Source organism: Anas acuta, chromosome 7 (assembly GCF_963932015.1).
Source record: "Anas acuta chromosome 7, bAnaAcu1.1, whole genome shotgun sequence".
Classification (NCBI taxonomy): domain Eukaryota; kingdom Metazoa; phylum Chordata; class Aves; order Anseriformes; family Anatidae; genus Anas; species Anas acuta.
In genome coordinates, this window is record NC_088985.1 from 303,324 (window position 1) to 372,589 (window position 69,266).

Consider the following 69,266-nt stretch of genomic DNA (forward strand, 5'->3'; position numbering starts at 1 on the left):
CATTCTAGGGCTATATTTAGGCTTGCGGTGAAAGAGCGAATACGGAGGATCCAGTTGCATGTGGGGCTGCGTTAAGGCTCCCCTGGGGAGTCCAGTTGTACCCAAAGCCTTCCTTTGGGGGCACTTTTGGATGGTGCAAATGGAATCGCTATGCGTTTTCTGAGGCCCGCTTTTTCAGTCTTCTCCCATTGCGCCGAGGGTTATATTTAGGTTTGCGGTGAAAGTGCGAATACGGAGGGTCCAGTTGCATGTGGGGCTGCATAAAGGCTCCCCTGGGGAGTTCACTTGTACCCAAAGCCTTCCTCTGGGGGCAATTTTGGATGGGCGAATTAGGCTTTTAACGCATTTTCTGGGGCCCGAATTTTCAGTCGTCTGCCAGGCGGACCAGGGCTATATTTAGGGTTGCTGTGAAAGAGTGAACCCGGTGGGTCCAGTTGCATGTGGGGCTGCATAAAGGCTCCCCTGGGGAGTTCAGTTGTACCCAAAGCCTTCCTCTGGGGGCACTTCTGGATGGGCGAAAGGGGCTTGAAACGCTTTTTCTGTGGCCCGAGTTTTCAGTCTTCTGCCATGCTGGCTAGGGTTATATTTAGGGTTGCTGTAAAGAGCGAACACGGAGGGTCCAGTTGCATGTGGGGCTGCGTAAAGGCTCCCCTGGGGAGTTCAGATGTACCCAAAGCCTTCCTTTGGGGGCACTTTTGGATGGGCGAATGGGGCTCGTAACACATTTTCTGTGGCCCGAGCTTTCAGTCGACTGCCAGGCTTGCTAGGGTTATATTTAGGCTTGCGGTGAAAGAGTGAACCCGGAGGGTCCAGTTGCATGTGGGGCTGCATAAAGGCTCCCCTGGGGAGTTCAGTTGTACCCAAAGCCTTCCTTTGGGGGCACTTCTGGATGGGTGAATGGGGCTTGAAACGCATTTTCTGGAGCCCGAGTTTTCAGTCTTCTGCCATGGTGGCTAGGGGTATATTTAGGGTTGCTCGTAAACAGTGAACAAGGAGGGTCCAGTTGCATGTGGGGCTGTGTAAAGGCTCCCCTGGGGAGTTCACTTGTACCCAAAGCCTTCCTCTGGGGGCACTTTTGGATGGGCGAATTAGGCTTTTAACAGTTTTTCTGGGGCCCGATTTTTCAGTCGACTGCCAGGCGGGCCAGAGCTATATTTAGGGTTGCTGTGGAAGAGCGAATACGGAGGGTTCAGTTGCATGTGGGGAAGCATAAAGGCTCCCCTGGGGAGTTCAGTTGTACCCAAAGCCTTCCTTTGGGGGCACTTCTGGATGGGTGAATGGGGCTTGAAACGCTTTTCCTGTGGCCCGAGTTTTCAGTTTTCTGCCATGCTGGCTAGGGATATATTTAGGGTTGCTGTAAAGAGCGAACACGGAGGGTCCAGTTGCATGTGGGGCTGCGTAAAGGCTCCCCTGGGGAGTTCAGATGTACCCAAAGCCTTCCTCTGGGGGCACTTTTGGATGGGCGAATGGGGCTCGTAACACATTTTCTGTGGCCCGAGCTTTCAGTCGACTGCCATGGTGGCTAGGGTTATATTTAGGGTTGCTCGTAAACAGTGAACAAGGAGGGTCCAGTTGCATGTGGGGCTGCGTAAAGGCTCCCCTGGGGAGTTCACTTGTACCCAAAGCCTTCCTCTGAGGGCACTTTTGGATGGGCGAATTAGGCTTTTAACGCGTTTTCTGGGGCCCGAGTTTTCAGTCGACTGCCAGGCGGGCCAGGGTTATATTTATGGTTGCTGTGAAAGAGTGAACCCGGACGGTCCAGTTGCATGTGGGGCTGCATAAAGGCTCCCCCGGGGAGTTCACTTGTACCCAAAGCCTTCCTCTGGGGGCACTTCTGGATGGGTGAATGGGGCTTGAAACGCTTTTTCTGTGGCCCGAGTTTTCAGTTTTCTGCCATGCTGGCTAGTGTTATATTTAGGGTTGCTTGTAAAGAGCGAACACGGGGGGTCCAGTTGCGTATGGGCCTGCATAAAGGCTCCCCTGGGGAATTCAGTTGTACCCAAAGCCTTCCTTTGGGGGCACTTTTGGATGGTCGAATGGGGCTTGTAGCACGTTTTCTGGGGCCCAATTTTTCAGTCTTCTGCCATGCGGGCCAGGGTTATATTTAGGGTTGCTGTGAAAGAGCGAATACGGAGGGTCCAGTTGCATGTGGGGCTGCATAAAGGCTCCCCTGGGGAGTTCACTTGTACCCAAAGCCTTCCTTTGGGGGCACTTCTGGATGGGTGAATGGGGCTTGAAACGCATTTTCTGGAGCCCGAGTTTTCAGTCTTCTGCCATGCTGGCTAGGGGTATATTTAGGGTTGCTCGTAAACAGTGAACAAGGAGGGTCCAGTTGCATGTGGGGCTGCGTAAAGGCTCCCCTGGGGAGTTCAGTTGTACCCAAAGCCTTCCTCTGGGGGCACTTTTGGATGGGCGAATTAGGCTTTTAACGCATTTTCTGGGGCCCTAGTTTTCAGTCGACTGCCAGGCGGGCCAGGGCTATATTTTGGGTTGCTGTGAAAGAGCGAATACGGAGGGTCCAGTTGCATGTGGGGCTGCATAAAGGCTCCCCTGGGGAGTTCAGTTGTACCCAAAGCCTTCCTCTGGGGGCACTTTTGGATGGTCCAAGGGGAATCGCAATGCGTTTTCTGTGGCCCGCTTTTTCAGTCTTCTCCCATTGCGCCGAGGGCTATATTTAGGGTTGCTGTGAAAGAGTGAACCCGGAGGGTCCAGTTGCATGTGGGGCTGCATAAAGGCTCCCCTGGGGAGTTCAGTTGTACCCAAAGCCTTCCTTTGGGGGCACTTCTGGATGGGCGAAAGGGGCTTGAAACGCATTTTCTAGAGCCCGAGTTTTCAGTTTTCTGCCATGCTGGCTAGGGTTATATTTAGGGTTGCTGTAAAGAGCGAACACGGAGGGTCCAGTTGCATGTGGGGCTGCGTAAAGGCTCCCCTGGGGAGTTCAGTTGTACCCAAAGCCTTCCTCTGGCGGCACTTTTGGATTGGCGAATGGGGCTTGTAGCACGTTTTCTGGGGCCCGAGTTTTCAGTCGACTGCCAGGTGGGCCAGGGCTATATTTAGGGTTGCTGTGAAAGAGCAAATACGGAGGGTCCAGTTGCATGTTGGGCTGCGTTAAGGCTCCCCTGGGGAGTTCAGTTGTACCCAAAGCCTTCCTCTGGGGGCACTTTGGGATGGTCCAAGGGGAATCGCAATGCATTTTCTGAGGCCCGCTTTTTCAGTCTTCTCCCATTGCGCCGAGGGCTATATTTAGGCTTGCGGTGAAAGAGTGAACCCGGAGGGTCCAGTTGCATGTGGGGCTGCGTAAAGGCTCCCCTGGGGAGTTCAGATGTACCCAAAGCCTTCCTTTGGGGGCACTTTTGGATGGGCAAATGAGGCTTGTAGGACATTTTCTGTGGCCCGAGCTTTCAGTCGACTGCCAGGCGTGCTAGGGCTATATTTAGGCTTGCGGTGAAAGAGTGAACCCGGAGGGTCCAGTTGCATGTGGGGCTGCATAAAGGCTCCCCTGGGGAGTTCAGTTGTACCCAAAGCCTTCCTTTGGGGGCACTTTTGGATGGGCGAATTAGGCTTTTAATGCATTTTCTGGGGCCCGAGTTTTAAGTCGACTGCCAGGCGGGCCAGGGCTATATTTATGGTTGCTGTGAAAGAGTGAACCCGGAGGGTCCAGTTGCATGTGGGGCTGCATAAATGCTCCCCTGGGGAGTCCAGTTGTACCCAAAGCCTTCCTTTGGGGGCAGTTCTGGATGGGTGAATGGGGCTTGAAACGCTTTTTCTGTGGCCCGAGTTTTCAGTTTTCTGCCATGCTGGCTAGTGTTATATTTAGGGTTGCTTGTAAACAGCGAACACGGGGGGTCCAGTTGCGTATGGGCCTGCATAAAGGCTCCCCTGGGGAGTTCACTTGTACCCAAAGCCTTCCTTTGGGGGCACTTTTGGATGGTCGAATGGGGCTTCTAGCACGTTTTCTGTGGCCCGAGTTTTCAGTCTTCTGCCATGCTGGCTAGGGTTATATTTAGGGTTGCTGTGAAAGAGCGAATACGGAGGGTCCAGTTGCATGTGGGGCTGCATAAAGGCTCCCCTGGGGAGTTCACTTGTACCCAAAGCCTTCCTTTGGGGGCACTTCTGGGTGGGGGAAAGGGGCTTGAAACGCTTTTTCTGTGGCCCGAGTTTTCAGTCGTCTGCCATGCTGGCTAGGGTTATATTTAGGGTTGCTGTAAAGAGCGAACACGGAGGGTCCAGTTGCATGTGGGGCTGCGTAAAGGCTCCCCTGGGGAGTTCAGATGTACCCAAAGCCTTCCTTTGGGGGCACTTCTGGATGGGCGAATGGGGCTCGTAACACATTTTCTGTGGCCCGAGCTTTCAGTCGACTGCCAGGCGTGCTAGGGCTATATTTAGGCTTGCGGTGAAAGAGCGAATACGGAGGGTCCAGTTGCATGTGGAGCTGCATAAAGGCTCCCCTGGGGAGTTCAGTTGTACCCAAAGCCTTCCTTTGGGGGCACTTCTGGATGGGTGAATGGGGCTTGAAATGCATTTTCTGGAGCCCGAGTTTTCAGTCTTCTGCCATGCTGGCTAGGGGTATATTTAGGGTTGCTCGTAAACAGTGAACAAGGAGGGTCCAGTTGCATGTGGGGCTGCGTAAATGCTACCCTGGGGAGTTCAGTTGTACCCAAAGCCTTCCTCTGGGGGCACTTTTGGATGGGCGAATTAGGCTTTTAATGCATTTTCTGGGGCCCGAGTTTTCAGTCGACTGCCAGGCGGGCCAGGGCTATATTTAGGGTTGCTGTGAAAGAGCGAATACGGAGGGTCCAGTTGCATGTGGGGCTGCATAAAGGCTCCCCTGGGGAGTTCAGTTGTACCCAAAGCCTTCCTCTGGGGGCACTTTTGGATGGTCCAAGGGGAATCGCAATGCGTTTTCTGAGGCCCGCTTTTTCAGTCTTCTCCCATTGCACCGAGGGTTATATTTAGGGTTGCTGTGAAAGAGTGAACCCGGAGGGTCCAGTTGCATGTGGGGCTGCATAAAGGCTCCCCTGGGGAGTTCAGTTGTACCCAAAGCCTTCCTTTGGGGGCACTTCTGGATGGGTGAATGGGGCTTGAAACGCATTTTCTGGAGCCCGAGTTTTCAGTCTTCTGCCATGGTGGCTAGGGGTATATTTAGGGTTGCTCGTAAACAGTGAACGAGGAGGGTCCAGTTGCATGTGGGGCTGCATAAAGGCTCCCCCGGGGAGTTCACTTGTACCCAAAGCCTTCCTTTGGGGGCACTTCTGGATGGGCGAAAGGGGCTTGAAACTCATTTTCTGTGGCCCGAGTTTTCAGTCTTCTGCCATGGTGGCTAGGGTTATATTTAGGGTTGCTGTAAAGAGCGAACACGGAGGGTCCAGTTGCATGTGGGGCTGCGTAAAGGCTCCCCTGGGGAGTTCAGTTGTACCCAAAGCCTTCCTCTGGCGGCACTTTTGGATTGGCGAATGGGGCTTGTAGCACGTTTTCTGTGGCCCGAGCTTTAAGTCGACTGCCAGGTGGGCCAGGGCTATATTTAGGGTTGCTGTGAAAGAGCAAATACGGAGGGTCCAGTTGCATGCGGGGCTGCGTTAAGGCTCCCCTGGGGAGTTCACTTGTACCCAAAGCCTTCCTCTGGGGGCACTTCTGGATGGGCGAATTAGGCTTTTAACGCATTTTCTGGGGACCGAGTTTTCAGTCGACTGCCAGGCGGGCCAGGGCTATATTTAGGGTTGCTGTGAAAGAGTGAACCCGGAGGGTCCAGTTGCATGTGGGGCTTCGTTAAGGCTCCCCTGGGGAGTTCAGTTGTACCCAAAGCCTTCCTTTGGGGGCACTTCTGGATGGGTGAATGGGGCTTGAAACGCTTTTTCTGTGGCCCGAGTTTTCAGTTTTCTGCCATGCTGGCTAGTGTTATATTTAGGGTTGCTTGTAAACAGCGAACACGGGGGGTCCAGTTGCATGTGGGCCTGCATAAAGGCTCCCCTGGGGAGTTCAGATGTACCCAAAGCCTTCCTTTGGGAGCACTTTTGGATGGTCGAATGGGGCTTGTAGCACGTTTTCTGGGGCCCGATTTTTCAGTCGTCTACCATGTGGGCAAGGGATATATTTAGGTTTGCTGTGAAAGAGCGAATACGGAGGGTCCAGTTGCATGTGGGGCTGCATAAAGGCTCCCCTGGGGAGTTCAGTTGTACCCAAAGCCTTCCTTTGGGGGCACTTCTGGATGGGCGAAAGGGGCTTGAAACGCTTTTTCTGTGGCCCGAGTTTTCAGTCTTCTGCCATGCTGGCTAGGGTTATATTTAGGGTTGCTGTAAAGAGCGAACACGGAGGGTCCAGTTGCATGTGGGGCTGCGTAAAGGCTCCCCTGGGGAGTTCAGATGTACCCAAAGCCTTCCTTTGGGGGCACTTCTGGATGGGCGAATGGGGCTCGTAACACATTTTCTGTGGCCCGAGCTTTCAGTCGACTGCCAGGCGTGCTAGGGCTATATTTAGGCTTGCGGTGAAAGAGCGAATACGGAGGGTCCAGTTGCATGTGGGGCTGCGTTAAGGATCCCCTGGGGAGTTCAGTTGTACCCAAAGCCTTCCTTTGGGGGCACTTTTGGATGGGCGAATGGGGCTTGTAGCACGTTTTCTGTGGCCCGAGTTTTCAGTCGACTGCCAGGCGGGCCAGGGCTATATTTAGGGTTGCTGTGAAAGAGTGAACCCGGAGGGTCCAGTTGCATGTGGGGCTGCATAAAGGCTCCCCTGGGGAGTTCACTTGTACCCAAAGCCTTCCTTTTGGGGCACTTCTGGATGGGCGAATGGGGCTTTTAACGCATTTTCTGGGGCCCGAGTTTTCAGTTTTCTGCCATGCTGGCTAGTGTTATATTTAGGGTTGCTTGTAAACAGCGAACACGGGGGGTCCAGTTGCGTATGGGCCTGCATAAAGGCTCCCTGGGGAGTTCAGTTGTACCCAAAGCCTTCCTCTGGGGGCACTTTTGGATGGGCGAATTAGGCTTTTAACGCATTTTCTGGGGCCCGAGTTTTCAGTCGACTGCCAGGTGGGCCAGGGCTATATTTAGGGTTGCTGTGAAAGAGCGAATACGGAGGGTCCAGTTGCATGTGGCGCTGCATAAAGGCTCCCCTGGGGAGTTCAGATGTACCCAAAGCCTTCCTTTGGGGGCACTTCTGGATGGGCGAATTAAGCTTTTAATACATTTTCTGTGGCCCGAGTTTTCAGTCGACTGCCAGGCGGGCCAGGGCTGTATTTAGGGTTGCTGTGAAAGAGTGAACCCGGAGGGTCCAGTTGCATGTGGTGCTGCATAAATGCTCCCCTGGGGAGTTCAGTTGTACCCAAAGCCTTCCTCTGGGGGCACTTTTGGATGGGCGAATTAGGCTTTTAACGCATTTTCTGGAGCCCGAGTTTTCAATCGTCTGCCATGGTGGCTAGGGGTATATTTAGGGTTGCTCGTAAACAGTGAACAAGGAGGGTCCAGTTGCATGTGGGGCTGCGTAAAGGCTCCCCTGGGGAGTTCACTTGTACCCAAAGCCTTCCTCTGGGGGCACTTTTGGATGGGCGAATTAGGCTTTTAACGCATTTTCTGGGGCCCGAGTTTTCAGTCGACTTCCAGGAGGGCCAGGGCTATATTTAGGGTTGCTGTGAAAGAGTGAACCCGGAGGGTCCAGTTGCATGTGGGGCTGCATAAAGGCTCCCCTGGGGAGTTCACTTGTACCCAAAGCCTTCCTCTGGGGGCACTTTGGGATGGTCCAAGGGGAATCGCAATGCGTTTTCTGAGGTCCGCTTTTTCAGTCTTCTCCCATTGCGCCGAGGGCTATATTTAGGCTTGCGGTGGAAGAGCGAACCCGGAAGGTCCAGTTGCATGTGGGGCTGCATAAAGGCTCCCCTGGGGAGTCCAGTTGTACCCAAAGCCTTCCTTTGGGGGCACTTTGGGATGGTCCAAGGGGAATCGCAATGCGTTTTCTGAGGCCCGCTTTTTCAGTCTTCTCCCATTCCGCCGAGGGCTATATTTAGGCTTGCGGTGAAAGAGAGAATGCGGATGGTCCAGTTGCATGTGGGGCTGCGTTAAGGCTCCCCTGGGGAGTTCACTTGTACCCAAAGCCTTCCTCTGGGGGCACTTTTGGATGGGCGAATTAGGCTTTTAACGCATTTTCTGGGTCCCGAGTTTTCAGTCGACTGCCAGGCGGGCCAGGGCTAATTTAGGGTTGCTGTGAAAGAGTGAACCCGGAGGGTCCAGTTGCATGTGGGGCTGCATAAAGGCTCCCCTGGGGAGTTCTCTTGTACCCAAAGCCTTCCTTTGGGGACACTTTTGGATGGGCGAAAAGGGCTCGGAACGCATTTCCTGGGGCCTGATTTTTCAGTCGTCTTCGATGCCGGCTAGGGCTATGTTTAAGGATGCTGGGAAACAGCGGACCCGGAGGGTCAAGTTGCATGTGGGGCTGCGTAAAGGCTCCCCTGGGGAGATCACTTGTACCCAAAGCGTTTCTTTGCGGGCACTTTTGGATGGTCCAAAGGGGCTCGCAACGCATTTCCTGGGGCCTGTTGTTTCAGTCGTCTCCGATGACGGCTAGGGCTACGTTTAGGTTTGCTCTTGAACAGCGAACCCGGAGGGTCCAGTTGCATGTGGGGCTGCGTAAAGGCTCCCCTGGGGAGTTCTCTTGTACCCAAAGCCTTCCTTTGGTGACACTTTTGAATGGTCCAAAGGGGCTTGCAACGCATTTCCAGGGGCCTGATTTTTCAGTCGTCTCCGATAACGGCTAGGGCTACGTTTAGGTTTGCTCTTGAACAGCGAACCCGGAGGGTCCAGTTGCATGTGGGGCTGCGTAAAGGCTCCCCTGGGGAGTTCACTTGTACCCAAAGCCTTCCTTTGGTGACACTTTTGGATGGTCCAAAGGGGCTTGCAATGCGTTTTCTGGGGCTCGGGTTTTCAGTTTTCTCCCATGCCGGCTAGGGATATATTTAGGGTTGCTCGGAAAAATCGAACCCAGCGAGTCCAGTTGCATGTGGGGCTGCGTAAAGGCTCCCCTGGGGAGTTCTCTTGTACCCAAAGCCTTCCTTTGGGGGCACTTTTGGATGGACGAAAAGGGCTGGCAACGCATTTCCTGGGGCTTGTTTTTTCAGTATTCCTCAATGCCGGCTAGGGCTATGCTTAGGGATGCTCGGAAACAGCGAACCCGGAGGGTCCAGTTGCATGTGGGGCTGCGTAAAGGCTCCCCTGGGGAGGTCACTTGTACCCAAAGCCTTCCTTTGGGGGCACTTTTGGATGGGCGAAAAGGGCTCGCAACGCATTTCCTGGGGCCTGATTTTTCACTCGTCTTCGATGCCGGCTAGGGCTATGTTTAGGGATGCTCGGAAACAGCGAACCCGAAGGGTCCAGTTGCATGTGGGGCTGCGTAAAGGCTCCCCTGGGGAGTTCACTTGTACCCAAAGCCTTCCTTTGGGGGCACTTTTGGATGGGCGAAAAGGCCTCGGAACGCATTTCCTGGGGCCTGATTTTTCACTCGTCTCCGATGACGGCTAGGGGTACGTTTAGGTTTGCTCATTAACAGCAAACCCCGAGGGTAAAGTTGCATGTGGGGCTGCGTAAAGGCTCCCCTGGGGAGTTCACTTGTACCCAAAGCCTTCCTTTGGGGGCACTTTTGGATTGACGAAAAGGGCTCGCAACGCATTTCCTGGGGCCTGATTTTTCACTCGTCTTCGATGCCGGCTAGGGCTGTGTTTAGGGATGCTCGGAAACAGCGAACCCGAAGGGTCCAGTTGCATGTGGGGCTGCGTAAAGGCTCCCCTGGGGAGTTCACTTGTACCCAAAGCCTTCCTTTGGGGGAACTTTTGGATGGTCCGAAGGGGCTCGCAACGCATTTCCTAGGGCCTGATTTTTCACTTGTCTCCGATGACGGCTACGGCTATGTTTATGTTTGCTTAGAAACAGCGAACCCGGAGGGTCCAGTTGCATGTGGGGCTGCGTAAAGGCTCCCCTGGGGAGTTCACTTGTACCCAAAGCCTTCCTTTGGGGGCACATTTGGATGGGTGAAAAGGCCTCGGAACGCATTTCCTGGGGCCTGATTTTTCACACGTCTCCGATGACGGCTAGGGCTACGTTTAGGTTTGCTCAGGAACAGCAAAGCAGGAGGGTCCAGTTGCATGTGGGGCTGCGTAAAGGCTCCCCTGGGGAGTTCACTTGTACCCAAAGCCTTCCTTTGGGGGAACTTTTGGATGGTCCGAAGGGGCTCGCAACGCATTTCCTAGGGCCTGATTTTTCACTTGTCTCCGATGACGGCTAGGGCTATGTTTATGTTTGCTTGGCAACAGCGAACCCGGAGGGTCCAGTTGCATGTGGGGCTGCGTAAAGGCTCCCCTGGGGAGTTCACTTGTATCCAAAGCCTTCCTTTGGGGGCACTTTTGGATGGTCCAAAGGGGCTCGCAACGCGTTTTCTGGGGCCCGGGTTTTCAGTCTTCTCCCATGCCGGCTAGGGATATGTTTAGGGATGCTCGGAAACAGCGAACCCGGAGGGTCCAGTTGCATGTGGGGCTGCGTAAAGGCTCCCCTGGGGAGTTCACTTGTACCCAAAGCCTTCCTTTGGGGGCACTTTTGGATGGACGAAAAGGGCTCGCAACGCATTTCCTGGGGCCTGATTTTTCAGTCGTCTTCTTTGCCGGCTAGGGCTATGTTTAGGGATGCTCGGAAACAGCGAACCCGGAGGGTCCAGTTGCATGTGGGGCTGCGTAAAGGCTCCCCTGGGGAGTTCACTTCTACCCAAAGCCTTCCTTTGGGGGCACTTTTGGACGGGCGAAAAGGGCTCCCAACGCGTTTTCTGGGGCCCGGGTTTTCAGTCTTCTCCCATGCCGGCTAGTGATATATTTAGGTTTGCTCGGAAAAATCGAACCCGGAGGGTCCAGTTGCATGTGGGGCTGAGTAAAGGCTCCCCTGGAGAGTTCACTTGTACCCAAAGCCTTCCTTTGGGGGCACTTTTGGATGGGCGAAAAGGGCTCGCAACGCATTTCCTGGGGCCTGATTTTTCACTCGTCTCCGATGACGGCGAGGGCTGCGTTTAGGTTTGCTCAGGAACAGCGAACCCGGAGGGTCCAGTTGCATGTGGTGCTGCGTAAAGGCTCCCCTGGGGAGTTCTCTTGTACCCAAAGCCTTCCTTTAGGGGTACTTTTGGATGGGCGAAAAGGGCTCGTAACGCATTTCCTGGAGCCTGATTTTTCAGTCGTCTTCTTTGCCGGCTAGGGCTATGTTTAGGGATGCTCGGAAACAGCGAACCCGGAGGGTCCAGTTGCATGTGGGGCTGCGTAAAGGCTCCCCTGGGGAGTTCACTTGTACCCAAAGCCTTCCTTTGGGGGAACTTTTGGATGGGCAAAAAGGGCTCGCATCGCATTTCTTGGGGCCTGATTTTTCAGTCGTCTCCTATGACGGCTAGGGCTACGTTTAGGTTTGCTCTTGAACAGTGAACCCGGAGGGTCCAGTTGCATGTGGGGCTGCGTAAAGGCTCCCCTGGGGAGTTCTCTTCTACCCAAAGCCTTCCCTTGGTGACACTTTTGGATGGTCCAAAGGGGCTTGCAACGCCTTTTCTGGGGCTCGGGTTTTCAGTCTTCTCCCATGCCGGCTAGGGATATATTTAGGGTTGCTCGGAAAAATCGAACCTGAAGGGTCCAGTTGCATGTGGGGCTGCGTAAAGGCTCCCCTGGGGAGTTCTCTTGTACCCAAAGCCTTCCTTTGGGGGCACTTTTGGACGGGCGAAAAGGGCTCGCAACGCATTTCCTGGGGCTTGATTTTTCAGTCTTCTTCAATGCCGGCTAGGGCTATGTTTAGGGATGCTCGGAAACATCGAACCCGGAGGGTCAAGTTTCATGTGGGGCTGCGTAAAGGCTCCCCTGGGGAGTTCACTTGTACCCAAAGCCTTCCTTTGGGGGCACTTTTGGATGGTCCAAAGGGGCTCGCAACGCATTTCCTGGGGTCTCATTTTTCAGTCGACTTCGATGCCGGCTAGGGCTATGTTTAGGGATGCTTGGAAACATCGAACCCGGAGGGTCCAGTTGCATGTGGGGCTGCGTAAAGGCTCCCCTGGGGAGTTCTCTTGTACCCAAAGCCTTCCTTTGGGGACACTTTTGGATGGGCGAAAAGGGCTCGCAACGCATTTCCTGGGGCCTGATTTTTCAGTCGTCATCGATGCCGTCTAGGGATATGTTTAGGGATGCTCGGAAACAGCGAACCCGGAGGGTCAAGTTGCATGTGGGGCTGCGTAAAGGCTCCCCTGGGGAGTTCACTTGTACCCAAAGCCTTCCTTTGGGGGCACTTTTGGATGGGCGAAAAGGGATCGCAACGCATTTCCTTGGGTCTGATTTTTCAGTCGGCTTCGATGTCGGCTAGGGCTATGTTTAGGGATGCTCGGAAACAGCGAACCCGGAGGGTCCAGTTGCATGTGGGGCTGCGTAAAGGCTCCCCTGGGGAGATCTCTTGTACCCAAAGCCTTCCTTTGGGGGCACTTTTGGATGGGCGAAAAGGGCTGGCAACGCATTTCCTGGGGACTGATTTTTCACTCGTCTTCGAAGCCGGGTAGGGCTATGTTTAGGTTTGCTCAGGAACAGCGAACCCGGAGGGTCCAGTTGCATGTGGGGCTGCGTAAAGTCTCCCCTGGGGAGTTCACTTGTACCCAAAGCCTTCCTTTGGGGGCACTTTTGGATGGCCAAAAAGGGCTCGCAACGCATTTCCTGGGGCCTGATTTTTCACTCGTCTCCGATGACGGCAAGGGCTGCGTTTAGGTTTGCTCAGGAACAGCGAACCCGGAGGGTCCAGTTGCATGTGGGGCTGCGTAAAGGCTCCCCTGGGGAGTTCTCTTGTACCCAAAGCCTTCCTTTGGGGGCACTTTTGGATGGGCGAAAAGGGCTCGCAACGCATTTCCTGGGGCCTGATTTTTCACTCGTCTTCGATGCCGGCTAGGGCTATGTTCAGGGATGCTCGGAAACAGCGAACCCAGAGGGTCCAGTTGCATGTGGGGCTGCGTAAAGGCTCCCCTGGGGAGTTCACTTGTACCCAAAGCCTTTCTTTGCGGGCACTTTTGGATGGTCCAAAGGGGCTCGCAACGCATTTCCTGGGGCCTGATTTTTCAGTCGTCTCCGATGACGGCTAGGGCTACGTTTAGGTTTGCTCTTGAACAGCGAACCCGGAGGGTCCAGTTGCATGTGGGGCTGCGTAAAGGCTCCCCTGGGGAGTTCACTTGTACCCAAAGCCTTCCTTTGGTGACACTTTTGGATGGTCCAAAGGGGCTTGCAATGCGTTTTCTGGGGCTCGGGTTTTCAGTTTTCTCCCATGCCGGCTAGGGATATATTTAGGGTTGCTCGGAAAAATCGAACCCAGCGAGTCCAGTTGCATGTGGGGCTGCGTAAAGGCTCCCCTGGGGAGTTCACTTGTACCCAAAGCCTTCCTTTGGGGGAACTTTTGGATGGGCAAAAAGGGCTCGCATCGCATTTCTTGGGGCCTGATTTTTCAGTCGTCTCCTATGACGGCTAGGGCTACGTTTAGGTTTGCTCTTGAACAGTGAACCCGGAGGGTCCAGTTGCATGTGGGGCTGCGTAAAGGCTCCCCTGGGGAGTTCTCTTGAACCCAAAGCCTTCCCTTGGTGACACTTTTGGATGGTCCAAAGGGGCTTGCAACGCCTTTTCTGGGGCTCGGGTTTTCAGTCTTCTCCCATGCCGGCTAGGGATATATTTAGGGTTGCTCGGAAAAATCGAACCTGAAGGGTCCAGTTGCATGTGGGGCTGCGTAAAGGCTCCCCTGGGGAGTTCTCTTGTACCCAAAGCCTTCCTTTGGGGGCACTTTTGGACGGGCGAAAAGGGCTCGCAACGCATTTCCTGGGGCTTGATTTTTCAGTCTTCTTCAATGCCGGCTAGGGCTATGTTTAGGGATGCTCGGAAACATCGAACACGGAGGGTCAAGTTTCATGTGGGGCTGCGTAAAGGCTGCCCTGGGGAGTTCACTTGTACCCAAAGCCTTCCTTTGGGGGCACTTTTGGATGGTCCAAAGGGGCTCGCAACGCATTTCCTGGGGTCTCATTTTTCAGTCGACTTCGATGCCGGCTAGGGCTATGTTTAGGGATGCTTGGAAACATCGAACCCGGAGGGTCCAGTTGCATGTGGGGCTGCGTAAAGGCTCCCCTGGGGAGTTCTCTTGTACCCAAAGCCTTCCTTTGGGGACACTTTTGGATGGGCGAAAAGGGCTCGCAACGCATTTCCTGGGGCCTGATTTTAGAGTCGTCATCGATGCCGTCTAGGGATATGTTTAGGGATGCTCGGAAACAGCGAACCCGGAGGGTCAAGTTGCATGTGGGGCTGCGTAAAGGCTCCCCTGGGGAGTTCACTTGTACCCAAAGCCTTCCTTTGGGGGCACTTTTGGACGGGCGAAAAGGGCTGGCAACGCATTTCCTGGGGCCTGATTTTTCAGTCGTCTTCGAAGCCGGGTAGGGATATGTTTAGGGATGCTCGGAAACAGCGAACCCGGAGGGTCCAGTGGCATGTGGGGCTGCGTAAAGGCTGCCCTGGGGAGTTCACTTGTACCCAAAGCCTTCCTTTGGGGGCACTTTTGGATGGGCGAAAAGGGCTCGGAACGCATTTCCTGGGGCCTGATTTTTCACTCGTCTCCGATGACGGCAAGGGCTGCGTTTAGATTTGCTCAGGAACAGCGAACCCGGAGGGTCCAGTTGCATGTGGGGCTGCGTAAAGGCTGCCCTGGGGAGTTCTCTTGTACCCAAAGCCTTCCTTTGGGGGTACTTTTGGATGGGCGAAAAGGGCTCGCAACGCATTTCCTGGGGCCTGATTTTTCAGTCGTCTTCTTTGCCGGCTAGGGCTATGTTTAGGGATGCTCGGAAACAGCGAACCCGGAGGGTCCAGTTGCATGTGGGGCTGCGTAAAGGCTCCCCTGGGGAGTTCACTTGTACCCAAAGCGTTTCTTTGCGGGCACTTTTGGATGGTCCAAAGGGGCTCGCAACGCATTTCCTGGGGCCTGATTTTTCAGACGTCTCCGATGACGGCTAGGGCTACGTTTAGGTTTGCTCTTGAACAGCGAACCCGGAGGGTCCAGTTGCATGTGGGGCTGCGTAAAGGCTCCCCTGGGGAGTTCACTTGTACTTAAAGCCTTCCTTTGGTGATACTTTTGGATGGTCCAAAGGGGCTTGCAACGCGTTTTCTGGGGCCCGGGTTTTCAGTCTTCTCCCATGCCGGCTAGTGATATATTTAGCTTTGCTCGGAAAAATCGAACCCGGAGGGTCCAGTTGCATGTGGGGCTGCGTAAAGGCTCCCCTGGGGAGTTCTCTTGTACCCAAAGCCTTCCTTTGGGGGCACTTTTGGATGGGCGAAAAGGGCTCGCAACACATTTCCTGGGGCCTGATTTTTCAGTCGTCATCGATGCCGGCTAGGGCTATGTTTAGGGATGCTGGGAAACAGCGAACCCGGAGGGTCAAGTTGCATGTGGGGCTGCGTAAAGGCTGCCCTGGGGAGTTCACTTGTACCCAAAGCCTTCCTTTGGGGGCACTTTTGGACAGGCGAAAAGGGCTCGCAACGCATTTCCTGGGGACTGATTTTTCACTCGTCTCCGATGACGGCTAGGGCTACGTTTAGGTTTGCTCAGGAACAGCGAACCCGAAGGGTCCAGTTGCATGTGGGGCTGCGGAAAGGCTCCCCTGGGGAGTTCACTTGTACCCAAAGCCTTCCTTTGGGGGCACTTTTGGATGGGCAAAAAGGGCTCGCAACGCATTTCCTGGGGCCTGATTTTTCACTCGTCTCCGATGAAGGCAAGGGCTGCGTATAGGTTTGCTCAGGAACAGCGAACCCGGAGGGTCCGGTTGCATGTGGGGCTGCGTAAAGGCTGCTCTGGGGAGTTCTCTTGTACCCAAAGCCTTCCTTTGGGGGTACTTTTGGATGGGCGAAAAGGGCTCGCAACGCATTTCCTGGGGCCTGATTTTTCAGTCGTCTTCTTTGCCGGCTAGGGCTATGTTTAGGGATGCTCGGAAACAGCGAACCCGGAGGGTCCAGTTGCATGTGGGGCTGCGTAAAGGCTCCCCTGGGGAGTTCACTTGTACCCAAAGCGTTTCTTTGCGGGCACTTTTGGATGGTCCAAAGGGGCTCGCAACGCATTTCCTGGGGCCTGATTTTTCAGACGTCTCCGATGACGGCTAGGGCTACGTTTAGGTTTGCTCTTGAACAGCGAACCCGGAGGGTCCAGTTGCATGTGGGGCTGCGTAAAGGCTCCCCTGGGGAGTTCACTTGTACTTAAAGCCTTCCTTTGTTGATACTTTTGGATGGTCCAAAGGGGCTTGCAACTCGTTTTCTGGGGCCCGTGTTTTCAGTCTTCTCCCATGCCGGCTAGTTTTATATTCATGTTTGCTCGGAAACATCGAACCCGGAGGGTCCAGTTGCATGTGGGGCTGCGTAAAGGCTCCCCTGGGGAGTTCACTTGTACCCAAAGCCTTCCTTTGGGGGCACTTTTGGATGGGCAAAAAGGGCTCGCAACACATTTCCTGGGGCCTGATTTTTCAGTAGACTTCGATGCCGGCTAGGGCTATGTTTAGGGATGCTCGGAAACAGCGAACCCGGAGGGTCCAGTTGCATGTGGGGCTGCGTAAAGGCTGCCCTGGGGAGTTCACTTGTACCCAAAGCCTTCCTTTGGGGGCAATTTTGGATGGGCGAAAAGGGCTCGGAACACATTTCCTGGGGCCTGATTTTTCAGTCGTCATCGATGCTGGCTAGGGCTATGTTTAGGGATGCTCGGAAACAGCGAACCCGGAGGGTCCAGTTGCATGTGGGGCTGCGTAAAGGCTCCCCTGGGGAGTTCTCTTGTACCCAAAGCCTTCCTTTGGGGGCACTTTTGGATGGGCGAAAAGGGCTTGCAACGCATTTCCTGGGGCCTGATTTTTCAGTCATCTTCGATGCCGGCTAGGGCTATGTTTAGGGATGCTCCGAAACAGCGAACCCGGAGGGTCAAGTTGCATGTGGGGCTGCGTAAAGGCTCCCCTGGGGAGTTCACTTCTACCCAAAGCCTTCCTTTGGGGGCACTTTTGGACGGGCGTAAAGGGCTCGCAACGCATTTCCTGGGGCCTGATTTTTCACTCGTCTCCGATGCCGGGTAGGGATATGTTTAGGTTTGCTCAGGAACAGCGAACCCGGAGGGTCCAGTTGCATGTGGGGCTGCGTAAAGGCTCCCCTGGGGAGTTCACTTGTACCCAAAGCCTTACTTTGGGGGCACGTTTGGATGGTCCAAAGGGGCTCGCAACGCGTTTCCTGGGGCCTGATTTTTCACTGGTCTCCGATGCCTGCTAGGGATACGTTTAGGTTTGCTTATGAACAGCGAACCCGGAGGGTCCAGTTGCATGTGGGGCTGCGTAAAGGCTCCCCTGGAGAGTTCTCTTGTACCCAAAGCCTTCCTTTGGGGGCACTTTTGGACGGGCGAAAAGGGCTCGCAACGCATTTCCTGGGGCCTGATTTTTCAGTCGTCTTCGATGCCGGTTAGGGCTATGTTTAGGTTTGCTCATGAACAGCGAACCCGGAGGGTCCAGTTGCATGTGGGGCTGCGTAAAGGCTCCCCTGGGGAGTTCTCTTGTACCCAAAGCCTTCCCTTGGTGACACTTTTGGATGGTCCAAAGGGGCTTGCAACGCATTTTCTGGGGCTCGGGTTTTCAGTCTTCTCCCATGCCGGCTAGGGATATATTTAGGGTTGCTCGGAAAAATCGAACCTGAAGAGTCCAGTTGCATGTGGGGCTGCGTAAAGGCTCCCCTGGGGAGTTCTCTTGTACCCAAAGCCTTCCTTTGGGGGCACTTTTGGATGGACGAAAAGGGCTCGCAACGCATTTCCTGGGGCCTTATTTTTCAGTCGTCTTCGATGCCGGCTAGGGCTATGTTTAGGGATGCTTGGAAACAGCGAACCCGGAGGGTCCAGTTGCATGTGGGGCTGCGTAAAGGCTCCCCTGGGGAGTTCACTTGTACTTAAAGCCTTCCTTTGGTGATACTTTTGGATGGTCCAAAGGGGCTTGCAACGCGTTTTCTGGGGCCCTGGTTTTCAGACTTCTCCCATGCCGGCTAGTGATATATTTAGGTTTGCTGGGAAAACTCGAACCCGGAGGGTCCAGTTGCATGTGGGGCTGCGTAAAGGCTCCCCCGGGGAGTTCACTTCTACCCAAAGCCTTCCTTTGGGGGCACTTTTGGATGGGCGAAAAGGGCTCGCAACCCATTTCCTGGGGTCTGATTTTTCAGTCGGCTTCGATGCCGGCTAGGGCTATGTTTAGGGATGCTCGGAAACATCGAACCCGGAGGGTCCAGTTGCATGTGGGGCTGCGTAAAGTCTCCCCTGGGGAGATCACTTGTACTCAAAGCCTTCCTTTGTGGGCACTTTTGGATGGTCCTAAGGGGCTCGCAACGCATTTCCTAGGGACTGATTTTTCAGTCTTCTTCGAAGCCGGGTAGGGCTATGTTTAGGTTTGCTCATGAACAGCGAACCCGGAGGGTCCAGTTGCATGTGGGGCTGCGTAAAGGCTCCCCTGGGGAGTTCACTTGTACCCAAAGCCTTTCTTTGGTGACACTTTTGGATGGTCCAAAGGGGCTTGCAATGCGTTTTCTGGGGCTTGGGTTTTCAGTCTTCTCCCATGCCGGCTAGTGATATATATAGGGTTGCTCGGAAAAATCGAAGCTGAAGGGTCCAGTTGCATGTGGGGCTGCGTAAAGGCTCCCCTGGGGAGTTCACTTGTACCCAAAGCCTTCCTTTGGGGGCACTTTTGGATGGGCAAAAAGGGCTCGCAACGCATTTCCTGGGGCCTGATTTTTCAGTCGACTTCGATGCCGGCTAGGGCTATGTTTAGGGATGCTTGGAAACATCGAACCCGGAGGGTCCAGTTGCATGTGGGGCTGCGTAAAGGCTGCCCTGGGGAGTTCACTTGTACCCAAAGCCTTCCTTTGGGGGCACTTTTGGATGGGCAAAAAGGGCTCGCAACACATTTCCTGGGGCCTGATTTTTCAGTCGTCTTCGATGCCGGCTAGGGCTATGTTTAGGGATGCTCGGAAACAGCGAACCCGGAGGGTCCAGTTGCATGTGGGGCTGCGTAAAGGCTCCCCTGGGGAGTTCTCTTGTACCCAAAGCCTTCCTTTGGGGGCACTTTTGGATGGGCGAAAAGGGCTCGCAACGCATTTCCTGGGGCCTGATTTTTCAGTCGTCATCGATGCCGGCTAGGGCTATGTTTAGGGATGCTCGGAAACAGCGAACCCGGAGGGTCAAGTTGCATGTGGGGCTGCGTAAAGGCTCCCCTGGGGAGTTCTCTTGTACCCAAAGCCTTCCTTTGGGGGCACTTTTGGACGGGCGAAAAGGGCTCGCAACGCATTTCCTGGGGTCTGATTTTTCAGTCGACTTCGATGCCGGCTAGGGCTATGTTTAGGTTTGCTCAGGAACAGCGAACCCGGAGGGTCCAGTTGCATGTGGGGCTGCGTAAAGGCTGCCCTGCGGAGTTCTCTTGTACCCAAAGCCTTCCTTTGGGGGTACTTTTGGATGGGCGAAAAGGGCTCGCAACGCATTTCCTGGGGCTTGATTTTTCAGTCGTCTTAGATGTCGTCTTGGGCTATGTTTAGGGATGCTCGGAAACAGCGAACCCGGAGGGTCCAGTTGCATGTGGGGCTGCGTAAAGGCTCCCCTGGGGAGTTCACTTGTACCCAAAGCCTTCCTTTGGTGATACCTTTGGATGGTCCAAAGGGGCTTGCAACGCGTTTTCTGGGGCTCGGGTTTTCAGTCTTCTCCCATGCCGGCTAGTGATATATTTAGGGTTGCTCGGAAAAATCGAACCCGGAGGGTCCAGTTGCATGTGGGGCTGCGTAAAGGCTCCCCCGGGGAGTTCACTTGTACCCAAAGCCTTCTTTTGGGGGCACTTTTGGATGGGCGAAAAAGGGCTCGCAACGCATTTCCTGGGGCCTGATTTTTCAGTCGTCATCGATGCCGGCTAGGGCTATGTTTAGGGATGCTGGGAAACAGCGAACCCGGAGGGTCAAGTTGCATGTGGGGCTGCGTAAAGGCTCCCCCGGGGAGTTCACTTGTACCCAAAGCCTTCCTTTGGTGACACTTTTGGATGGTCCAAAGGGGCTTGCAACGCATTTTCTGGGGCTTGGGTTTTCAGTCTTCTCCCATGCCGGCTAGGGATATATTTAGGGTTGCTCGGAAAAATCGAACCTGAAGGGTCCAGTTGCATGTGGGGCTGCGTAAAGGCTCCCCTGGGGAGTTCACTTGTACCCAAAGCCTTCCTTTGCGGGCACTTTTGGATAGTCCAAAGGGGCTTGCAACGCATTTCCTGGGGCCTGATTTTTCAGTCGTCTCCGATGACGGCTAGGGCTGTGTTTAGGTTTGCTTATGAACAGCGAACCCGGAGGGTCCAGTTGCATGTGGGGCTGCGTAAAGGCTCCCCTCGGGAGTTCTCTTGTACCCAAAGCCTTCCTTTGGGGGCACTTTTGGATGGGCGAAAAGGGCTCGCAACGCATTTCCTGGGACTTGATTTTTCAGTCGTCTTCGATGCCGGCTAGTGCTATGTTTAGGGATGCTCGGAAACAGCGAACCCGGAGGGTCCAGTTGCATGTGGGGCTGCGTAAAGGCTCCCCTGGGGAGTTCACTTGTACCCAAAGCCTTCCTTTGGGGGCACTTTTGGATGGGCGAAAAGGGCTCGCAACGCATTTCCTGGGGCCTGATTTTTCAGTCGTCTTCGATGCCGGCTAGGGCTATGTTTAGGGATGCTCGGAAACAGCGAACCCGGAGGGTCCAGTTGCATGTGGGGCTGTGTAAAGGCTCCCCTGGGGAGATCACTTGTACCCAAAGCCTTCCTTTGCGGGCACTTTTGGATGGTCCAAAGGGGCTTGCAACGCATTTCCTGGGGACTGATTTTTCAGTCGTCTCCGATGACGGCTACGGCTACGTTTAGGTTTGCTCCGGAACAGCGAACCCGGAGGGTCCAGTTGCATGTGGGGCTGCGTAAAGGCTGCCCTGCGGAGTTCTCTTGTACCCAAAGCCTTCCTTTGGGGGTACTTTTGGATGGGCGAAAAGGGCTCGCAACGCATTTCCTGGGGCTTGATTTTTCAGTCGTCTTAGATGTCGTCTAGGGCTATGTTTAGGGATGCTCGGAAACAGCGAACCCGGAGGGTCCAGTTGCATGTGGGGCTGCGTAAAGGCTCCCCTGGGGAGTTCACTTGTACCCAAAGCCTTCCTTTGGTGATACCTTTGGATGGTCCAAAGGGGCTTGCAACGCGTTTTCTGGGGCTCGGGTTTTCAGTCTTCTCCCATGCCGGCTAGTGATATATTTAGGGTTGCTCGGAAAAATCGAACCCAGAGGGTCCAGTTGCATGTGGGGCTGCGTAAAGGCTCCCCCGGGGAGTTCACTTGTACCCAAAGCCTTCTTTTGGGGGCACTTTTGGATGGGCGAAAAAGGGCTCGCAACGCATTTCCTGGGGCCTGATTTTTCAGTCGTCATCGATGCCGGCTAGGGCTATGTTTAGGGATGCTGGGAAACAGCGAACCCGGAGGGTCAAGTTGCATGTGGGGCTGCGTAAAGGCTCCCCCGGGGAGTTCACTTGTACCCAAAGCCTTCCTTTGGTGACACTTTTGGATGGTCCAAAGGGGCTTGCAACGCATTTTCTGGGGCTTGGGTTTTCAGTCTTCTCCCATGCCGGCTAGGGATATATTTAGGGTTGCTCGGAAAAATCGAACCTGAAGGGTCCAGTTGCATGTGGGGCTGCGTAAAGGCTCCCCTGGGGAGTTCTCTTGTACCCAAAGCCTTCCTTTGGGGGCACTTTTGGATGGGCGAAAAGGGCTCGCAACGCATTTCCTGGGGCTTGATTTTTCAGTCGTCTTCGATGCCGGCTAGTGCTATGTTTAGGGATGCTCGGAAACAGCGAACCCGGAGGGTCCAGTTGCATGTGGGGCTGCGTAAAGGCTCCCCTGGGGAGTTCACTTGTACCCAAAGCCTTCCTTTGGGGGCACTTTTGGATGGGCGAAAAGGGCTCGCAACGCATTTCCTGGGGCCTGATTTTTCAGTCGTCTTCGATGCCGGCTAGGGCTATGTTTAGGGATGCTCGGAAACAGCGAACCCGGAGGGTCCAGTTGCATGTGGGGCTGTGTAAAGGCTCCCCTGGGGAGATCACTTGTACCCAAAGCCTTCCTTTGCGGGCACTTTTGGATGGGCCAAAGGGGCTTGCAACGCATTTCCTGGGGACTGATTTTTCAGTCGTCTCCGATGACGGCTACGGCTACGTTTAGGTTTGCTCCGGAACAGCGAACCCGGAGGGTCCAGTTGCATGTGGGGCTGCGTAAAGGCTCCCCTGGGGAGTTCACTTGTACCCAAAGCCTTCCTTTGGTGATACTTTTGGATGGTCCAAAGGGGCTTGCAACGCGTTTTCTGGGGCCCGGGTTTTCAGTCTTCTCCCATGCCAGCTAGTGATATATTTAGGTTTGCTCGGAAAAATCGAACCCGGATGGTCCAGTTGCATGTTGGGCTGCGTAAAGGCTCCCCTGGGGAGTTCACTTGTACCCAAAGCCTTCCTTTGGGGGCACTTTTGGATGGGCGAAAAGGGCTCGCAACGCATTTCCTGGTGCTTGATTTTTCAGTCGTCTTCGATGCCGGCTAGTGCTATGTTTAGGGATGCTCGGAAACAGCGAACCCGGAGGGTCCAGTTGCATGTGGGGCTGCGTAAAGGCTCCCCTGGGGAGTTCACTTGTACCCAAAGCCTTCCTTTGGGGGCACTTTTGGATGGGCGAAAAGGGCTCGCAACGCATTTCCTGGGGCCTGATTTTTCAGTCGTCTTCGATGCCGGCTAGGGCTATGTTTAGGGATGCTCGGAAACAGCGAACCCGGAGGGTCCAGTTGCATGTGGGGCTGTGTAAAGGCTCCCCTGGGGAGATCACTTGTACCCAAAGCCTTCCTTTGCGGGCACTTTTGGATGGTCCAAAGGGGCTTGCAACGCATTTCCTGGGGACTGATTTTTCAGTCGTCTCCGATGACGGCTACGGCTACGTTTAGGTTTGCTCCGGAACAGCGAACCCGGAGGGTCCAGTTGCATGTGGGGCTGCGTAAAGGCTCCCCTGGGGAGTTCACTTGTACCCAAAGCCTTCCTTTGGGGGCACTTTTGGATGGTCCAAAGGGGCTTGCAACGCGTTTTCTGGGGCCCGGGTTTTCAGTCTTCTCCCATGCCGGCTAGTGATATATTTAGCTTTGCTCGGAAAAATCGAACCCGGAGGGTCCAGTTGCATGTGGGGCTGCGTAAAGGCTCCCCTGGGGAGTTCACTTGTACCGAAAGCCTTCCTTTTGGGGCACTTTTGGATGGGCGAAAAGGGCTCGCAACGCATTTCCTGGGGCCTGATTTTTCAGTCGTCATCGATGCCGGCTAGTGCTATGTTTAGGGATGCTCTGAAACATCGAACCCGGAGGGTCAAGTTGCATGTGGGGCTGCGTAAAGGCTCCCCTGGGGAGTTCACTTCTACCCAAAGCCTTCCTTTGGGGGCACTTTTGGATGGGCGAAAAGGGCTCGCAACGCATTTCCTGGGGCTTGATTTTTCAGTCGTCTTCGATGCCGTCTAGGGCTATGTTTAGGGATGCTCGGAAACAGCGAACCCGGAGGGTCCAGTTGCATGTGGGGCTGCGTAAAGGCTCCCCTGGGGAGTTCACTTGTACCCAAAGCCTTCCTTTGGTGATACTTTTGGATGGTCCAAAGGGGCTTGCAACGCGTTTTCTGGGGCCCGGGTTTTCAGTCTTCTCCCATGCCAGCTAGTGATATATTTAGGTTTGCTCGGAAAAATCGAACCCGGATGGTCCAGTTGCATGTGGGGCTGCGTAAAGGCTCCCCTGGGGAGTTCACTTGTACCCAAAGCCTTCCTTTGGGGGCACTTTTGGATGGACGAAAAGGGCTCGCAACGCATTTCCTGGGGCCTGATTTTTCAGTCGTCTTCGATGCCGGCTAGGGCTATGTTTAGGGATGCTCGGAAACAGCGAACCCGGAGGGTCCAGTTGCATGTGGGGCTGTGTAAAGGCTCCCCTGGGGAGATCACTTGTACCCAAAGCCTTCCTTTGCGGGCACTTTTGGATGGTCCAAAGGGGCTTGCAACGCATTTCCTGGGGCCTGATTTTTCAGTCGTCTCCGATGACGGCTACGGCTACGTTTAGGTTTGCTCAGGAACAGCGAACCCGGAGGGTCCAGTTGCATGTGGGGCTGCGTAAAGGCTCCCCTGGGGAGTTCACTTGTACCCAAAGCCTTCCTTTGGTGACACTTTTGGATGGTCCAAAGGGGCTTGCAAGCGTTTTCTGGGGCCCGGGTTTTCAGTCTTCTCCCATGCCGGCTAGTGATATATTTAGGGTTGCTCGGAAAAATCGAACCCGGAGGGTCCAGTTGCATGTGGGGCTGCGTAAAGGCTCCCCTGGGGAGTTCACTTGTACCGAAAGCCTTCCTTTTGGGGCACTTTTGGATGGGCGAAAAGGGCTCGCAACGCATTTCCTGGGACCTGATTTTTCAGTAGTCTTCGAAGCCGGGTAGGGCTATGTTTAGGTTTGCTCAGGAACAGTGAACCCGGAGGGTCCAGTTGCATGTGGGGCTGCGTAAAGGCTCCCCTGGGGAGTTCTCTTGTACCCAAAGCCTTCCTTTGGGGGTACTTTTGGATGTGCGAAAAGGGCTCGCAACGCATTTCCTGGGGCTTGATTTTTCAGTCGTCTTCGATGCCGTCTAGGGCTATGTTTAGGGATGTTCGGAAACAGCGAACCCAGAGGGTCCAGTTGCATGTGGGGCTGCGTAAAGGCTCCCCTGGGGAGTTCACTTGTACCCAAAGCCTTCCTTTGGTGATACTTTTGGATGGTCCAAAGGGGCTCGCAACGCGTTTTCTGGGGCCCGGGTTTTCAGTCTTCTCCCATGCCAGCTAGTGATATATTTAGGTTTGCTCGGAAAAATCGAACCCGGATGGTCCAGTTGCATGTGGGGCTGCGTAAAGGCTCCCCTGGGGAGTTCACTTGTACCCAAAGCCTTCCTTTGGGGGCACTTTTGGATGGACGAAAAGGGCTCGCAACGCATTTCCTGGGGCCTGATTTTTCAGTCGTCTTCGATGCTGGCTAGGGCTATGTTTAGGGATGCTCGAAAACAGCGAACCCGGAGGGTCCAGTTGCATGTGGGGCTGTGTAAAGGCTTCCCTGGGGAGATCACTTGTACCCAAAGCCTTCCTTTGCGGGCACTTTTGGATGGTCCAAAGGGGCTTGCAACGCATTTCCTGGGGCCTGATTTTTCAGTCGTCTCCGATGACGGCTACGGCTACGTTTAGGTTTGCTCAGGAACAGCGAACCCGGAGGGTCCAGTTGCATGTGGGGCTGCGTAAAGGCTCCCCTGGGGAGTTCACTTGTACCCAAAGCCTTCCTTTGGTGACACTTTTGGATGGTCCAAAGGGGCTTGCAACGCGTTTTCTGGGGCCCGGGTTTTCAGACTTCTCCCATGCCGGCTAGGGATATATTTAGGGTTGCTCGGAAAAATCGAACCTGGAGGGTCCAGTTGCATGTGGGGCTGCGTAAAGGCTCCCCTGGGGAGTTCACTTGTACCGAAAGCCTTCCTTTTGGGGCACTTTTGGATGGGCAAAAAGGGCTCGCAACGCATTTCCTGGGGCCTGATTTTTCAGTCGTCATCGATGCCGGCTAGGGCTATGTTTAGGGATGCTCGGAAACAGCGAACCCGGAGGGTCCAGTTGCATGTGGGGCTGCGTAAAGGCTCCCCTGGGGAGTTCACTTGTACCCAAAGCCTTCCTTTGGTGACACTTTTGGATGGTCCAAAGGGGCTTGCAACACATTTTCTGGGACTTGGGTTTTCAGTCTTCTCCCATGCCGGCTAGGGATATATTTAGGGTTGCTCGGAAAAATCGAACCCGGAGGGTCCAGTTGCATGTGGGGCTGCGTAAAGGCTCCCCTGGGGAGTTCACTTGTACCCAAAGCCTTCCTTTTGGGGCACTTTTGGATGGGCGAAAAGGGCTCGCAACGCATTTCCTGGGACCTGATTTTTCAGTAGTCTTCGAAGCCGGGTAGGGCTATGTTTAGGTTTGCTCAGGAACAGTGAACCCGGAGGGTCCAGTTGCATGTGGGGCTGCGTAAAGGCTCCCCTGGGGAGTTCTCTTGTACCCAAAGCCTTCCTTTGGGGGTACTTTTGGATGGGCGAAAAGGGCTCGCAACGCATTTCCTGGGGCTTGATTTTTCAGTCGTCTTCGATGCCGTCTAGGGCTATGTTTAGGGATGTTCGGAAACAGCGAACCCAGAGGGTCCAGTTGCATGTGGGGCTGCGTAAAGGCTCCCCTGGGGAGTTCACTTGTACCCAAAGCCTTCCTTTGGTGATACTTTTGGATGGTCCAAAGGGGCTCGCAACGCGTTTTCTGGGGCCCGGGTTTTCAGTCTTCTCCCATGCCAGCTAGTGATATATTTAGGTTTGCTCGGAAAAATCGAACCCGGATGGTCCAGTTGCATGTGGGGCTGCGTAAAGGCTCCCCTGGGGAGTTCACTTGTACCCAAAGCCTTCCTTTGGGGGCACTTTTGGATGGACGAAAAGGGCTCGCAACGCATTTCCTGGGGCCTGATTTTTCAGTCGTCTTCGATGCTGGCTAGTGCTATGTTTAGGGATGCTCGAAAACAGCGAACCCGGAGGGTCCAGTTGCATGTGGGGCTGTGTAAAGGCTTCCCTGGGGAGATCACTTGTACCCAAAGCCTTCCTTTGCGGGCACTTTTGGATGGTCCAAAGGGGCTTGCAACGCATTTCCTGGGGCCTGATTTTTCAGTCGTCTCCGATGACGGCTACGGCTACGTTTAGGTTTGCTCAGGAACAGCGAACCCGGAGGGTCCAGTTGCATGTGGGGCTGCGTAAAGGCTCCCCTGGGGAGTTCACTTGTACCCAAAGCCTTCCTTTGGTGACACTTTTGGATGGTCCAAAGGGGCTTGCAACGCGTTTTCTGGGGCCCGGGTTTTCAGACTTCTCCCATGCCGGCTAGGGATATATTTAGGGTTGCTCGGAAAAATCGAACCTGGAGGGTCCAGTTGCATGTGGGGCTGCGTAAAGGCTCCCCTGGGGAGTTCACTTGTACCGAAAGCCTTCCTTTTGGGGCACTTTTGGATGGGCGAAAAGGGCTCGCAACGCATTTCCTGGGGCCTGATTTTTCAGTCGTCTTCGAAGCCGGGTAGGGCTATGTTTAGGTTTGCTCAGGAACAGTGAACCCGGAGGGTCCAGTTGCATGTGGGGCTGCGTAAAGGCTCCCCTGGGGAGTTCTCTTGTACCCAAAGCCTTCCTTTGGGGGTACTTTTGGATGGGCGAAAAGGGCTCGCAACGCATTTCCTGGGGCTTGATTTTTCAGTCGTCTTCGATGCCGGCTAGGGCTATGTTTAGGGATGTTCGGAAACAGCGAACCCAGAGGGTCCAGTTGCATGTGGGGCTGCGTAAAGGCTCCCCTGGGGAGTTCACTTGTACCCAAAGCCTTCCTTTGGTGACACTTTTGGATGGACGAAAAGGGCTCGCAACGCATTTCCTGGGGCTTGATTTTTCAGTCGTCTTCGATGCCGGCTAGGGCTATGTTTAGGGATGCTCGGAAACAGCGAACCCGGAGGGTCCAGTTGCATGTGGGGCTGCGTAAAGGCTCCCCTGGGGAGTTCACTTGTACCCAAAGCCTTCTTTTCGTGATACTTTTGGATGGTCCAAAGGGGCTTGCAACGCATTTCATGGGGCCTGATTTTTCAGTCGTCTTCCATGCCGTCTAGGGTTATGTTTAGGGATGCTCGGAAACAGCGAACCCGGAGGGTCCAGTTGCATGTGGGGCTGCGTAAAGGCTCCCCTGGGGAGTTCACTTGTACCCAAAGCCTTCCTTTAGGGGCACTTTTGGATGGGCGAAAAAGGCTCGCAACGCATTTCCTGGGGTCTGATTTTTCAGTCGGCTTCGATGCCTGCTAGGGCTATGTTTAGGGATGCTCGGAAACATCGAACCCGGAGGGTCCAGTTGCATGTGGGGCTGCGTAAAGTCTCCCCTGGGGAGATCACTTGTACCCAAAGCCTTCCTTTGGGGGCACTTTTGGATGGTCCAAAGGGGCTCGCAACGCATTTCCTGGGGACGGATTTTTCAGTCGTCTTCGAAGCCGGGTAGGGCTATGTTTAGGTTTGCTCAGGAACAGCGAACACGGAGGGTCCAGTTGCATGTGGGGCTGCGTAAAGGCTCCCCTGGGGAGTTCACTTGTACCCAAAGCCTTCCTTTGGGGGCACGTTTGGATGGTCCAAAGGGGCTCGCAACGCATTTCCTGGGGCCTGATTTTTCACTCGTCTCCGATGCCGGCTAGGGCTACGTTTAGGTTTGCTCAGGAACAGCGAACCCGGAGGGTCCAGTTGCATGTGGGGCTGCGTAAAGGCTCCCCTGGGGAGTTCTCTTGTACCCAAAGCCTTCCTTTGGTGACACTTTTGGATGGTCCAAAGGGGCTTGCAATGCGTTTTCTGGGGCTTGCGTTTTCAGTCTTCTCCCATGCCGGCTAGGGATATATTTAGGGTTGCTCGGAAAAATCGAACCCGAATGGTCCAGTTGCATGTGGGGCTGCGTAAAGGCTCCCCTGGGGAGTTCTCTTGTACCCAAAGCCTTCCTTTGGGGGCACTTTTGGATGGGCGAAAAGGGCTCGCAACGCATTTCCTGGGGCCTGATTTTTCAGTCGTCATCGATGCCGGCTAGGGCTATGTTTAGGGATGCTCGGAAACAGCGAACCCGGAGGGTCAAGTTGCATGTGGGGCTGCGTAAAGGCTCCCCTGGGGAGTTCTCTTGTACCCAAAGCCTTCCTTTGGGGGCACTTTTGGACGGGCGAAAAGGGCTCGCAACGCATTTCCTGGGACCTGATTTTTCAGTCGTCTTCGAAGCCGGGTAGGGCTATGTTTAGGTTTGCTCAGGAACAGCGAACCCGGAGGGTCCAGTTGCATGTGGGGCTGCGTAAAGGCTCCCCTGGGGAGTTCTCTTGTACCCAAAGCCTTCCTTTGGGGGTACTTTTGGATGGGCGAAAAGGGCTCGCAACGCATTTCCTGGGGCTTGATTTTTCAGTCGTCTTCGATGCCGGCTAGGGCTATGTTTAGGGATGCTCGGAAACAGCGAACCCGGAGGGTCCAGTTGCATGTGGGGCTGCGTAAAGGCTCCCCTGGGGAGTTCACTTGTACCCAAAGCCTTCCTTTGGTGATACTTTTGGATGGTCCAAAGGGGCTTGCAACGCGTTTTCTGGGGCCCGGGTTTTCAGTCTTCTCCCATGCCGGCTAGTGATATATTTAGGTTTGCTCGGAAAAATCGAACCCGGAGGGTCCAGTTGCATGTGGGGCTGCGTAAAGGCTCCCCCGGGGAGTTCACTTGTACCCAAAGCCTTCTTTTGGGTTCACTTTTGAATGGGCTAAAAAGGGCTCGAAACGCATTTCCTGGGGCCTGATTTTTCAGTCGTCATCGATGCCGGCTAGTGATATATTTAGGGTTGCTCGGAAAAATCGAACCCGGAGGGTCAAGTTGCATGTGGGGCTGCGTAAAGGCTCCCCCGGGGAGTTCACTTGTACCCAAAGCCTTCCTTTGGGGGCACTTTTGGATGGGCAAAAAGGGCTCGCAACGCATTTCCTGGGGCCTGATTTTTCACTCGTCTCCGATGACGGCAAGGGCTGCGTTTAGGTTTACTCAGGAACAGCGAACCCGGAGGGTCCAGTTGCATGTGGGGCTGCGTAAAGGCTCCCCTGGGGAGTTCTCTTGTACCCAAAGCCTTCCTTTGGTGACACTTTTGGATGGTCCAAAGGGGCTTTCAATGCATTTTCTGGGGCTTGGGTTTTCAGTCTTCTCCCATGCCGGCTAGGGATATATTTAGGGTTGCTCGGAAAAATCGAACCTGAAGGGTCCAGTTGCATGTGGGGCTGCGTAAAGGCTCCCCTGGGGAGTTCACTTGTACCCAAAGCCTTCCTTTGCGGGCACTTTTGGATAGTCCAAAGGGGCTTGAAACGCATTTCCTGGGGCCTGATTTTTCAGTCGTCTCCGATGACGGCTAGGGCTGCGTTTAGGTTTGCTTATGAACAGCGAACCCGGAGGGTCCAGTTGCATGTGGGGCTGCGTAAAGGCTCCCCTGGGGAGTTCTCTTGTACCCAAAGCCTTCCTTTGGGGGCACTTTTGGATGGGCGAAAAGGGCTCGCAACGCATTTCCTGGGGCTTGATTTTTCAGTCGTCTTCGATGCCGGCTAGGGCTAAGTTTAGGGATGCTCGGAAACAGCGAACCCGGAGGGTCCAGTTGCATGTGGGGCTGCGTAAAGGCTCCCCTGGGGAGTTCACTTGTACCCAAAGCCTTCCTTTGGGGGCACGTTTGGATGGTCCAAAGGGGCTCGCAACGCATTTCCTGGGGCCTGATTTTTCACTCGTCTCCGATGCCGGCTAGGGCTACGTTTAGGTTTGCTCAGGAACAGCGAAACCGGAGGGTCCAGTTGCATGTGGGGCTGCGTAAAGGCTCCCCTGGGGAGTTCTCTTGTACCCAAAGCCTTCCTTTGGTGACACTTTTGGATGGTCCAAAGGGGCTTGCAACGCATTTTCTGGGGCTTGGGTTTTCAGTCTTCTCCCATGCCGGCTAGGGATATATTTAGGGTTGCTCGGAAAAATCGAAGCTGAAGGGTCCAGTTGCATGTGGGGCTGCGTAAAGGCTCCCCTGGGGAGTTCTCTTGTACCCAAAGCCTTCCTTTGGGGGCACTTTTGGATGGACGAAAAGGGCTCGCAACGCATTTCCTGGGGCTTGATTTTTCAGTCGTCTTCGATGCCGGCTAGGGCTATGTTTAGGGATGCTCGGAAACAGCGAACCCGGAGGGTCCAGTTGCATGTGGGGCTGCGTAAAGGCTCCCCTGGGGAGTTCACTTGTACCCAAAGCCTTCCTTTGCGGGCACTTTTGGATGGGCGAAAAAGGCTCTCAACGCATTTCCTGGGGTCTGATTTTTCAGTCGGCTTCGATGCCGGCTAGGGCTATGTTTAGGGATGCTCGGAAACATCGAACCCGGAGGGTCAAGTTGCATGTGGGGCTGCGTAAAGTCTCCCCTGGGGAGATCACTTGTACCCAAAGCCTTCCTTTGGGGGCACTTTTGGATGGTCCAAAGGGGCTCGCAACGCATTTCCTGGGGACTGATTTTTCAGTCGTCTTCGAAGCCGGGTAGGGCTATGTTTAGGTTTGCTCAGGAACAGCGAACACGGAGGGTCCAGTTGCATGTGGGGCTGCGTAAAGGCTCCCCTGGGGAGTTCACTTGTACCCAAAGCCTTCCTTTGGGGGCACGTTTGGATGGTCCAAAGGGGCTCGCAACGCATTTCCTGGGGCCTGATTTTTCAGTCGTCTTCGAAGCCGGGTAGGGCTATGTTTAGGTTTGCTCAGGAACAGTGAACCCGGAGGGTCCAGTTGCATGTGGGGCTGCGTAAAGGCTCCCCTGGGGAGTTCTCTTGTACCCAAAGCCTTCCTTTGGGGGTACTTTTGGATGGGCGAAAAGGGCTCGCAACGCATTTCCTGGGGCTTGATTTTTCAGTCGTCTTCGATGCCGTCTAGGACTATGTTTAGGGATGTTCGGAAACAGCGAACCCAGAGGGTCCAGTTGCATGTGGGGCTGCGTAAAGGCTCCCCTGGGGAGTTCACTTGTACCCAAAGCCTTCCTTTGGGGGCACGTTTGGATGGTCCAAAGGGGCTTGCAACGCATTTCCTGGGGCCTGATTTTTCAGTCGTCTCCGATGACGGCTACGGCTACGTTTAGGTTTGCTCAGGAACAGCGAACACGGAGGGTCCAGTTGCATGTGGGGCTGCGTAAAGGCTCCCCTGGGGAGTTCACTTGTACCCAAAGCCTTCCTTTGGGGGCACGTTTGGATGGTCCAAAGGGGCTCGCAACGCATTTCCTGGGGCCTGATTTTTCACTCGTCTCCGATGCCGGCTAGGGCTACGTTTAGGTTTGCTCAGGAACAGCGAAACCGGAGGGTCCAGTTGCATGTGGGGCTGCGTAAAGGCTCCCCTGGGGAGTTCTCTTGTACCCAAAGCCTTCCTTTGGTGACACTTTTGGATGGTCCAAAGGGGCTTGCAATGCGTTTTCTGGGGCTTGGGTTTTCAGTCTTCTCCCATGCCGGCTAGGGATATATTTAGGGTTGCTCGGAAAAATCGAACCCGAATGGTCCAGTTGCATGTGGGGCTGCGTAAAGGCTCCCCTGGGGAGTTCTCTTGTACCCAAAGCCTTCCTTTGGGGGTACTTTTGGATGGGCGAAAAGGGCTCGCAACGCATTTCCTGGGGCTTGATTTTTCAGTCGTCTTCGATGCCGTCTAGGGCTATGTTTAGGGATGCTCGGAAATAGCGAACCCGGAGGGTCCAGTTGCATGTGGGGCTGCGTAAAGGCTCCCCTGGGGAGTTCACTTGTACCCAAAGCCTTCCTTTGGTGATACTTTTGGATGGTCCAAAGGGGCTTGCAACGCATTTTCTGGGGCTTGGGTTTTCAGTCTTCTCCCATGCCGGCTAGGGATATATTTAGGGTTGCTCGGAAAAATCGAAGCTGAAGGGTCCAGTTGCATGTGGGGCTGCGTAAAGGCTCCCCTGGGGAGTTCTCTTGTACCCAAAGCCTTCCTTTGGGGGCACTTTTGGATGGACGAAAAGGGCTTGCAACGCATTTCCTGGGGCTTGATTTTTCAGTCGTCTTCGATGCCGGCTAGGGCTATGTTTAGGGATGCTCGGAAACAGCGAACCCGGAGGGTCCAGTTGCATGTGGGGCTGCGTAAAGGCTCCCCTGGGGAGTTCACTTGTACCCAAAGCCTTCTTTTGGTGATACTTTTGGATGGTCCAAAGGGGCTTGCAACGCATTTCCTGGGGCCTGATTTTTCAGTCGTCTTCGATGCCGTCTAGGGTTATGTTTAGGGATGCTCGGAAACAGCGAACCCGGAGGGTCCAGTTGCATGTGGGGCTGCGTAAAGGCTCCCCTGGGGAGTTCACTTGTACCCAAAGCCTTCCTTTGGGGGCACTTTTGGATGGGCGAAAAAGGCTCTCAACGCATTTCCTGGGGCCTGATTTTTCAGTCGGCTTCGATGCCGGCTAGGGCTATGTTTAGGGATGCTCGGAAACATCGAACCCGGAGGGTCCAGTTGCATGTGGGGCTGCGTAAAGTCTCCCCTGGGGAGATCACTTGTACCCAAAGCCTTCCTTTGGGGGCACTTTTGGATGGTCCAAAGGGGCTCGCAACGCATTTCCTGGGGACTGATTTTTCAGTCGTCTTCGAAGCCGGGTAGGGCTATGTTTAGGTTTGCTCAGGAACAGCGAACCCGGAGGGTCCAGTTGCATGTGGGGCTGCGTAAAGGCTCCCCTGGGGAGTTCACTTGTACCCAAAGCCTTCCTTTGGGGGCACGTTTGGATGGTCCAAAGGGGCTCGCAACGCATTTCCTGGGGCCTGATTTTTCACTCGTCTCCGATGCCGGCTAGGGCTACGTTTAGGTTTGCTCAGGAACAGCGAAACCGGAGGGTCCAGTTGCATGTGGGGCTGCGTAAAGGCTCCCCTGGGGAGTTCTCTTGTACCCAAAGCCTTCCTTTGGGGGTACTTTTGGATGGGCGAAAAGGGCTCGCAACGCATTTCCTGGGGCTTGATTTTTCAGTCGTCTTCGATGCCGTCTAGGACTATGTTTAGGGATGTTCGGAAACAGCGAACCCAGAGGGTCCAGTTGCATGTGGGGCTGCGTAAAGGCTCCCCTGGGGAGTTCACTTGTACCCAAAGCCTTCCTTTGGGGGCACGTTTGGATGGTCCAAAGGGGCTTGCAACGCATTTCCTGGGGCCTGATTTTTCAGTCGTCTCCGATGACGGCTACGGCTACGTTTAGGTTTGCTCAGGAACAGCGAACACGGAGGGTCCAGTTGCATGTGGGGCTGCGTAAAGGCTCCCCTGGGGAGTTCACTTGTACCCAAAGCCTTCCTTTGGGGGCACGTTTGGATGGTCCAAAGGGGCTCGCAACGCATTTCCTGGGGCCTGATTTTTCACTCGTCTCCGATGCCGGCTAGGGCTACGTTTAGGTTTGCTCAGGAACAGCGAAACCGGAGGGTCCAGTTGCATGTGGGGCTGCGTAAAGGCTCCCCTGGGGAGTTCTCTTGTACCCAAAGCCTTCCTTTGGTGACACTTTTGGATGGTCCAAAGGGGCTTGCAATGCGTTTTCTGGGGCTTGGGTTTTCAGTCTTCTCCCATGCCGGCTAGGGATATATTTAGGGTTGCTCGGAAAAATCGAACCCGAATGGTCCAGTTGCATGTGGGGCTGCGTAAAGGCTCCCCTGGGGAGTTCTCTTGTACCCAAAGCCTTCCTTTGGGGGTACTTTTGGATGGGCGAAAAGGGCTCGCAACGCATTTCCTGGGGCTTGATTTTTCAGTCGTCTTCGATGCCGTCTAGGGCTATGTTTAGGGATGCTCGGAAATAGCGAACCCGGAGGGTCCAGTTGCATGTGGGGCTGCGTAAAGGCTCCCCTGGGGAGTTCACTTGTACCCAAAGCCTTCCTTTGGTGATACTTTTGGATGGTCCAAAGGGGCTTGCAACGCATTTTCTGGGGCTTGGGTTTTCAGTCTTCTCCCATGCCGGCTAGGGATATATTTAGGGTTGCTCGGAAAAATCGAAGCTGAAGGGTCCAGTTGCATGTGGGGCTGCGTAAAGGCTCCCCTGGGGAGTTCTCTTGTACCCAAAGCCTTCCTTTGGGGGCACTTTTGGATGGACGAAAAGGGCTTGCAACGCATTTCCTGGGGCTTGATTTTTCAGTCGTCTTCGATGCCGGCTAGGGCTATGTTTAGGGATGCTCGGAAACAGCGAACCCGGAGGGTCCAGTTGCATGTGGGGCTGCGTAAAGGCTCCCCTGGGGAGTTCACTTGTACCCAAAGCCTTCTTTTGGTGATACTTTTGGATGGTCCAAAGGGGCTTGCAACGCATTTCCTGGGGCCTGATTTTTCAGTCGTCTTCGATGCCGTCTAGGGTTATGTTTAGGGATGCTCGGAAACAGCGAACCCGGAGGGTCCAGTTGCATGTGGGGGCTGCGTAAAGGCTCCCCTGGGGAGTTCACTTGTACCCAAAGCCTTCCTTTGGGGGCACTTTGGATGGGCGAAAAAGGCTCTCAACGCATTTCCTGGGGCCTGATTTTTCAGTCGGCTTCGATGCCGGCTAGGGCTATGTTTAGGGATGCTCGGAAACATCGAACCCGGAGGGTCCAGTTGCATGTGGGGGCTGCGTAAAGTCTCCCCTGGGGAGATCACTTGTACCCAAAGCCTTCCTTTGGGGGCACTTTTGGATGGTCCAAAGGGGCTCGCAACGCATTTCCTGGGGACTGATTTTTCAGTCGTCTTCGAAGCCGGGTAGGGCTATGTTTAGGTTTGCTCAGGAACAGCGAACCCGGAGGGTCCAGTTGCATGTGGGGCTGCGTAAAGGCTCCCCTGGGGAGTTCACTTGTACCCAAAGCCTTCCTTTGGGGGCACGTTTGGATGGTCCAAAGGGGCTCGCAACGCATTTCCTGGGGCCTGATTTTTCACTCGTCTCCGATGCCGGCTAGGGCTACGTTTAGGTTTGCTCAGGAACAGCGAAACCGGAGGGTCCAGTTGCATGTGGGGCTGCGTAAAGGCTCCCCTGGGGAGTTCTCTTGTACCCAAAGCCTTCCTTTGGTGACACTTTTGGATGGTCCAAAGGGGCTTGCAATGCGTTTTCTGGGGCTTGGGTTTTCAGTCTTCTCCCATGCCGGCTAGGGATATATTTAGGGTTGCTCGGAAAAATCGAACCCGAATGGTCCAGTTGCATGTGGGGCTGCGTAAAGGCTCCCCTGGGGAGTTCTCTTGTACCCAAAGCCTTCCTTTGGGGGTACTTTTGGATGGGCGAAAAGGGCTCGCAACGCATTTCCTGGGGCTTGATTTTTCAGTCGTCTTCGATGCCGGCTAGGGCTATGTTTAGGGATGCTCGGAAACAGCGAACCCGGAGGGTCCAGTTGCATGTGGGGCTGCGTAAAGGCTCCCCTGGGGAGTTCACTTGTACCCAAAGCCTTCCTTTGGTGATACTTTTGGATGGTCCAAAGGGGCTTGCAACGCGTTTTCTGGGGCCCGGGTTTTCAGTCTTCTCCCATGCCGGCTAGTGATATATTTAGGTTTGCTCGGAAAAATCGAACCCGGAGGGTCCAGTTGCATGTGGGGCTGCGTAAAGGCTCCCCCGGGGAGTTCACTTGTACCCAAAGCCTTCTTTTGGGGGCACTTTTGAATGGGCTAAAAAGGGCTCGAAACGCATTTCCTGGGGCCTGATTTTTCAGTCGTCATCGATGCCGGCTAGTGATATATTTAGGGTTGCTCGGAAAAATCGAACCCGGAGGGTCAAGTTGCATGTGGGGCTGCGTAAAGGCTCCCCCGGGGAGTTCACTTGTACCCAAAGGCTTCCTTTGGGGGCACTTTTGGATGGGCAAAAAGGGCTCGCAACGCATTTCCTGGGGCCTGATTTTTCAGTCGTCTCCGATGACGGCAAGGGCTGCGTTTAGGTTTACTCAGGAACAGCGAACCCGGAGGGTCCAGTTGCATGTGGGGCTGCGTAAAGGCTCCCCTGGGGAGTTCTCTTGTACCCAAAGCCTTCCTTTGGTGACACTTTTGGATGGTCCAAAGGGGCTTGCAATGCATTTTCTGGGGCTTGGGTTTTCAGTCTTCTCCCATGCCGGCTAGGGATATATTTAGGGTTGCTCGGAAAAATCGAACCTGAAGGGTCCAGTTGCATGTGGGGCTGCGTAAAGGCTCCCCTGGGGAGTTCACTTGTACCCAAAGCCTTCCTTTGCGGGCACTTTTGGATAGTCCAAAGGGGCTTGCAACGCATTTCCTGGGGCCTGATTTTTCAGTCGTCTCCGATGACGGCTAGGGCTGCGTTTAGGTTTGCTTATGAACAGCGAACCCGGAGGGTCCAGTTGCATGTGGGGCTGCGTAAAGGCTCCCCTGGGGAGTTCTCTTGTACCCAAAGCCTTCCTTTGGGGGCACTTTTGGATGGGCGAAAAGGGCTCGCAACGCATTTCCTGGGGCTTGATTTTTCAGTCGTCTTCGATGCCGGCTAGGGCTATGTTTAGGGATGCTCGGAAACAGCGAACCCGGAGGGTCCAGTTGCATGTGGGGCTGCGTAAAGGCTCCCCTGGGGAGTTCACTTGTACCCAAAGCCTTCCTTTGGGGGCACTTTTGGATTGACGAAAAGGGCTCGCAACGCATTTCCTGGGGCCTGATTTTTCAGTCGTCTTCGATGCCGGCTAGGGCTATGTTTAGGGATGCTCGGAAACAGCGAACCCGGAGGGTCCAGTTGCATGTGGGGCTGTGTAAAGGCTCCCCTGGGGAGATCACTTGTACCCAAAGCCTTCCTTTGCGGGCACTTTTGGATGGTCCAAAGGGGCTTGCAACGCATTTCCTGGGGCCTGATTTTTCAGTCGTCTCCGATGACGGCTACGGCTACGTTTAGGTTTGCTCAGGAACAGCGAACCCGGAGGGTCCAGTTGCATGTGGGGCTGCGTAAAGACTCCCCTGGGGAGTTCACTTGTACCCAAAGCCTTCCTTTGGTGACACTTTTGGATGGTCCAAAGGGGCTTGCAACGCGTTTTCTGGGGCCCGGGTTTTCAGTCTTCTCCCATGCCGGCTAGGGATATATTTAGGGTTGCTCGGAAAAATCGAACCCGGAGGGTCCAGTTGCATGTGGGGCTGCGTAAAGGCTCCCCTGGGGAGTTCTCTTGTACCCAAAGCCTTCCTTTGGGGGCACTTTTGGACGGGCGAAAAGGGCTCGCAACGCATTTCCTGGGGCCTGATTTTTCAGTCGTCTTCGAAGCCGGCTAGGGCTGCGTTTAGGTTTGCTTATGAACAGCGAACCCGGAGGGTCCAGTTGCATGTGGGGCTGCGTAAAGGCTCCCCTGGGGAGTTCTCTTGTACCCAAAGCCTTCCTTTGGGGGCACTTTTGGATGGGCGAAAAGGGCTCGCAACGCATTTCCTGGGGCTTGATTTTTCAGTCGTCTTCGATGCCGGCTAGGGCTATGTTTAGGGATGCTCGGAAACAGCGAACCCGGAGGGTCCAGTTGCATGTGGGGCTGCGTAAAGGCTCCCCTGGGGAGTTCACTTGTACCCAAAGCCTTCCTTTGGGGGCACTTTTGGATGGGCGAAAAGGGCTCGCAACGCATTTCCTGGGGCCTGATTTTTCACTCCTCTTCGATGCCGGCTAGGGCTATGTTTAGGGATGCTCGGAAACAGCGAACCAGGAGGGTCCAGTTGCATGTGGGGCTGTGTAAAGGCTCCCCTGGGGAGATCACTTGTACCCAAAGCCTTCCTTTGCGGGCACTTTTGGATGGTCCAAAGGGGCTTGCAACGCATTTCCTGGGGCCTGATTTTTCAGTCGTCTTCGAAGCCGGCTAGGGCTGCGTTTAGGTTTGCTTATGAACAGCGAACCCGGAGGGTCCAGTTGCATGTGTGGCTGCGTAAAGGCTCCCCTGGGGAGTTCACTTGTACCCAAAGCCTTCCTTTGGTGACACTTTTGGATGGTCCAAAGGGGCTTGCAACGCGTTTTCTGGGGCCCGGGTTTTCAGTCTTCTCCCATGCCGGCTAGGGATATATTTAGGGTTGCTCGGAAAAATCGAACCCGGAGGGTCCAGTTGCATGTGGGGCTGCGTAAAGGCTCCCCTGGGGAGTTCTCTTGTACCCAAAGCCTTCCTTTGGGGGTACTTTTGGATGGGCGAAAAGGGCTCGCAACGCATTTCCTGGGGCTTGATTTTTCAGTCGTCTTCGATGCCGGCTAGGGCTATGTTTAGGGATGCTCGGAAACAGCGAACCCGGAGGGTCCAGTTGCATGTGGGGCTGCGTAAAGGCTCCCCTGGGGAGTTCACTTGTACCCAAAGCCTTCCTTTGGTGATACTTTTGGATGGTCCAAAGGGGCTTGCAACGCGTTTTCTGGGGCCCGGGTTTTCAGTCTTCTCCCATGCCGGCTAGTGATATATTTAGGGTTGCTCGGAAAAATCGAACCCGGAGGGTCCAGTTGCATGTGGGGCTGCGTAAAGGCTCCCCCGGGGAGTTCACTTGTACCCAAAGCCTTCTTTTGGGGGCACTTTTGAATGGGCTAAAAAGGGCTCGAAACGCATTTCCTGGGGCCTGATTTTTCAGTCGTCATCGATGCCGGCTAGTGATATATTTAGGGTTGCTCGGAAAAATCGAACCCGGAGGGTCAAGTTGCATGTGGGGCTGCGTAAAGGCTCCCCCGGGGAGTTCACTTGTACCCAAAGGCTTCCTTTGGGGGCACTTTTGGATGGGCAAAAAGGGCTCGCAACGCATTTCCTGGGGCCTGATTTTTCACTCGTCTCCGATGACGGCAAGGGCTGCGTTTAGGTTTACTCAGGAACAGCGAACCCGGAGGGTCCAGTTGCATGTGGGGCTGCGTAAAGGCTCCCCTGGGGAGTTCTCTTGTACCCAAAGCCTTCCTTTGGTGACACTTTTGGATGGTCCAAAGGGGCTTGCAATGCATTTTCTGGGGCTTGGGTTTTCAGTCTTCTCCCATGCCGGCTAGGGATATATTTAGGGTTGCTCGGAAAAATCGAACCTGAAGGGTCCAGTTGCATGTGGGGCTGCGTAAAGGCTCCCCTGGGGAGTTCACTTGTACCCAAAGCCTTCCTTTGCGGGCACTTTTGGATAGTCCAAAGGGGCTTGCAACGCATTTCCTGGGGCCTGATTTTTCAGTCGTCTCCGATGACGGCTAGGGCTGCGTTTAGGTTTGCTTATGAACAGCGAACCCGGAGGGTCCAGTTGCATGTGGGGCTGCGTAAAGGCTCCCCTGGGGAGTTCTCTTGTACCCAAAGCCTTCCTTTGGGGGCACTTTTGGATGGGCGAAAAGGGCTCGCAACGCATTTCCTGGGGCTTGATTTTTCAGTCGTCTTCGATGCCGGCTAGGGCTATGTTTAGGGATGCTCGGAAACAGCGAACCCGGAGGGTCCAGTTGCATGTGGGGCTGCGTAAAGGCTCCCCTGGGGAGTTCACTTGTACCCAAAGCCTTCCTTTGGGGGCACTTTTGGATTGACGAAAAGGGCTCGCAACGCATTTCCTGGGGCCTGATTTTTCAGTCGTCTTCGATGCCGGCTAGGGCTATGTTTAGGGATGCTCGGAAACAGCGAACCCGGAGGGTCCAGTTGCATGTGGGGCTGTGTAAAGGCTCCCCTGGGGAGATCACTTGTACCCAAAGCCTTCCTTTGCGGGCACTTTTGGATGGTCCAAAGGGGCTTGCAACGCATTTCCTGGGGCCTGATTTTTCAGTCGTCTCCGATGACGGCTACGGCTACGTTTAGGTTTGCTCAGGAACAGCGAACCCGGAGGGTCCAGTTGCATGTGGGGCTGCGTAAAGACTCCCCTGGGGAGTTCACTTGTACCCAAAGCCTTCCTTTGGTGACACTTTTGGATGGTCCAAAGGGGCTTGCAACGCGTTTTCTGGGGCCCGGGTTTTCAGTCTTCTCCCATGCCGGCTAGGGATATATTTAGGGTTGCTCGGAAAAATCGAACCCGGAGGGTCCAGTTGCATGTGGGGCTGCGTAAAGGCTCCCCTGGGGAGTTCTCTTGTACCCAAAGCCTTCCTTTGGGGGCACTTTTGGACGGGCGAAAAGGGCTCGCAACGCATTTCCTGGGGCCTGATTTTTCAGTCGTCTTCGAAGCCGGCTAGGGCTGCGTTTAGGTTTGCTTATGAACAGCGAACCCGGAGGGTCCAGTTGCATGTGGGGCTGCGTAAAGGCTCCCCTGGGGAGTTCTCTTGTACCCAAAGCCTTCCTTTGGGGGCACTTTTGGATGGGCGAAAAGGGCTCGCAACGCATTTCCTGGGGCTTGATTTTTCAGTCGTCTTCGATGCCGGCTAGGGCTATGTTTAGGGATGCTCGGAAACAGCGAACCCGGAGGGTCCAGTTGCATGTGGGGCTGCGTAAAGGCTCCCCTGGGGAGTTCACTTGTACCCAAAGCCTTCCTTTGGGGGCACTTTTGGATGGGCGAAAAGGGCTCGCAACGCATTTCCTGGGGCCTGATTTTTCACTCCTCTTCGATGCCGGCTAGGGCTATGTTTAGGGATGCTCGGAAACAGCGAACCAGGAGGGTCCAGTTGCATGTGGGGCTGTGTAAAGGCTCCCCTGGGGAGATCACTTGTACCCAAAGCCTTCCTTTGCGGGCACTTTTGGATGGTCCAAAGGGGCTTGCAACGCATTTCCTGGGGCCTGATTTTTCAGTCGTCTTCGAAGCCGGCTAGGGCTGCGTTTAGGTTTGCTTATGAACAGCGAACCCGGAGGGTCCAGTTGCATGTGTGGCTGCGTAAAGGCTCCCCTGGGGAGTTCACTTGTACCCAAAGCCTTCCTTTGGTGACACTTTTGGATGGTCCAAAGGGGCTTGCAACGCGTTTTCTGGGGCCCGGGTTTTCAGTCTTCTCCCATGCCGGCTAGGGATATATTTAGGGTTGCTCGGAAAAATCGAACCCGGAGGGTCCAGTTGCATGTGGGACTGCGTAAAGGCTCCCCTGGGGAGTTCACTTGTACCGAAAGCCTTCCTTTTGGGGCACTTTTGGATGGGCGAAAAGGGATCGCAACGCATTTCCTGGGGCCTGATTTTTCAGTCGTCTTCGATGCCGGCTAGGGCTATGTTTAGGGATGCTCGGAAACAGCGAACCCGGAGGGTCCAGTTGCATGTGGGGCTGTGTAAAGGCTCCCCTGGGGAGATCACTTGTACCCAAAGCCTTCCTTTGCGGGCACTTTTGGATGGTCCAAAGGGGCTTGCAACGCATTTCCTGGGGCCTGATTTTTCAGTCGTCTCCGATGACGGCTACGGCTACGTTTAGGTTTGCTCAGGAACAGCGAACCCGGAGGGTCCAGTTGCATGTGGGGCTGCGTAAAGGCTCCCCTGGGGAGTTCACTTGTACCCAAAGCCTTCCTTTGGTGACACTTTTGGATGGTCCAAAGGGGCTTGCAACGCGTTTTCTGGGGCCCGGGTTTTCAGTCTTCTCCCATGCCGGCTAGGGATATATTTAGGGTTGCTCGGAAAAATCGAACCCGGAGGGTCCAGTTGCATGTGGGACTGCGTAAAGGCTCCCCTGGGGAGTTCACTTGTACCGAAAGCCTTCCTTTTGGGGCACTTTTGGATGGGCGAAAAGGGCTCGCAACGCATTTCCTGGGGCCCGGGTTTTCAGTCTTCTCCCATGCCAGCTAGTGATATATTTAGGTTTGCTCGGAAAAATCGAACCCGGAGGGTCCAGTTGCATGTGGGGCTGCGTAAAGGCTCCCCTGGGGAGTTCACTTGTACCCAAAGCCTTCCTTTGGGGGCACTTTTGGATGGTCCAAAGGGGCTCGCAACGCATTTCCTGGGGCCTGATTTTTCACTCGTCTCCGATGCCGGCTAGGGCTACGTTTAGGTTTGCTCAGGAACAGCGAAACCGGAGGGTCCAGTTGCATGTGGGGCTGCGTAAAGGCTCCCCTGGGGAGTTCTCTTGTACCCAAAGCCTTCCTTTGGTGACACTTTTGGATGGTCCAAAGGGGCTTGCAATGCGTTTTCTGGGGCTTGGGTTTTCAGTCTTCTCCCATGCCGGCTAGGGATATATTTAGGGTTGCTCGGAAAAATCGAACCCGAATGGTCCAGTTGCATGTGGGGCTGCGTAAAGGCTCCCCTGGGGAGTTCTCTTGTACCCAAAGCCTTCCTTTGGGGGTACTTTTGGATGGGCGAAAAGGGCTCGCAACGCATTTCCTGGGGCTTGATTTTTCAGTCGTCTTCGATGCCGGCTAGGGCTATGTTTAGGGATGCTCGGAAACAGCGAACCCGGAGGGTCCAGTTGCATGTGGGGCTGCGTAAAGGCTCCCCTGGGGAGTTCACTTGTACCCAAAGCCTTCCTTTGGTGATACTTTTGGATGGTCCAAAGGGGCTTGCAACGCGTTTTCTGGGGCCCGGGTTTTCAGTCTTCTCCCATGCCGGCTAGTGATATATTTAGGTTTGCTCGGAAAAATCGAACCCGGAGGGTCCAGTTGCATGTGGGGCTGCGTAAAGGCTCCCCCGGGGAGTTCACTTGTACCCAAAGCCTTCTTTTGGGGGCACTTTTGAATGGGCTAAAAAGGGCTCGAAACGCATTTCCTGGGGCCTGATTTTTCAGTCGTCATCGATGCCGGCTAGTGATATATTTAGGGTTGCTCGGAAAAATCGAACCCGGAGGGTCAAGTTGCATGTGGGGCTGCGTAAAGGCTCCCCCGGGGAGTTCACTTGTACCCAAAGGCTTCCTTTGGGGGCACTTTTGGATGGGCAAAAAGGGCTCGCAACGCATTTCCTGGGGCCTGATTTTTCAGTCGTCTCCGATGACGGCAAGGGCTGCGTTTAGGTTTACTCAGGAACAGCGAACCCGGAGGGTCCAGTTGCATGTGGGGCTGCGTAAAGGCTCCCCTGGGGAGTTCTCTTGTACCCAAAGCCTTCCTTTGGTGACACTTTTGGATGGTCCAAAGGGGCTTGCAATGCATTTTCTGGGGCTTGGGTTTTCAGTCTTCTCCCATGCCGGCTAGGGATATATTTAGGGTTGCTCGGAAAAATCGAACCTGAAGGGTCCACTTGCATGTGGGGCTGCGTAAAGGCTCCCCTGGGGAGTTCACTTGTACCCAAAGCCTTCCTTTGCGGGCACTTTTGGATAGTCCAAAGGGGCTTGCAACGCATTTCCTGGGGCCTGATTTTTCAGTCGTCTCCGATGACGGCTAGGGCTGCGTTTAGGTTTGCTTATGAACAGCGAACCCGGAGGGTCCAGTTGCATGTGGGGCTGCGTAAAGGCTCCCCTGGGGAGTTCTCTTGTACCCAAAGCCTTCCTTTGGGGGCACTTTTGGATGGGCGAAAAGGGCTCGCAACGCATTTCCTGGGGCTTGATTTTTCAGTCGTCTTCGATGCCGGCTAGGGCTATGTTTAGGGATGCTCGGAAACAGCGAACCCGGAGGGTCCAGTTGCATGTGGGGCTGCGTAAAGGCTCCCCTGGGGAGTTCACTTGTACCCAAAGCCTTCCTTTGGGGGCACTTTTGGATTGACGAAAAGGGCTCGCAACGCATTTCCTGGGGCCTGATTTTTCAGTCGTCTTCGATGCCGGCTAGGGCTATGTTTAGGGATGCTCGGAAACAGCGAACCCGGAGGGTCCAGTTGCATGTGGGGCTGTGTAAAGGCTCCCCTGGGGAGATCACTTGTACCCAAAGCCTTCCTTTGCGGGCACTTTTGGATGGTCCAAAGGGGCTTGCAACGCATTTCCTGGGGCCTGATTTTTCAGTCGTCTCCGATGACGGCTACGGCTACGTTTAGGTTTGCTCAGGAACAGCGAACCCGGAGGGTCCAGTTGCATGTGGGGCTGCGTAAAGACTCCCCTGGGGAGTTCACTTGTACCCAAAGCCTTCCTTTGGTGACACTTTTGGATGGTCCAAAGGGGCTTGCAACGCGTTTTCTGGGGCCCGGGTTTTCAGTCTTCTCCCATGCCGGCTAGGGATATATTTAGGGTTGCTCGGAAAAATCGAACCCGGAGGGTCCAGTTGCATGTGGGGCTGCGTAAAGGCTCCCCTGGGGAGTTCTCTTGTACCCAAAGCCTTCCTTTGGGGGCACTTTTGGACGGGCGAAAAGGGCTCGCAACGCATTTCCTGGGGCCTGATTTTTCAGTCGTCTTCGAAGCCGGCTAGGGCTGCGTTTAGGTTTGCTTATGAACAGCGAACCCGGAGGGTCCAGTTGCATGTGGGGCTGCGTAAAGGCTCCCCTGGGGAGTTCTCTTGTACCCAAAGCCTTCCTTTGGGGGCACTTTTGGATGGGCGAAAAGGGCTCGCAACGCATTTCCTGGGGCTTGATTTTTCAGTCGTCTTCGATGCCGGCTAGGGCTATGTTTAGGGATGCTCGGAAACAGCGAACCCGGAGGGTCCAGTTGCATGTGGGGCTGCGTAAAGGCTCCCCTGGGGAGTTCACTTGTACCCAAAGCCTTCCTTTGGGGGCACTTTTGGATGGGCGAAAAGGGCTCGCAACGCATTTCCTGGGGCCTGATTTTTCACTCCTCTTCGATGCCGGCTAGGGCTATGTTTAGGGATGCTCGGAAACAGCGAACCAGGAGGGTCCAGTTGCATGTGGGGCTGTGTAAAGGCTCCCCTGGGGAGATCACTTGTACCCAAAGCCTTCCTTTGCGGGCACTTTTGGATGGTCCAAAGGGGCTTGCAACGCATTTCCTGGGGCCTGATTTTTCAGTCGTCTTCGAAGCCGGCTAGGGCTGCGTTTAGGTTTGCTTATGAACAGCGAACCCGGAGGGTCCAGTTGCATGTGTGGCTGCGTAAAGGCTCCCCTGGGGAGTTCACTTGTACCCAAAGCCTTCCTTTGGTGACACTTTTGGATGGTCCAAAGGGGCTTGCAACGCGTTTTCTGGGGCCCGGGTTTTCAGTCTTCTCCCATGCCGGCTAGGGATATATTTAGGGTTGCTCGGAAAAATCGAACCCGGAGGGTCCAGTTGCATGTGGGGCTGCGTAAAGGCTCCCCTGGGGAGTTCTCTTGTACCCAAAGCCTTCCTTTGGGGGTACTTTTGGATGGGCGAAAAGGGCTCGCAACGCATTTCCTGGGGCTTGATTTTTCAGTCGTCTTCGATGCCGGCTAGGGCTATGTTTAGGGATGCTCGGAAACAGCGAACCCGGAGGGTCCAGTTGCATGTGGGGCTGCGTAAAGGCTCCCCTGGGGAGTTCACTTGTACCCAAAGCCTTCCTTTGGTGATACTTTTGGATGGTCCAAAGGGGCTTGCAACGCGTTTTCTGGGGCCCGGGTTTTCAGTCTTCTCCCATGCCGGCTAGTGATATATTTAGGGTTGCTCGGAAAAATCGAACCCGGAGGGTCCAGTTGCATGTGGGGCTGCGTAAAGGCTCCCCCGGGGAGTTCACTTGTACCCAAAGCCTTCTTTTGGGGGCACTTTTGAATGGGCTAAAAAGGGCTCGAAACGCATTTCCTGGGGCCTGATTTTTCAGTCGTCATCGATGCCGGCTAGTGATATATTTAGGGTTGCTCGGAAAAATCGAACCCGGAGGGTCAAGTTGCATGTGGGGCTGCGTAAAGGCTCCCCCGGGGAGTTCACTTGTACCCAAAGGCTTCCTTTGGGGGCACTTTTGGATGGGCAAAAAGGGCTCGCAACGCATTTCCTGGGGCCTGATTTTTCACTCGTCTCCGATGACGGCAAGGGCTGCGTTTAGGTTTACTCAGGAACAGCGAACCCGGAGGGTCCAGTTGCATGTGGGGCTGCGTAAAGGCTCCCCTGGGGAGTTCTCTTGTACCCAAAGCCTTCCTTTGGTGACACTTTTGGATGGTCCAAAGGGGCTTGCAATGCATTTTCTGGGGCTTGGGTTTTCAGTCTTCTCCCATGCCGGCTAGGGATATATTTAGGGTTGCTCGGAAAAATCGAACCTGAAGGGTCCAGTTGCATGTGGGGCTGCGTAAAGGCTCCCCTGGGGAGTTCACTTGTACCCAAAGCCTTCCTTTGCGGGCACTTTTGGATAGTCCAAAGGGGCTTGCAACGCATTTCCTGGGGCCTGATTTTTCAGTCGTCTCCGATGACGGCTAGGGCTGCGTTTAGGTTTGCTTATGAACAGCGAACCCGGAGGGTCCAGTTGCATGTGGGGCTGCGTAAAGGCTCCCCTGGGGAGTTCTCTTGTACCCAAAGCCTTCCTTTGGGGGCACTTTTGGATGGGCGAAAAGGGCTCGCAACGCATTTCCTGGGGCTTGATTTTTCAGTCGTCTTCGATGCCGGCTAGGGCTATGTTTAGGGATGCTCGGAAACAGCGAACCCGGAGGGTCCAGTTGCATGTGGGGCTGCGTAAAGGCTCCCCTGGGGAGTTCACTTGTACCCAAAGCCTTCCTTTGGGGGCACTTTTGGATTGACGAAAAGGGCTCGCAACGCATTTCCTGGGGCCTGATTTTTCAGTCGTCTTCGATGCCGGCTAGGGCTATGTTTAGGGATGCTCGGAAACAGCGAACCCGGAGGGTCCAGTTGCATGTGGGGCTGTGTAAAGGCTCCCCTGGGGAGATCACTTGTACCCAAAGCCTTCCTTTGCGGGCACTTTTGGATGGTCCAAAGGGGCTTGCAACGCATTTCCTGGGGCCTGATTTTTCAGTCGTCTCCGATGACGGCTACGGCTACGTTTAGGTTTGCTCAGGAACAGCGAACCCGGAGGGTCCAGTTGCATGTGGGGCTGCGTAAAGACTCCCCTGGGGAGTTCACTTGTACCCAAAGCCTTCCTTTGGTGACACTTTTGGATGGTCCAAAGGGGCTTGCAACGCGTTTTCTGGGGCCCGGGTTTTCAGTCTTCTCCCATGCCGGCTAGGGATATATTTAGGGTTGCTCGGAAAAATCGAACCCGGAGGGTCCAGTTGCATGTGGGGCTGCGTAAAGGCTCCCCTGGGGAGTTCTCTTGTACCCAAAGCCTTCCTTTGGGGGCACTTTTGGACGGGCGAAAAGGGCTCGCAACGCATTTCCTGGGGCCTGATTTTTCAGTCGTCTTCGAAGCCGGCTAGGGCTGCGTTTAGGTTTGCTTATGAACAGCGAACCCGGAGGGTCCAGTTGCATGTGGGGCTGCGTAAAGGCTCCCCTGGGGAGTTCTCTTGTACCCAAAGCCTTCCTTTGGGGGCACTTTTGGATGGGCGAAAAGGGCTCGCAACGCATTTCCTGGGGCTTGATTTTTCAGTCGTCTTCGATGCCGGCTAGGGCTATGTTTAGGGATGCTCGGAAACAGCGAACCCGGAGGGTCCAGTTGCATGTGGGGCTGCGTAAAGGCTCCCCTGGGGAGTTCACTTGTACCCAAAGCCTTCCTTTGGGGGCACTTTTGGATGGGCGAAAAGGGCTCGCAACGCATTTCCTGGGGCCTGATTTTTCACTCCTCTTCGATGCCGGCTAGGGCTATGTTTAGGGATGCTCGGAAACAGCGAACCAGGAGGGTCCAGTTGCATGTGGGGCTGTGTAAAGGCTCCCCTGGGGAGATCACTTGTACCCAAAGCCTTCCTTTGCGGGCACTTTTGGATGGTCCAAAGGGGCTTGCAACGCATTTCCTGGGGCCTGATTTTTCAGTCGTCTTCGAAGCCGGCTAGGGCTGCGTTTAGGTTTGCTTATGAACAGCGAACCCGGAGGGTCCAGTTGCATGTGTGGCTGCGTAAAGGCTCCCCTGGGGAGTTCACTTGTACCCAAAGCCTTCCTTTGGTGACACTTTTGGATGGTCCAAAGGGGCTTGCAACGCGTTTTCTGGGGCCCGGGTTTTCAGTCTTCTCCCATGCCGGCTAGGGATATATTTAGGGTTGCTCGGAAAAATCGAACCCGGAGGGTCCAGTTGCATGTGGGACTGCGTAAAGGCTCCCCTGGGGAGTTCACTTGTACCGAAAGCCTTCCTTTTGGGGCACTTTTGGATGGGCGAAAAGGGATCGCAACGCATTTCCTGGGGCCTGATTTTTCAGTCGTCTTCGATGCCGGCTAGGGCTATGTTTAGGGATGCTCGGAAACAGCGAACCCGGAGGGTCCAGTTGCATGTGGGGCTGTGTAAAGGCTCCCCTGGGGAGATCACTTGTACCCAAAGCCTTCCTTTGCGGGCACTTTTGGATGGTCCAAAGGGGCTTGCAACGCATTTCCTGGGGCCTGATTTTTCAGTCGTCTCCGATGACGGCTACGGCTACGTTTAGGTTTGCTCAGGAACAGCGAACCCGGAGGGTCCAGTTGCATGTGGGGCTGCGTAAAGGCTCCCCTGGGGAGTTCACTTGTACCCAAAGCCTTCCTTTGGTGACACTTTTGGATGGTCCAAAGGGGCTTGCAACGCGTTTTCTGGGGCCCGGGTTTTCAGTCTTCTCCCATGCCGGCTAGGGATATATTTAGGGTTGCTCGGAAAAATCGAACCCGGAGGGTCCAGTTGCATGTGGGACTGCGTAAAGGCTCCCCTGGGGAGTTCACTTGTACCGAAAGCCTTCCTTTTGGGGCACTTTTGGATGGGCGAAAAGGGCTCGCAACGCATTTCCTGGGGCCCGGGTTTTCAGTCTTCTCCCATGCCAGCTAGTGATATATTTAGGTTTGCTCGGAAAAATCGAACCCGGAGGGTCCAGTTGCATGTGGGGCTGCGTAAAGGCTCCCCTGGGGAGTTCACTTGTACCCAAAGCCTTCCTTTGGGGGCACTTTTGGATGGGCGAAAAGGGCTCGCAACGCATTTCCTGGGGCTTGATTTTTCAGTCGTCTTCGATGCCGGCTAGGGCTATGTTTAGGGATGCTCGGAAACAGCGAACCCGGAGGGTCCAGTTGCATGTGGGGCTGCGTAAAGGCTCCCCTGGGGAGTTCACTTGTACCCAAAGCCTTCCTTTGGGGGCACTTTTGGATGGGCGAAAAGGGCTCGCAACGCATTTCCTGGGGCCTGATTTTTCAGTCGTCTTCGATGCCGGCTAGGGCTATGTTTAGGGATGCTCGGAAACAGCGAACCCGGAGGGTCCAGTTGCATGTGGGGCTGTGTAAAGGCTCCCCTGGGGAGATCACTTGTACCCAAAGCCTTCCTTTGCGGGCACTTTTGGATGGTCCAAAGGGGCTTGCAACGCATTTCCTGGGGCCTGATTTTTCAGTCGTCTCCGATGACGGCTACGGCTACGTTTAGGTTTGCTCAGGAACAGCGAACCCGGAGGGTCCAGTTGCATGTGGGGCTGCGTAAAGACTCCCCTGGGGAGTTCACTTGTACCCAAAGCCTTCCTTTGGTGACACTTTTGGATGGTCCAAAGGGGCTTGCAACGCGTTTTCTGGGGCCCGGGTTTTCAGTCTTCTCCCATGCCGGCTAGTGATATATTTAGGGTTGCTCGGAAAAATCGAACCCGGAGGGTCCAGTTGCATGTGGGGCTGCGTAAAGGCTCCCCTGGGGAGTTCTCTTGTACCCAAAGCCTTCCTTTGGGGGCACTTTTGGACGGGCGAAAAGGGCTCGCAACGCATTTCCTGGGGCCTGATTTTTCAGTCGTCCTCGAAGCCGGCTAGGGCTGCGTTTAGGTTTGCTTATGAACAGCGAACCCGGAGGGTCCAGTTGCATGTGGGGCTGCGTAAAGGCTCCCCTGGGGAGTTCACTTGTACCCAAAGCCTTCCTTTGGGGGCACTTTTGGATGGGCGAAAAGGGCTCGCAACGCATTTCCTGGGGCTTGATTTTTCAGTCGTCTTCGATGCCGGCTAGGGCTATGTTTAGGGATGCTCGGAAACAGCGAACCCGGAGGGTCCAGTTGCATGTGGGGCTGCGTAAAGGCTCCCCTGGGGAGTTCACTTGTACCCAAAGCCTTCCTTTGGGGGCACTTTTGGATGGGCGAAAAGGGCTCGCAACGCATTTCCTGGGGCCTGATTTTTCATTCCTCTTCGATGCCGGCTAGGGCTATGTTTAGGGATGCTCGGAAAAATCGAACCAGGAGGGTCCAGTTGCATGTGGGGCTGTGTAAAGGCTCCCCTGGGGAGATCACTTGTACCCAAAGCCTTCCTTTGCGGGCACTTTTGGATGGTCCAAAGGGGCTTGCAACGCATTTCCTGGGGCCTGATTTTTCAGTCGTCTTCGAAGCCGGCTAGGGCTGCGTTTAGGTTTGCTTATGAACAGCGAACCCGGAGGGTCCAGTTGCATGTGTGGCTGCGTAAAGGCTCCCCTGGGGAGTTCACTTGTACCCAAAGCCTTCCTTTGGTGACACTTTTGGATGGTCCAAAGGGGCTTGCAACGCGTTTTCTGGGGCCCGGGTTTTCAGTCTTCTCCCATGCCGGCTAGGGATATATTTAGGGTTGCTCGGAAAAATCGAACCCGGAGGGTCCAGTTGCATGTGGGACTGCGTAAAGGCTCCCCTGGGGAGTTCACTTGTACCCAAAGCCTTCCTTTTGGGGCACTTTTGGATGGGCGAAAAGGGCTCGCAACGCATTTCCTGGGGCCTGATTTTTCAGTCGTCTTCGATGCCGGCTAGGGCTATGTTTAGGGATGCTCGGAAACAGCGAACCCGGAGGGTCCAGTTGCATGTGGGGCTGTGTAAAGGCTCCCCTGGGGAGATCACTTGTACCCAAAGCCTTCCTTTGCGGGCACTTTTGGATGGTCCAAAGGGGCTTGCAACGCATTTCCTGGGGCCTGATTTTTCAGTCGTCTCCGATGACGGCTACGGCTACGTTTAGGTTTGCTCAGGAACAGCGAACCCGGAGGGTCCAGTTGCATGTGGGGCTGCGTAAAGGCTCCCCTGGGGAGTTCACTTGTACCCAAAGCCTTCCTTTGGTGACACTTTTGGATGGTCCAAAGGGGCTTGCAACGCGTTTTCTGGGGCCCGGGTTTTCAGTCTTCTCCCATGCCGGCTAGGGATATATTTAGGGTTGCTCGGAAAAATCAAACCCGGAGGGTCCAGTTGCATGTGGGACTGCGTAAAGGCTCCCCTGGGGAGTTCACTTGTACCGAAAGCCTTCCTTTTGGGGCACTTTTGGATGGGCGAAAAGGGCTCGCAACGCATTTCCTGGGGCCCGGGTTTTCAGTCTTCTCCCATGCCAGCTAGTGATATATTTAGGTTTGCTCGGAAAAATCGAACCCGGAGGGTCCAGTTGCATGTGGGGCTGCGTAAAGGCTCCCCTGGGGAGTTCACTTGTACCCAAAGCCTTCCTTTGCGGGCACTTTTGGATAGTCCAAAGGGGCTTGCAACGCATTTCCTGGGGCCTGATTTTTCAGTCGTCTCCGATGACGGCTAGGGCTGCGTTTAGGGATGCTCGGAAACATCGAACCCGGAGGGTCCAGTTGCATGTGGGGCTGTGTAAAGGCTCCCCTGGGAAGTTCACTTGTACCCAAAGCCTTCCTTTGGGGGCACTTTTGGATGGGCGAAAAGGGCTCGAAACGCATTTCCTGGGGCCTGATTTTTCAGTCGTCTCCGATGACGGCTAGGGCTATGTTTAGGGATGCTCGGAAACAGCGAACCCGGAGGGTCCAGTTGCATGCGGGGCTGCGTAAAGGCTCCCCTGGGGAGTTCACTTGTACCCAAAGCCTTCCTTTGGGGGCACTTTTGGATGGACGAAAAGGGCTCGCAACGCATTTCCTGGGGCCTGATTTTTCAGTCGTCTTCGATGCCGGCTAGGGCTATATTTAGGGATGCTCGGAAACAGCGAACCCGGAGGGTCCAGTTGCATGTGGGGCTGCGTAAAGGCTCCCCTGGGGAGATCACTTGTACCCAAAGCCTTCCTTTGCGGGCACTTTTGGATGGTCCAAAGGGGCTTGCAACGCATTTCCTGGGGCCTGATTTTTCAGTCGACTTCGATGCCGGCTAGGGCTATGTTTAGGGATGCTTGGAAACATCGAACCCGGAGGGTCCAGTTGCATGTGGGGCTGCGTAAAGGCTCCCCTGGGGAGTTCACTTGTACCCAAAGCCTTCCTTTGGGGGCAATTTTGGATGGTCCTAAGGGGCTCGCAACGCATTTCCTGGGGCCTGATTTTTCAGTCGTCATCGATGCCGTCTAGGGCTATGTTTAGGGATGCTCGGAAACAGTGAACCAGGAGGGTCCAGTTGCATGTGGGGCTGCGTAAAGGCTCCCCTGGGGAGTTCTCTTGTACCCAAAGCCTTCCTTTGGTGACACTTTTGGATGGTCCAAAGGGGCTTGCAATGCCTTTTCTGGGGCTCGGGTTTTCAGTCTTCTCCCATGCCGGCTAGGGATATATTTAGGGTTGCTCGGAAAAATCGAAACTGAAGGGTCCAGTTGCATGTGGGGCTGCGTAAAGGCTCCCCTGGGGAGTTCTCTTGTACCCAAAGCCTTCCTTTGGGGGCACTTTTGGATGGGCGAAAAGGGCTCGCAACGCATTTCCTGGGGCTTGATTTTTCAGTCGTCTTCGATGCCGGCTAGGGCTATGTTTAGGGATGCTCGGAAACAGCGAACCCGGAGGGTCCAGTTGCATGTGGGGCTGCGTAAAGGCTCCCCTGGGGAGTTCACTTGTACCCAAAGCCTTCCTTTGGTGATACTTTTGGATGGTCCAAAGGGGCTTGCAACGCGTTTTCTGGGGCCCTGGTTTTCAGACTTCTCCCATGCCGGCTAGTGATATATTTAGGTTTGCTCGGAAAAATCGAACCCGGAGGGTCCAGTTGCATGTGGGGCTGCGTAAAGGCTCCCCTGGGGAGATCACTTGTACCCAAAGCCTTCCTTTGGGGGCACTTTTGGATGGGCGAAAAGGGCTCGTAACGCATTTCCTGGGTTCTGATTTTTCAGTCGTCTTCGAAGCCGGGTAGGGCTATGTTTAGGTTTGCTCAGGAACAGCGAACCGGGAGGGTCCAGTTGCATGTGGGGCTGCGTAAAGGCTCCCCTGGGGAGTTCACTTGTACCCAAACACTTCCTTTGTTGATACTTTTGGATGGGCGAAAAGGGCTCGCAACGCATTTCCTGGGGCCTTATTTTTCAGTCGTCTTCTTTGCCGGCTAGGGCTATGTTTAGGGATGCTCGGAAACGGCGAACCCGGAGGGTCCAGTTGCATGTGGGGCTGTGTAAAGGCTCCCCTGGGAAGTTCACTTGTACCCAAAGCCTTCCTTTGGGGGCACTTTTGGATGGGCGAAAAGGGCTCGAAACGCATTTCCTGGGGCCTGATTTTTCAGTCGTCTCCGATGACGGCTAGGGCTATGTTTAGGGATGCTCGGAAACAGCGAACCCGGAGGGTCCAGTTGCATGCGGGGCTGCGTAAAGGCTCCCCTGGGGAGTTCACTTGTACCCAAAGCCTTCCTTTGGGGGCACTTTTGGATGGACGAAAAGGGCTCGCAACGCATTTCCTGGGGCCTGATTTTTCAGTCGTCTTCGATGCCGGCTAGGGCTATATTTAGGGATGCTCGGAAACAGCGAACCCGGAGGGTCCAGTTGCATGTGGGGCTGCGTAAAGGCTCCCCTGGGGAGATCACTTGTACCCAAAGCCTTCCTTTGCGGGCACTTTTGGATGGTCCAAAGGGGCTTGCAACGCATTTCCTGGGGCCTGATTTTTCAGTCGTCATCGATGCCGGCTAGGGCTATGTTTAGGGATGCTCGGAAACAGCGAACCCGGAGGGTCCAGTTGCATGTGGGGCTGCGTAAAGGCTCCCCTGGGGAGTTCACTTGTACCCAAAGCCTTCCTTTGGGGGCAATTTTGGATGGTCCTAAGGGGCTCGCAACGCATTTCCTGGGGCCTGATTTTTCAGTCGTCATCGATGCCGTCTAGGGCTATGTTTAGGGATGCTCGGAAACAGTGAACCAGGAGGGTCCAGTTGCATGTGGGGCTGCGTAAAGGCTCCCCTGGGGAGTTCTCTTGTACCCAAAGCCTTCCTTTGGGGGCACGTTTGGATGGTCCAAAGGGGCTTGCAATGCCTTTTCTGGGGCTCGGGTTTTCAGTCTTCTCCCATGCCGGCTAGGGATATATTTAGGGTTGCTCGGAAAAATCGAAACTGAAGGGTCCAGTTGCATGTGGGGCTGCGTAAAGGCTCCCCTGGGGAGTTCTCTTGTACCCAAAGCCTTCCTTTGGGGGCACTTTTGGATGGGCGAAAAGGGCTCGCAACGCATTTCCTGGGGCTTGATTTTTCAGTCGTCTTCGATGCCGGCTAGGGCTATGTTTAGGGATGCTCGGAAACAGCGAACCCGGAGGGTCCAGTTGCATGTGGGGCTGCGTAAAGGCTCCCCTGGGGAGTTCACTTGTACCCAAAGCCTTCCTTTGGTGATACTTTTGGATGGTCCAAAGGGGCTTGCAACGCGTTTTCTGGGGCCCTGGTTTTCAGACTTCTCCCATGCCGGCTAGTGATATATTTAGGTTTGCTCGGAAAAATCGAACCCGGAGGGTCCAGTTGCATGTGGGGCTGCGTAAAGGCTCCCCTGGGGAGATCACTTGTACCCAAAGCCTTCCTTTGGGGGCACTTTTGGATGGGCGAAAAGGGCTCGTAACGCATTTCCTGGGTTCTGATTTTTCAGTCGTCTTCGAAGCCGGGTAGGGCTATGTTTAGGTTTGCTCAGGAACAGCGAACCGGGAGGGTCCAGTTGCATGTGGGGCTGCGTAAAGGCTCCCCTGGGGAGTTCACTTGTACCCAAACACTTCCTTTGTTGATACTTTTGGATGGGCGAAAAGGGCTCGCAACGCATTTCCTGGGGCCTTATTTTTCAGTCGTCTTCTTTGCCGGCTAGGGCTATGTTTAGGGATGCTCGGAAACGGCGAACCCGGAGGGTCCAGTTGCATGTGGGGCTGCGTAAAGGCTCCCCTGGGGAGTTCACTTGTACCCAAAGCCTTCCTTTGGGGGTACTTTTGGATGGGCAAAAAGGGCTCGCAACGCATTTCCTGGGGCCTTATTTTTCAGTCGTCTTCTTTGCCGGCTAGGGCTATGTTTAGGGAGGCTCGTAAAGAGCGAACCCGGAGGGTCCAGTTGCATGTGGGGCTGCGTAAAGGCTCCCCTGGGGAGTTCACTTGTACCCAAAGCCTTCCTTTGGGGGCACTTTTGGATGGGCGAAAAGGGCTCGCAACGCATTTCCTGGGGCCTGATTTTTCACTCCTCTTCGATGCCGGCTAGGGCTATGTTTAGGGATGCTCGGAAACAGCGAACCCGGAGGGTCCAGTTGCATGTGGGGCTGCGTAAAGGCTCCCCTGGGGAGTTCACTTGTACCCAAAGCCTTCCTTTGCGGGCACTTTTGGATGGTCCAAAGGGGCTCGGAACGCATTTCCTGGGGCCTGATTTTTCAGTCGTCTCCGATGACGGCTACGGCTAAGTTTAGTTTTGCTCCGGAACAGCGAACCCGGAGGGTCCAGTTGCATGTGGGGCTGCGTAAAGGCTCCCCTGGGGAGTTCACTTGTACCCAAAGCCTTCCTTTGGGGGCACTTTTGGACGGGCGAAAAGGGCTCGCAACGCATTTCCTGGGCCCTGATTTTTCAGTCGTCTTCGAAACCGGGTAGGGCTTTGTTTAGGTTTGCTCAGGAACAGCGAACCCGGAGGGTCCAGTTGCATGTGGGGCTGCGTAAAGGCTCCCCTGGGGAGTTCACTTGTACCCAAAGCCTTCCTTTGGGGGCACTTTTGGATGGGGAAAAAGGGTTCGCAACGCGTTTTCTGGGGCCCGGGTTTTCAGTCTTCTCCCATGCCGGCTAGGGCTATCTTTAGGGATGCTCGGAAACAGCGAACCCAGAGGGTCCAGTTGCATGTGGGGCTGCGTAAAGGCTCCCCTGGGGAGTTCACTTGTACCCAAAGCCTTCCTTTGGGGGCACTTTTGGATGGGCGAAAAGGGCTCACAACGCATTTCCTGGGGCCTGATTTTTCAGTCGTCTTCGATGCCGGCTAGGGCTATGTTTAGGGATGCTCGGAAACATCGAACCCGGAGGGTCCAGTTGCATGTGGGGCTGCGTAAAGGCTCCCCTGGGGAGATCACTTGTACCCAAAGCCTTCCTTTGCGGGCACTTTTGGATGGTCCAAAGGGGCTCGCAACGCATTTCCTGGGGCCTGATTTTTCAGTCGTCTCCGATGACGGCTAGGGCTACGGTTAGGTTTGCTCAGGAACAGCGAACCTGGAGGGTCCAGTTGCATGTGGGGCTGCGTAAAGGCTCCCCTGGGGAGTTCTCTTGTACCCAAAGCCTTCCTTTGGTGACACTTTTGGATGGTCCAAAGGGGCTTGCAATGCGTTTTCTGGGGCTCGGGTTTTCAGTCTTCTCCCATGCCGGAGAGGGATATATTTAGGGTTGCTCGGAAAAATCGAACCTGAAGGGTCCAGTTGCATGTGGGGCTGCGTAAAGGCTCCCCTGGGGAGTTCTCTTGTACCCAAAGCCTTCCTTTGGGGGCACTTTTGGATGGGCGAAAAGGGCTCGCAACGCATTTCCTGGGGCTTGATTTTTCAGTCGTCTTCGATGCCGGCTAGGGCTATGTTTAGGGATGCTCGGAAACAGCGAACCCGGAGGGTCCAGTTGCATGTGGGGCTGCGTAAAGGCTCCCCTGGGGAGTTCACTTGTACCCAAAGCCTTCCTTTGGTGATACTTTTGGATGGTCCAAAGGGGCTTGCAAAGCGTTTTCTGGGGCCCGGGTTTTCAGTCTTCTCCCATGCCGGCTAGTGATATATTTAGGTTTGCTCGGAAAAATCGAACCCGGAGGGTCCAGTTGCATGTGGGGCTGCGTAAAGGCTCCCCTGGGGAGTTCACTTCTACCCAAAGCCTTCCTTTGGGGGCACTTTTGGACGGGCGAAAAGGGCTCGCAACGCATTTCCTGGGGCCTGATTTTTCAGTCGTCTTCGAAGCCGGGTAGGGCTTTGTTTAGGTTTGCTCAGGAACAGCGAATCCGGAGGGTCCAGTTGCATGTGGGGCTGCGTAAAGGCTCCCCTGGGGAGTTCACTTGTACCCAAAGCCTTCCTTTGGGGGCACTTTTGGATGGGGAAAAAGGGTTCGCAACGCATTTCCTGGGGCCTGATTTTTCACTCGTCTCCGATGACGGCAAGGGCTGCGTTTAGGTTTGCTCTGGAACAGCGAACCCAGAGGGTCCAGTTGCATGTGGGGCTGCGTAAAGGCTCCCCTGGGGAGTTCACTTCTACCCAAAGCCTTCCTTTGGGGGCACTTTTGGATGGTCCAAAGGGGCTCGCAACGCATTTCCTGGGGCCTGATTTTTCAGTCGTCTCCGATGACGGCTACGGCTACGTTTAGGTTTGCTCAGGAACAGCGAACCCGGAGGGTCCAGTTGCATGTGGGGCTGCGTCAAGGCTCCCCTGGGGAGTTCACTTGTACCCAAAGCCTTCCTTTGGTGACACTTTTGGATGGTCCAAAGGGGCTTGCAACGCGTTTTCTGGGGCCTGATTTTTCAGTCGTCTTCGATGCCGGCTAGGGCTATGTTTAGGGATGCTCGGAAACAGCGAACCCGGAGGGTCCAGTTGCATGTGGGGCTGTGTAAAGGCTCCCCTGGGAAGTTCACTTGTACCCAAAGCCTTCCTTTGGGGGCACTTTTGGATGGGCGAAAAGTGCTCGTAACGCATTTCTTGGGGCCTGATTTTTAAGTCGTCATCGATGCCGGCTAAGGCTATGTTTAGGGATGCTCGGAAACAGCGAACCCGGAGGGTCCAGTTGCATGTGGGGCTGCGTAAAGGCTCCCCTGGGGAGTTCACTTGTACCCAAAGCCTTCCTTTGGGGGCACTTTTGGATGGACGAAAAGGGCTCGCAACGCATTTCCTGGGGCCTGATTTTTCAGTCGTCTTCGATGCCGGCTAGGGCTATATTTAGGGATGCTCGGAAACAGCGAACCCGGAGGGTCCAGTTGCATGTGGGGCTGCGTAAAGGCTCCCCTGGGGAGATCACTTGTACCCAAAGCCTTCCTTTGCGGGCACTTTTGGATGGTCCAAAGGGGCTTGCAACGCATTTCCTGGGGCCTGATTTTTCAGTCGACTTCGAAGCCGGCTAGGGCTATGTTTAGGGATGCTTGGAAACATCGAACCCGGAGGGTCCAGTTGCATGTGGGGCTGCGTAAAGGCTCCCCTGGGGAGTTCACTTGTACCCAAAGCCTTCCTTTGGTGATACTTTTGGATGGTCCAAAGGGGCTTGCAAAGCGTTTTCTGGGGCCCGGGTTTTCAGTCTTCTCCCATGCCGGCTAGTGATATATTTAGGTTTGCTCGGAAAAATCGAACCCGGAGGGTCCAGTTGCATGTGGGGCTGCGTAAAGGCTCCCCTGGGGAGTTCACTTCTACCCAAAGCCTTCCTTTGGGGGCACTTTTGGACGGGCGAAAAGGGCTCGCAACGCATTTCCTGGGGCCTGATTTTTCAGTCGTCTTCGAAGCCGGGTAGGGCTTTGTTTAGGTTTGCTCAGGAACAGCGAATCCGGAGGGTCCAGTTGCATGTGGGGCTGCGTAAAGGCTCCCCTGGGGAGTTCACTTGTACCCAAAGCCTTCCTTTGGGGGCACTTTTGGATGGGGAAAAAGGGTTCGCAACGCATTTCCTGGGGCCTGATTTTTCACTCGTCTCCGATGACGGCAAGGGCTGCGTTTAGGTTTGCTCTGGAACAGCGAACCCAGAGGGTCCAGTTGCATGTGGGGCTGCGTAAAGGCTCCCCTGGGGAGTTCACTTCTACCCAAAGCCTTCCTTTGGGGGCACTTTTGGATGGTCCAAAGGGGCTCGCAACGCATTTCCTGGGGCCTGATTTTTCAGTCGTCTCCGATGACGGCTACGGCTACGTTTAGGTTTGCTCAGGAACAGCGAACCCGGAGGGTCCAGTTGCATGTGGGGCTGCGTAAAGGCTCCCCTGGGGAGTTCACTTGTACCCAAAGCCTTCCTTTGGTGACACTTTTGGATGGTCCAAAGGGGCTTGCAACGCGTTTTCTGGGGCCTGATTTTTCAGTCGTCTTCGATGCCGGCTAGGGCTATGTTTAGGGATGCTCGGAAACAGCGAACCCGGAGGGTCCAGTTGCATGTGGGGCTGTGTAAAGGCTCCCCTGGGAAGTTCACTTGTACCCAAAGCCTTCCTTTGGGGGCACTTTTGGATGGGCGAAAAGTGCTCGTAACGCATTTCTTGGGGCCTGATTTTTAAGTCGTCATCGATGCCGGCTAAGGCTATGTTTAGGGATGCTCGGAAACAGCGAACCCGGAGGGTCCAGTTGCATGTGGGGCTGCGTAAAGGCTCCCCTGGGGAGTTCACTTGTACCCAAAGCCTTCCTTTGGGGGCACTTTTGGATGGACGAAAAGGGCTCGCAACGCATTTCCTGGGGCCTGATTTTTCAGTCGTCTTCGATGCCGGCTAGGGCTATATTTAGGGATGCTCGGAAACAGCGAACCCGGAGGGTCCAGTTGCATGTGGGGCTGCGTAAAGGCTCCCCTGGGGAGATCACTTGTACCCAAAGCCTTCCTTTGCGGGCACTTTTGGATGGTCCAAAGGGGCTTGCAACGCATTTCCTGGGGCCTGATTTTTCAGTCGACTTCGAAGCCGGCTAGGGCTATGTTTAGGGATGCTTGGAAACATCGAACCCGGAGGGTCCAGTTGCATGTGGGGCTGCGTAAAGGCTCCCCTGGGGAGTTCACTTGTACCCAAAGCCTTCCTTTGGGGGCAATTTTGGATGGTCCTAAGGGGCTCGCAACGCATTTCCTGGGGCCTGATTTTTCGGTCGTCATCGATGCCGTCTAGGGCTATGTTTAGGGATGCTCGGAAACAGTGAACCAGGAGGGTCCAGTTGCATGTGGGGCTGCGTAAAGGCTCCCCTGGGGAGTTCTCTTGTACCCAAAGCCTTCCTTTGGGGGCACGTTTGGATGGTCCAAAGGGGCTTGCAATGCCTTTTCTGGGGCTCGGGTTTTCAGTCTTCTCCCATGCCGGCTAGGGATATATTTAGGGTTGCTCGGAAAAATCGAACCTGAAGGGTCCAGTTGCATGTGGGGCTGCGTAAAGGCTCCCCTGGGGAGTTCTCTTGTACCCAAAGCCTTCCTTTGGGGGCACTTTTGGATGGGCGAAAAGGGCTCGCAACGCATTTCCTGGGGCTTGATTTTTCAGTCGTCTTCGATGCCGGCTAGGGCTATGTTTAGGGATGCTCGGAAACAGCGAACCCGGAGGGTCCAGTTGCATGTGGGGCTGCGTAAAGGCTCCCCTGGGGAGTTCACTTGTACCCAAAGCCTTCCTTTGGTGATACTTTTGGATGGTCCAAAGGGGCTTGCAACGCGTTTTCTGGGGCCCTGGTTTTCAGACTTCTCCCATGCCGGCTAGTGATATATTTAGGTTTGCTCGGAAAAATCGAACCCGGAGGGTCCAGTTGCATGTGGGGCTGCGTAAAGGCTCCCCTGGGGAGATCACTTGTACCCAAAGCCTTCCTTTGGGGGCACTTTTGGATGGGCGAAAAGGGCTCGTAACGCATTTCCTGGGTTCTGATTTTTCAGTCGTCTTCGAAGCCGGGTAGGGCTATGTTTAGGTTTGCTCAGGAACAGCGAACCGGGAGGGTCCAGTTGCATGTGGGGCTGCGTAAAGGCTCCCCTGGGGAGTTCACTTGTACCCAAACACTTCCTTTGTTGATACTTTTGGATGGGCGAAAAGGGCTCGCAACGCATTTCCTGGGGCCTTATTTTTCAGTCGTCTTCTTTGCCGGCTAGGGCTATGTTTAGGGATGCTCGGAAACGGCGAACCCGGATGGTCCAGTTGCATGTGGGGCTGCGTAAAGGCTCCCCTGGGGAGTTCACTTGTACCCAAAGCCTTCCTTTGGGGGTACTTTTGGATGGGCAAAAAGGGCTCGCAACGCATTTCCTGGGGCCTTATTTTTCAGTCGTCTTCTTTGCCGGCTAGGGCTATGTTTAGGGAGGCTCGTAAAGAGCGAACCCGGAGGGTCCAGTTGCATGTGGGGCTGCGTAAAGGCTCCCCTGGGGAGTTCACTTGTACCCAAAGCCTTCCTTTGGGGGCACTTTTGGATGGGCGAAAAGGGCTCGTAACGCATTTCCTGGGGCCTGATTTTTCACTCCTCTTCGATGCCGGCTAGGGCTATGTTTAGGGATGCTCGGAAACAGCGAACCCGGAGGGTCCAGTTGCATATGGGGCTGCGTAAAGGCTCCCCTGGGGAGTTCACTTGTACCCAAAGCCTTCCTTTGGGGGCACTTTTGGACGGGCGAAAAGGGCTCGCAACGCATTTCCTGGGGCCTGATTTTTCAGTCGTCTTCGAAACCGGGTAGGGCTTTGTTTAGGTTTGCTCAGGAACAGCGAACCCGGAGGGTCCAGTTGCATGTGGGGCTGCGTAAAGGCTCCCCTGGGGAGTTCACTTGTACCCAAAGCCTTCCTTTGGGGGCACTTTTGGATGGGGAAAAAGGGTTCGGAACGCGTTTTCTGGGGCCCGGGTTTTCAGTCTTCTCCCATGCCGGCTAGGGCTATCTTTAGGGATGCTCGGAAACAGCGAACCCAGAGGGTCCAGTTGCATGTGGGGCTGCGTAAAGGCTCCCCTGGGGAGTTCACTTGTACCCAAAGCCTTCCTTTGGTGATACTTTTGGATGGTCCAAAGGGGCTTGCAAAGCGTTTTCTGGGGCCCGGGTTTTCAGTCTTCTCCCATGCCGGCTAGTGATATATTTAGGTTTGCTCGGAAAAATCGAACCCGGAGGGTCCAGTTGCATGTGGGGCTGCGTAAAGGCTCCCCTGGGGAGTTCACTTCTACCCAAAGCCTTCCTTTGGGGGCACTTTTGGACGGGCGAAAAGGGCTCGCAACGCATTTCCTGGGGCCTGATTTTTCAGTCGTCTTCGAAGCCGGGTAGGGCTTTGTTTAGGTTTGCTCAGGAACAGCGAACCCGGAGGGTCCAGTTGCATGTGGGGCTGCGTAAAGGCTCCCCTGGGGAGTTCACTTGTACCCAAAGCCTTCCTTTGGGGGCACTTTTGGATGGTCCAAAGGGGCTCGCAACGCATTTCCTGGGGCCTGATTTTTCAGTCGTCTCCGATGACGGCTACGGCTACGTTTAGGTTTGCTCCGGAACAGCGAACCCGGAGGGTCCAGTTGCATGTGGGGCTGCGTAAAGGCTCCCCTGGGGAGTTCACTTGTACCCAAAGCCTTCCTTTGGTGACACTTTTGGATGGTCCAAAGGGGCTTGCAACGCGTTTTCTGGGGCCCGGGTTTTCAGTCTTCTCCCATGCCGGCTAGTGATATATTTAGGGTTGCTCGGAAAAATCGAACCCGGAGGGTCCAGTTGCATGTGTGGCTGTGTAAAGGCTCCCCTGGGGAGTTCACTTGTATCCAAAGCCTTCCTTTTGGGGCACTTTTGGATGGGCGAAAAGGGCTCGCAACGCATTTCCTGGGGCCTGATTTTTCAGTAGACTTCGATGCCGGCTGGGGCTATGTTTAGGGATGCTTGGAAACATCGAACCCGGAGTGTCCAGTTGCATGTGGGGCTGCGTAAAGGCTCCCCTGGGGAGTTCACTTGTACCCAAAGCCTTCCTTTGGGGGCACTTTTGGATGGGCGAAAAGGGCTCGCAACGCATTTCCTGGGGCCTGATTTTTCAGTCGTCATCGATGCCGGCTAGGGCTACGTTTAGGGATGCTCGGAAACAGCGAACCCGGAGGGTCCAGTTGCATGTGGGGCTGCGTAAAGGCTCCCCTGGGGAGTTCACTTGTACCCAAAGCCTTCCTTTGGGGGCACTTTTGGACGGGCGAAAAGGGCTCGCAACGCATTTCCTGGGGCCTGATTTTTCAGTCGTCTTCGAAGCCGGGTAGGGCTTTGTTTAGGTTTGCTCAGGAACTGCGAACCCGGAGGGTCCAGTTGCATATGGGGCTGCGTAAAGGCTCCCCTGGGGAGTTCACTTGTACCCAAAGCCTTCCTTTGGGGGCACTTTTGGATGGGGAAAAAGGGTTCGCAACGCATTTCCTGGGGCTTGATTTTTCACTCGTCTCCTATGACGGCAAGGGCTGCGTTTAGGTTTGCTCTGGAACAGCGAACCCGGAGGGTCCAGTTGCATGTGGGGCTGCGTAAAGGCTCCCCTGGGGAGTTCACTTGTACCCAAAGCCTTCTTTTGGGGGCACGTTTGGATGGTCCAAAGGGGCTCGCAACGCATTTCCTGGGGCCTGATTTTTCACTCGTCTCCGATGACGGCTAGGGCTACGTTTAGGTTTGCTCAGGAACAGTGAACCCGGAGGGTCCAGCTGCATGTGGGGCTGCGTAAAGGCTCCCCTGGGGAGTTCTCTTGTACCCAAAGCCTTCCTTTGGGGGTACTTTTGGATGGGCGAAAAGGGCTCGTAACGCATTTCCTGGGGCCTGATTTTTCAGTCGTCTTCGATGCCGGCTAGGGCTATCTTTAGGGATGCTCGGAAACAGCGAACCCAGAGGGTCCAGTTGCATGTGGGGCTGCGTAAAGGCTCCCCTGGGGAGTTCACTTGTACCCAAAGCCTTCCTTTGGGGGCACTTTTGGATGGTCCAAAGGGGCTCGCAACGCATTTCCGTGGGCCTGATTTTTCAGTCGTCTCCGATGACTGCAAGGGCTACGTTTAGGTTTGCTCAGGAACAGCGAACCTGGAGGGTCCAGTTGCATGTGGGGCTGCGTAAAGGCTCCCCTGGGGAGTTCACTTGTACCCAAAGCCTTCCTTTGGGGGCACTTTTGGATGGGCGAAAAGGGCTCGCAACGCATTTCCTGGGGCCTGATTTTTCAGTCGTCTTCGATGCCGGCTAGGGCTATGTTTAGGGATGCTCGGAAACATCGAACCCGGAGGGTCCAGTTGCATGTGGGGCTGCGTAAAGGCTCCCCTGGGGAGATCACTTGTACCCAAAGCCTTCCTTTGCGGGCACTTTTGGATGGTCCAAAGGGGCTCGCAAAGCATTTCCTGGGGCCTGATTTTTCAGTCGTCTCCGATGACGGCTAGGGCTACGTTTAGGTTTGCTCAGGAACAGCGAACCCGGAGGGTCCAGTTGCATGTGGGGCTGCGTAAAGGCTCCCCTGGGGAGTTCTCTTGTACCCAAAGCCTTCCTTTGGTGACACTTTTGGATGGTCCAAAGGGGCTTGCAATGCGTTTTCTGGGGCTCGGGTTTTCAGTCTTCTCCCATGCCGGAGAGGGATATATTTAGGGTTGCTCGGAAAAATCGAACCTGAAGGGTCCAGTTGCATGTGGGGCTGCGTAAAGGCTCCCCTGGGGAGTTCTCTTGTACCCAAAGCCTTCCTTTGGGGGCACTTTTGGATGGGCGAAAAGGGCTCGCAACGCATTTCCTGGGGCTTGGTTTTTCAGTCGTCTTCGATGCCGGCTAGGGCTATGTTTAGGGATGCTCGGAAACAGCGAACCCGGAGGGTCCAGTTGCATGTGGGGCTGCGTAAAGGCTCCCCTGGGGAGTTCACTTGTACCCAAAGCCTTCCTTTTGGGGCACTTTTGGATGGGCGAAAAGGGCTCGCAACGCATTTCCTGGGGCCTGATTTTTCAGTCGTCATTGATGCCGGCTAGTGCTATGTTTAGGGATGCTCGGAAACAGCGAACCCTGAGGGTCAAGTTGCATGTGGGGCTGCGTAAAGGCTCCCCTGGGGAGTTCACTTGTACCCAAAGCCTTTCTTTGGGGGCACTTTTGGATGGGCAAAAAGGGCTCGCAACGCATTTCCTGGGGCCTGATTTTTCAGTCGTCTTCAATGCCGGCTAGGGCTATGTTTAGGGATGCTCGGAAATATCGAACCCGAAGGGTCCAGTTGCATGTGGGGCTGCGTAAATGCTCCCCTGCGGAGATCACTTGTACCCAAAGCCTTCCTTTGGTGACACTTTTGGATGGTCCAAAGGGGCTCGCAACGCATTTTCTGGGGCTTGGGTTTTCAGTCTTCTCCCATGCCGGCTAGGGATATATTTAGGGTTGCTCGGAAAAATCGAACCTGAAGGGTCCAGTTGCATGTGGGGCTGTGTAAAGGCTCCCCTGGGGAGTTCACTTGTACCCAAAGCCTTCCTTTGGGGGCACTTTTGGATGGTCCAAAGGGGCTCGCAACGCATTTCCTGGGGCCTGATTTTTCAGTCGTCTTTGATGCTGGCTAAGGCTATGTTTAGGGATGCTCGGAAACAGCGAACCCGGAGGGTCCAGTTGCATGTGGGGCTGCGTAAAGGCTCCCCTGGGGAGTTCACTTGTACCCAAAGCCTTCCTTTGGGGGCACTTTTGGATGGTCCAAAGGGGCTCGCAACGCATTTCCTGGGGCCTGATTTTTCAGTCGTCTTTGATGCTGGCTAAGGCTATGTTTAGGGATGCTCGGAAACAGCGAACCCGGAGGGTCCAGTTGCATGTGGGGCTGCGTAAAGGCTCCCCTGGGGAGTTCACTTGTACCCAAAGCCTTCGTTTGGGGGCACTTTTGGATGGGCGAAAAGGGCTCGCAACGCATTTCCTGGGGCCTGATTTTTCAGTCGTCTTCAATGCCGGCTAGGGCTATGTTTACGGATGCTCAGAAACATCGAACCCAGAGGGTCCAGTTGCATGTGGGGCTGCGTAAAGGCTCCCCTGGGGAGTTCACTTGTACCCAAAGCCTTCCTTTGGTGACAGTTTTGGATGGTCCAAACGGGCTTGCAACGCGTTTTCTGGGGCCCGGGTTTTCAGTCGTCTCCTATGCCTGCTAGTGATACATTTAGGGTTGATCAAAAAAATCGAACCCGAAGGGTCCAGTTGCATGCGGGGCTGCGTAAAGGCTCCCCTCGGAAGTTCACTTGTATCCAAAGCCTTCCTTTGGGGGCACTTTTGGATGGTCCAAAGGGGCTCGCAACGCATTGCCTGGGGCCTGATTTTTCAGTCGTCTCCGATGACGGCTACGGCTACGTTTAGCTTTGCTCAGGAACAGCGAACCCGGAGGGTACAGTTGCATGTGGGGCTGCGTAAAGGCTCCCCTGGGGAGTTCACTTGTACCCAAAGCCTTCCTTTGGGGGCACTTTTGGATGGGCTAAAAGGGCTCGCAACGCATTTCCTGGGGCCTGATTTTTCAGTCGTCTTCAATGCCGGCTAGGGCTATGTTTAGGGATGCTCGGAAAAATCGAACCTGAAGGGTCCAGTTGCATGTGGGGCTGCGTAAAGGCTCCCCTGGGGAGTTCACTTGTACCCAAAGTCTTCCTTTGGGGGCACTTTTGGATGGTCCAAAGGGGCTCGGAACGCATTTCCTGGGGCCTGATTTTTCAGTCTTCTTCAATGCCGGCTAGGGCTATGTTTACGGATGCTCAGAAACATCGAACCCAGAGGGTCCAGTTGCATGTGGGGCTGCGTAAAGGCTCCCCTGGGGAGTTCACTTGTACCCAAAGCCTTCCTTTGGTGACAGTTTTGGATGGTCCAAACGGGCTTGCAACGCGTTTTCTGGGGCCCGGGTTTTCAGTCGTCTCCTATGCCTGCTAGTGATACATTTAGGGTTGCTCAAAAAAATCGAACCCGAAGGGTCCAGTTGCATGTGGGGCTGCGTAAAGGCTCCCCTGGGGAGTTCACTTGTACCCAAAGCCTTCCTTTGGTGATACTTTTGCATGGTCCAAAGGGGCTTGCAACGCGTTTTCTGGGGCCCGGGTTTTCAGTCTTCTCCCATGCCGGCTAGTGATATATTTAGGTTTGCTCGGAAAAATCGAACCCGGAGGGTCCAGTTGCATGTGGGGCTGCGTAAAGGCTCCCCTGGGGAGTTCACTTCTACCCAAAGCCTTCCTTTGGGGGCACTTTTGGACGGGCGAAAAGGGCTCGCAACGCATTTCCTGGGGCCTGATTTTTCAGTCGTCTTCGAAGCCGGGTAGGGCTTTGTTTAGGTTTGCTCAGGAACAGCGAACCCGGAGGGTCCAGTTGCATGTGGGGCTGCGTAAAGGCTCCCCTGGAGAGTTCACTTGTACCCAAAGCCTTCCTTTGGGGGCACTTTTGGATTGGGAAAAAGGGTTCGCAACGCATTTCCTGGGGCCTGATTTTTCACTCGTCTCCGATGACGGCAAGGGCTGCGTTTAGGTTTGCTCTGGAACAGCGAACCCAGAGGGTCCAGTTGCATGTGGGGCTGCGTAAAGGCTCCCCTGGGGAGTTCACTTCTACCCAAAGCCTTCCTTTGGGGGCAATTTTGGATGGTCCAAAGGGGCTCGCAACGCATTTCCTGGGGCCTGATTTTTCAGTCGTCTCCGATGACGGCTACGGCTACGTTTAGGTTTGCTCAGGAACAGCGAACCCGGAGGGTCCAGTTGCATGTGGGGCTGCGTAAAGGCTCCCCTGGGGAGTTCACTTGTACCCAAAGCCTTCCTTTGGTGACACTTTTGGATGGTCCAAAGGGGCTTGCAACGCGTTTCCTGGGGCCTGATTTTTCAGTCGTCTCCGATGACGGCTACGGCTACGTTTAGGTTTGCTCAGGAACAGCGAACCCGGAGGGTCCAGTTGCATGTGGGGCTGCGTAAAGGCTCCCCTGGGGAGTTCACTTGTACCCAAAGCCTTCCTTTGGTGACACTTTTGGATGGTCCAAAGGGGCTTGCAACGCGTTTTCTGGGGCCCGGGTTTTCAGTCTTCTCCCATGCCGGCTAGTGATATATTTAGGGTTGCTCGGAAAAATCGAACCCGGAGGGTCCAGTTGCATGTGGGGCTGCGTAAAGGCTCCCCTGGGGAGTTCACTTGTATCCAAAGCCTTCCTTTTGGGGCACTTTTGGATGGGCGAAAAGGGCTCGCAACGCATTTCCTGGGGCCTGATTTTTCAGTCGTCATCGATGCCGGCTAGTGCTATGTTTAGGGATGCTCGGAAACAGCGAACCCTGAGGGTCAAGTTGCATGTGGGGCTGCGTAAAGGCTCCCCTGGGGAGTTCACTTGTACCCAAAGCCTTCCTTTGGGGGCACTTTTGGATGGGCGAAAAGGGCTCGCAACGCATTTCCTGGGGCCTGATTTTTCAGTCGTCTTCGAAGCCGGGTAGGGCTATGTTTAGGTTTGCTCAGGAACAGTGAACCCGGAGGGTCCAGTTGCATGTGGGGCTGCGTAAATGCTCCCCTGGGGAGTTCTCTTGTACCCAAAGCCTTCCTTTGGTGACACTTTTGGATGGTCCAAAGGGGCTTGCAACGCGTTTTCTGGGGCTTGGGTTTTCAGTCTTCTCCCATGCCGGCTAGGGATATATTTAGGGTTGCTCGGAAAAATCGAACCTGAAGGGTCCAGTTGCATGTGGGGCTGCGTAAAGGCTCCCCTGGGGAGTTCACTTGTACCCAAAGCCTTCCTTTGGGGGCACTTTTGGATGGTCCAAAGGGGCTCGCAACGCATTTCCTGGGGCCTGATTTTTCAGTCGTCTTTGATGCTGGCTAAGGCTATGTTTAGGGATGCTCGGAAACAGCGAACCCGGAGGGTCCAGTTGCATGTGGGGCTGCGTAAAGGCTCCCCTGGGGAGTTCACTTGTACCCAAAGCCTTCCTTTGGGGGCACTTTTGGATGGTCCAAAGGGGCTCGCAACGCATTTCCTGGGGCCTGATTTTTCAGTCGTCTTTGATGCTGGCTAAGGCTATGTTTAGGGATGCTCGGAAACAGCGAACCCGGAGGGTCCAGTTGCATGTGGGGCTGCGTAAAGGCTCCCCTGGGGAGTTCACTTGTACCCAAAGCCTTCGTTTGGGGGCACTTTTGGATGGGCGAAAAGGGCTCGCAACGCATTTCCTGGGGCCTGATTTTTCAGTCGTCTTCAATGCCGGCTAGGGCTATGTTTAGGGATGCTCGGAAAAATCGAACCTGAAGGGTCCAGTTGCATGTGGGGCTGCGTAAAGGCTCCCCTGGGGAGTTCACTTGTACCCAAAGCCTTCCTTTGGGGGCACTTTTGGATGGTCCAAAGGGGCTCGCAACGCATTTCCTGGGGCCTGATTTTTCAGTCGTCTTTGATGCTGGCTAAGGCTATGTTTAGGGATGCTCGGAAACAGCGAACCCGGAGGGTCCAGTTGCATGTGGGGCTGCGTAAAGGCTCCCCTGGGGAGTTCACTTGTACCCAAAG